The 72,089-nt window shown below is 38.1% G+C and overlaps 1 protein-coding gene across 1 annotated transcript; it reads left to right on the forward strand.

Moving 5' to 3' along the window:
- Positions 1–7,829: 7,829 nt before the first annotated feature.
- LOC132306103 (protein RETICULATA-RELATED 1, chloroplastic) lies at positions 7,830–40,116 on the forward strand. Its single transcript, XM_059803335.1, has 7 exons — positions 7,830–8,632; positions 8,727–8,825; positions 9,395–9,615; positions 25,838–25,907; positions 26,195–26,274; positions 27,710–27,774; positions 39,657–40,116. The coding sequence occupies exons 1-7, from the start codon at positions 8,090–8,092 to the stop codon at positions 39,848–39,850; spliced, it is 1,272 nt and encodes a 423-aa protein (XP_059659318.1). The 5' UTR covers positions 7,830–8,089; the 3' UTR covers positions 39,851–40,116.
- The last annotated feature ends 31,973 nt before the right edge of the window (positions 40,117–72,089 follow it).

Raw genomic sequence — 72,089 nt, forward strand, 5'->3', positions numbered from 1 at the left:
GATTTTAATGAAATATATTAGTTTTTGAGAAATTAATACCTTGTCTTAGATTTAATTCTTCATAAATTATATTCAACCTATTTTAAGTGTACGAGATTGGCGGCTAAGGGCTTCTCGGACAATAAGAATAGAGATCATGCAATGGTGTTCAAACATTTTTTGTGAATAAATGTTTTCATAGTCTATGCCTAGGGAAGATGAGTTATACTACAACATTAGTTAGAAGTAGGTAGGTAGATAATGCGTGCCAACTGAAGTTTTAGGTTATTATTAACTGAAATTCATGAAATATCTTTCTTTAAATCTGAATTAGACGAATGCTATTGAGTTTAATTCCCTATTATACATAAGTGTTGAAATCCTAAGATTGAACATTTGACCATAGTATGAGGTTTGTGGTAAAGTCAATCCCTAAGATTTTCTCTCTCTAATCTCAGTCCTTTATTTAGTTTACTTTTGTTTATGTTATTGAACACAACACGACAAACAAACTTTATCTCTAAATTAAAATAGTATTAATTGAAGACTTGATAAACCACCATAGTCCTTGAGGTTCGACACCCTCTAAGTAGCCCTATCTTACAAAGGATTCGTTCTATTGTGAGTAGTATTTTATAATTAAACAAATTTTACACATATCAACTAGATGTAACTTCATTCTGAGAAGGAGGGACCGCTGATGCTATGTTGAGGGGCTAGACAACAGAAATGGGGGAATGACCCCGGAAGTGACGATCTCTTTTCATTCCCGGAAGACAAGCTCAGCTCGATCAGGAGCAGGATCGGTATAGTGCCCGAGGGGTTCAATCTTAAGGTCATGAACGCAGTCGTCCGGATCATCATAACACCTTTTATACCCTTCGGGAGGAGAGCGATCTGTTAATCTGTCCCTATAACCTCAGGCATATCTGAGGGCCTCAGCATGAGAGAAACGAGCATGGAGGGCTTTGATGCCGCTTTCAACCCTGCTCATCACGCCAAGGAGGTCCATTCGATCGTCTAAAGGTTTTTTCTCCAACGTAGACCTAGTAGCCCGTTCATTCTCTATAGCACCGTGGAGGTCATTTCTCTCCTTCTCAAGAACAGAAAGCTTGAGCTCTAACTCCTTTAGCCCAGCTTTAGCCTTTTTCAGGTCATTGGATATCTTCTTATATCCTGAAGAGAGGGAAATCACCTTCTAATCAGCAATTTCAAGAGCCCCCTGCATGGTTACTATCCCGAACAGAGTCTGTACGGAAACAAGGGGCATCTATCACACTCAGTGTAAACAAAGCAATGTCAAAGTGATCGGGAAGGAAAATGAAAGTAAAAAAGGCCAAGGTTACCTCCATAGTAGAAACAAGAAACCAGGTGAGCATCTCTTTCCGTGCCATCTCCCTCTGCACCTGCATGTCATGAGGGGACCACAAGTGCGAGTAATAAGCCATGGCGGTTAGACCATGCCTGAACATGGTGTCACCAGGAGTGACCACGAAACCGTTCACTCTAAAGTCCCCTCTGCCCCTTAGCCGTGTCGACCAGAGTAGGCGTCTCAGTCCGAACAGTGGCCTCGGTTGTCCTTGAAACCTTTGTCCTTTCAGACAAGGGAACGTCATCTAGATAAGTGTCATTGCTCTTTTCAAATGAGGGCCTCTTCCCTTGCATCCTCTCCTGGGTAGACTCCTAAGCATGTGGGGGGTTGGTAGAGTTAGAAGCAGCGGCATGATCAACCCTTGTAGAGCTCATTTTCCTTTCAAACGAGGGTATTTGTAGCTCATCCATGCAGAGCCCTTCAAAGGAAATATTGTTAAGAACTTCCACAGTTAATAAATTGGGGGGTAAGGGGATCTTATTACACACTTTCTCCTCCAAAGTACGAAGCCTAGCCTTGCAAGTGCTATAATCTAGGAATTCATATGGGATTTTAAGGAAATGGTAAAGGAAAGTACAAAAGCGCGGAAAACAAATTTCACAGATACACTCGCTTTTGTGATGTTTATATCAACATACAAAGGGATCGAACATTCACCAAAAGCGGTAGGGATGGGATAGTTCCTAGAGGCAGTGACATGCCAGGAACCCCTAACCGCTATGAAATTCTTCTTCTAACCCATTTCAGAATCAGGGTTACTAGTACAAAACGACTGATCGGTCAAGGAAAGAAGTGGTAGTATCCCTCGTTCTGCCTTATCCTATAGATCCTATAACACAAGGAGCTCCAGAATGTCTAGTTCTAGATTCCGTTCTTGATTCAAGATCCAAAAGACTGACTTGATTCTAAAAAAGTTGGGATTTACTTGTAATGATGAAAGATTCAGTTTGTTAATATCATAGTGAAAAAAGGGGTGCAGAGGGAACCTAATCATATTCAGATGAATGGCAGAGAAAAGGACCTCTCCCTTTAGAAGATTGACATCAATCTTAGGGTTGATGTTCATAGGGCAACATCTAAGGTATACATCACCGGGGATCTCACACCGGATATGGAGGGATTCGAGATCGCCGGCCATAATAGTAATAAAAGGGAATCCCCCCAACAACAAACCAAAAAGAGGATTGGTTTTTCAGAAACTACAAAGGAGTTGAACTGACCTAAAAGAGTGAAGTTAAAAGACCGCCATCGAGAAACACATGCCAAAAATTTTAAAGTCTCATTGGAAAATGACCCCTTTATTACCAGATACGGAAAGAGGATCGGTATATCAGAAGGTTGAAAGGGACAAAAGAGGAGAAATAGGTGTGGGTCAAGGCTTTAAAAAGGAGCCTTCACATTGACCGAAGCATCATAGCAATGATTAAGCCACTGTTTTCAAAGTACGGATCTTTGTGCAGACCGTCCACATCCCCACGTCATCACATTGAGCCGTCACATCATAATGATTCATCCCTCATTAATCTCACTCTAATAAATTAGAGAGAGATTAGCGGGTAGGTGAAAAGACAGAAGACCAAATAGGCCATGCTCGGCCCGGCACCAAGCCTGGGGTAACCTGGTCCACCAAACCTAGGGCACGGGGCCACATTCGGCCCGGTCCATTAATCCTAGGGCGCTGTTGGGCTGATGATAGGCCCAACTTCACCCACTTTAAGAGTGGGCCTCCCATTTAGTATGGCTCTAGGAGTAAGCCCAGCCCAAAAAGGCCCAAACTAAAAGGCCAAGAAAGAGATTTTAGGGCAAGGAAAAACTTCTATAAATAGCAGCGAGAGAGAGAAAGAGAGAAAGGTTTCTTAAAATAGAAGAGCATTTTCTTGCATCTTTAGAATTACTTCGGATACAAAAAGGTACTAAAGGCCGAAATTTTCAGAAAAATATTTAAAGGCACGAAAGAATGCCAAAGGAAAATTTTTTATAAGGAAATTGCCCAAGGCACACAAAGCTGCTAAAAAGCCAAATTTTCAAAATATTCCAAGGTATGAAAGAATGCTGAAGGAAATTTTTATAAAGAAATTACCTCGGACACACAAAGGTGTTGAAGGCCGAAATTTTCACAAAAATTCAATGACACAGAAGAGTGCAAATAAATAAATAAATAAAGAGGCACAAAATATCAATGGACTTTCAAAATAGTAAAATCATTGTAGTTAATCGCCAAGAAAATGATCGAAGTAGCAAGAGGCATGAGAAGCTGATCATCAATACAAAGTGTCTACAGAAATAAAAAGCCGATTCCCAATAAAAAATAGCAACCATCACAGGGATGATCATCTTAAACTAATTACTCAAGATAATTATGAAAGCTGATCATTCGAAGTTGATCATGAAAGTTGATCATTAAAGCTGATTGCTAAAGAAAATCACTAGGTTGATCACTAGGATGATTACTAAAGATGATCATCAAGGTTGATCACCATCATTATTCATTAAGGCTGGTCACCTAAGTTGATCATCAAGATTAATTTTTGTCAACCTAAGAAAATAAAAGCACCAACAACTTGAACAGAAGAAGGCTCAACATAAGGTGCCACCTTTGAACATGGGGGCACTTCAACTACAACCTCTTAAGAGGCCATGATTTTGGGTCTTCGTATTTGCCAAGAAGACAGATATAAATCGCCCTCGTCAAGGCATACCATCCCAATTTTCAACTGACATGACTTTTGGTTCACTACAGTTAACCATTACAATTTATTACACTAGCTACGATTAATTCCCTCTTGTTATGACTACCACATCAAACTAAAGGGAATTGGGGGCAAAGTGTGGGAGCAAAAATCTCCCTCTCCAATTAAGACAAGCCACGTCATTCAGCAAGGATCTCGCCCAATACAACAGCTTTGGGCTAAGTAAACCAGGTCCCTTCGAAGGACTAGAAACGAGATCCAAAGCTCAACAAGAGATTCCACGATCCAGGCCGAAAGCATGAACCTATGCAGAAAGGAAGCCCAACTCGACGCGATCATCAAGCCCACAGATAGCAAGCCTAGGTCCAACGGCATTCCACAAATCATGGACGAAATCCTCATGGTCGTAGGGAATCAATTATTTAAATATAGTAGAGCTGTACATGGGAACAATTTCATAAGAAATGAATTTGGAGGATAAGCAAGACGAGTCAAACCCTAATCTGAATACATTTGTATAAACAAGGGCAAGGTCCTCAATAAAAGATATACTTAATATTTGTACCATTGTTGTTGTTCTCTTTTCTTGAATTTGTCTTTTTCTTTGAGTGTGTGCTTTTTTATTCTTTGACATTTCAAAGTTGAAGTAAGTCCATAAAAGAATAGGTCAGCTGATTGTGACTCAAGGCATGTTAGATGGAATTTAGATTGTAACTCAAGGCATGTTAGGTGGAATTTAGATCATAATCATTTTGAAGCAGTGAACACATTATTTCGGATTATTTCAAGAATACAACTCAAACAATAACAATTACATCAAGAATGTGACACTCATCCAAAGGAAACAACATATGCAACACTCTTTTCTCTGAGAATGCAACATAATACTATTACATTGAGGGCTAGTTTGATGTGCGTGAATGAAATAGAATAGAATGGGAATGAAACTATGAATGGAATGGAATGTGAATGATGATTCCCATTCTCTTGTTTGGTTACAAACATGGAATGCGTAAAAATGAAATGATGATTTCCATTCACATTTAGTTTGACTAATGTAAAAACTAAAATGGAATAAATTTATGTTATTTTCTTCAAATAACCTTTATCATTAATAAAAAATTTAACTAAAAAATTAACATCTAAAGAAATTTTTTCCAATCAAGGGTAAGAAAGAGGTCTGTAAGAATGAAATTGGGGCAAAAGATAGAGAGAGAAAGTAGAGAGAATAAAGAAACTGGGCAAGTGAACGAAGGTGTTGGAGGTTGGTTTGGGTTATGTGTTAGAGAAGATGATGATGGAGACGGGGAAGAAGGCTGGATTATGGAGAGGAGTATAATAGATTTCCTTCCTAAAAAAATCATTCCTTTATTTATTTATTGGAATTGATTCACCCCTTCCATTAATTGAATACTACCTCAAAACACAAAATAATTACCATACAGGGAAAAAAAATGTTATTGATCTATTTATATTGCAAAGTATTTTTTGTACAATACGTGATGCATCGAAGAATATATAAATATATATATATATATATAAGTTACTAGATTATGGAAAGGAGTATAACAGATTTGATATGAAGGGGTGGATTGGAAGAGAATAAAGAAGTGATGGAAGAGATGATAAACGGTTTTTTTTGTTATAATTTTTTTAATTCTATTCCATGTGGGAATGGAATGCTCATTCCATTGTTAAAGAGAGGGAATGAAATAATGGGAATGGTTATTCCCGAGAATGCCTCTTGATTCTCTTTTCAACTTTAATTTAACCTACCAAACACTGGAATGGAATAAAAACCATTCTCATCCCTCTTAATTGATTCCATTCTGTCACACCAAACTAGCCCTGAATGTTGTATTCATAAACTAATAATGTTGCATTGTTGAGGTAATTGTGTTTCATATATCAGTTTGGATATTATTATTATTATTGTTTTTTAAAAAAAATTGTGTTATCACAAGTATTTTTAAAATTTTGGAGGAAAATGTCAAAAACTTGTAAAACCATGCAGTATAGCAGAAGTTGAGGTTTTGAACCTTACTTGAGGAACTACCACTACCTTGGACTTGGTAGGGCTAAGGCCCGCCTCAACCTAGCTGAGTCCTAAACCTACGTAGGGCACAATATTGCCCTTAGCTTCTTATGTTTTCTCACTAATATAAATTCCTTTTGCAGCTTTTTTATGGCAATGGAATGAAATATTTTGAATAATGAGATAAACAATAGGAGACATCTGTTAGGACTCGTTTAGATTGAAGGATTTAAAGGGATTTGAAGAGAAAAGAAAGGGAAGGATATGGATAAGTGTGTTTGGATTGAGGGAATAGAAGAGAAAAGAAAGGATTGGGAAGGATTTAGAGGGATAGCCTATCCCTCCAAATCCTTCCAACACAGTAATACCAAATCCCTCCAAAATTGACAAGATTTGGAGGGATTTGGAGAGAAAGGGAGCAAATTACCAAAAGTAGCCATGAGAGAAGCGGCAAGCTTGAATAGTGAGTAGAGGAAAAACAGGGTATGAGACCTTTGCCGAAAACTGTACGAACGGCAGCTTCTGAGAAAGGAGTATTATGAAAGGGCTTGGATCGGAGAGCAGGAGACCAAAAATGGGTTTGAAATATGGGTTTTGAACTTACGATTCTTGAGTTGCAGAGAGAGAGAGAGAGGAATATATATATATATATATATATATATATATATATATAGTTGCAGAGAGAGAAGAGAGAGGGGAATATTTATATTTATACAGCAGTTGCAGAGAAAGAGAAAGAGAGAGGGAGTCTCGAAATCTATATAACAGTTGCAAATAGAGAGAGGAATATATATATATATATATATATATATAGCAATTGCATATCGCAAAGATGGAAAACATGACCTAAGTCTGGATGCACGCGTAAGGGAAGGGATGAGGTGGCGGAATGATTGGGAAGGCTGAAATGATTTGCCCTAAAAAAAAAAAAAATAATAAAAAAAAAATGAGGTTAAACCCATCCATCCAAACAAAAATATTATCTATTCCTTTCTTTTACCTTTTATCCGTCCAAACATGAATATTATTATACCTATCCTTCATTTTCCTTTCTTTCCTCTTATAATTCTTTCCTTTCTTTTGCTCTCATGTGTATACACAGACGAAGCCTTACGCTGTGTTTGGAATGCTGGATTTGATGGGATTTGGATTTAGAAATAGGATTTACAGTGTTTGGAATCATTGGATTGTGAATGAGATTTTAAAGTTATGGGATTTCAAATACTGTTTTTGATGTGTTTCAAATCTTGTCTAAAACGACAGGATTTGACGGGATTTGGAATATAAATACGATATTATCTTAATTAACCTTGTACAATATCTACTTAACCTATTTCAATCTCCAACCGTCTTCTTCCCATTTAACCCTATCGTATTAAATATATACTAGCATATCTCTATCTCCAACGGTATTTAACTAACTCCATACCACTCTCTCATATAACTGTTTACCAACATTATTTTACTTTTTAATGATTTTTTTTAAGCAAGTTGGTGATATTTAATAAGTTAGTTTTTTAATTAAAAAATAATTGCTTTTTTTTTTTTTTTTTACGTGTTCTGTTAAATAAATAAATTTCTTTTTATTTGTCTATTTGATGTAACTTTTGGAGCATATTTGATAATAAAATAAATATTTTATTTATCATTTAAACAAGGACAAAAATAATATAATATTATTTTTATTCCAAATTCCCTTTTAAATCAGACATAGAAATAGAATTTCATTTTAATTCCAATTCCTTTTCTAATTCCGATTCCTTTTCCGAATCCTAAAATAATTGATACCAAACAAAGCGTTAGGGTTTTATCATCTTCAGCTCTCTTCAGCCTTTAAAGAAGCTTTGTTGAGAGAATAGGGAGTGCTCTGCGGACGAGCCCTGATTTTGAAACGTTTCAGAGTTCTTTTGTTTTGATCATATTTAGATTTTTAATTTATCATTCTTTCTTTCATTTGAATTTTGTTTTCTTGATCGTCATTTCGAAAAAAATTTGTGATTTTTGGTCAGAAATATGGCACTTTACTCGTCAAGCTTCGGATTGTCAAAAATTGACAATCAGTTGATCAATTTTGATTCAACAAAGCAATGGGGTCACAATCAAACTGTTGAAGTTAGGGTTTTAGGATGCATGAGAAACCCCAATCTCGAATTTGCAAAGTCATCGCGATTTCCTGCTTTGCACAATTCATTTAGGAACAACCAAGTGTTCAGAGTCAAATGTGCCGAGTCAGAGAGACTGGCAAAGACATTCATGGTTTTGGAGGGTTCAGAGGTTGAGTCGGTAACAAAAACTGACGATGGAACTGGTGGTGGTGGTGGTGGTGGTGGAAATCGGAGGTTTTCTTCTGGAGGAGGAGACGGCGGTGGCAGCGACGGGGGTGGTGATAGTGGAGAGAGGGATAACGATGAGGAAGAGTTTGGGCCGATAATGAAATTTGAGGAGGTGATTAGAGAGATGGAGATGCAAGGGGCTAGTCTTCCTTCGGATATGTTAGAGGCAGCCAAGTCTACAGGGATTCGCAGACTTATTCTCGCTCGATACTTGGATTTACAGGTAAATGTGCAGTGCATTTCATCACATCAAAAGTTTATCAGGTACTATTTTATTAGTTTATAATTGGAGCCTATTTTGGCATTTGATATTGCAGAGATCAGTTTGGCCTTTAGGCTTTTTGATGAGATACTGCGGGATGCTTCGGAACCGCATGCTTGCTGACCCGTCTTTTCTTTTTAAAGTTGGAACAGAGGTTCGTTTGGTTTTGTTTTTGTCGAGTTAGGAGTTAGGAGTTATTAGTTGTATTCTTGTGTCATTAACCAATATTGAAGCATCACTCATTGATCACAACATCTATTTAGGAGTTAGGAGTTAGGAGTTAGTAGTTGTATTCTTGTGTCATTAACCAATATTGAAGCATCACTCATTGATCACATGTTGGCATAGACGACAGCTCATAGAGACATGGGCTGATAATCATCCCAACTAATCATAGACAACAGCTCATAGAGACATGGGCTGATAATCACCCAACTTCCAAAATAGTAGGATTTAATGATTACTGCATGTAACTTGTGCTAATAACCATCTGAACTTTGCGAAATAGCTAAAACTTGGGTCTCTTACAGAATGCTGTAAAATATTAAGAAAAATCTGTTGAGATCATAGTTGGATAATTTTGTGGTCTATCCATTAAGATTTGACTCACTCATTATAGTGGTAATTAAACTTGTAGGGCAACACTTGCATCATGTTGGGTGCTTACCATACATACATTTCTATCAGTTCAAGAATATGTGTCACTAATTAGATATGATGCAGGTAGTCATTGATTCTTGCTGTGCAACATTTGCGGAAGTTCAGAAAAGGGGAAAAGACTTTTGGGCAGAATTTGAGTTGTATGCTGCAGATCTTTTGGTTGGTGTGGTTGTTGACATTGCTTTGGTTGGCATGTTAGCACCCTATGTTCGGATTAGTAAGCCATCTATATCGAGTGGTTTCTTTGGACGCATACAACATGCTTGTGGCGCCCTTCCAAGCAGGTTATTAATTCTCTCTGGGATATATATATATCTTTTAGGTTATTGAGGCGGCATTTTTGGATTCCCCCCCCTCTGATTGAACCCGTTTACACCTTCATATTATGCTTTTACTCTTCATTGATTGTTTCAATTTGTTCTTTTTGGGATAAGGACTGACACGCTAGGCATTGATAGAGAGCGGCGCAAGGTTTGTGATTTACACTTTAGGGGGGTTTGGGGGTGAATAGGTCTGTGATTTGCATAAACTCTATGTATTCTCTGTATATCTTTTGTTGTATATTCTGTTGTTTATTTAATAGTTTATCTAAATTTTGAGTTCCTAGAGTAAATTTAGCAGCCATTACCTTAGATTTTTTCAGTTCATTCTCCAAGTTTTTTTTTTTATGTTTTTGTATATATATATATATATATATATATATTTTTTATCTTTTTTATGTAGATTGACTTTAGGTTTATTGCTTCACTATGTTTTTGTTTTAAGAATTTTTTCTTGCTAAGCAAATCCTTCTTTCTCAAGTTCATTGATGAAATATAAATTCGTACATTTTTCTTTCTCGTTTTCATCTATGGTGTTCTCACGTTTCTTAATCTTCTCTTTTAAGTTTTATTTATCTTTTTTAGCTTGAATAGTCTCCTCAATCAAGTCATTGAAGGCAGTTTGAAGCTTACTAGGAGCTTCATCTTCTTTTTTGTGTTCAGTTTTTGGTAAAATTTTCTACTAGAATTTTGCTTTCACTTTCTTATCACTTTTAGTGTGTCCTTTCTCACTACAGTTCCAACATGTGATTCTGTTTAACCTTTTCTTCTAGTCTTTCTTAGCCTCATCTATCCTTTGAGGTAACTTTCTTAACAGATTTTGAATTATATTTTGACTTTTTCCAAAACTTCTTAAATTTTCTAGCAAGTAAAGTTATTTCTTCCTCAGAGTCACTACTAGAGTTGTCTGTCACTACTCTTTCTTAACAGCTTTAAGTGCTATGCCATTGTTCTTGCTAGGAAGAGGGACCTTACCTCAGAGGTTTCAAGTGAGAGCTTACTAGATGAACTACCTTAATAGTGTCAACATCTTTACTATCTTCTATGGCCATGACTTCTGATTGAAATCTAAGTGGTAGGGATCTAAGTTTTTCTCTAACAACCTTGTTCTCAGAAATTGCTTTTCCTATTACATAGCTGGTATTTACTGTATCATTAATCTTAGTATATAATTAATCAAAGGTCTCATTTTCTTCCTTCCTAAGATTTTCAAACCTAGTGGTTTAACATCCGAAATTAAGAGATTATGATAGGGTTTGTACTTTCATGCACTTTCTCTTAAATTTCTCAAGCTTCCTTAGCAGTAGGACAATTAACAATTCTACCAAACTCTGTAGGATTAACAGCAGTAAAGAGGGCATTTAAGGCCTTATAATTGAATTAGCGTCAACAAGTTCTTCTTTGGTCCATTTCATACTTTTGAACTTCATTCCTAGTAGGATGTGTCCAAGCATTCTCTATAGCTACTAATCATAATAGTTCATCCATAATTTAAGAAAAGCTCTCATGTGGGCTCTGCAGTAACTATAATTTGACCCTTCAATTATAATAGGTCTAGATATGAAAGTACCTCCCTGATCTATTCAGTAAATTAGAGTAACTTGTTCTGCACCCTAGGCTCTCATAGACAGTTGCACAAGGTCCCTAATCTAGAAAGCTTTTGTCTTTATTTTTTGTGCGCGCGCGCGTACATGTGTGTGGGGCGGGTCTCAAATAGTCTTGCTTAAGACTTCAATTGATTTTAACTGCTTTTTGAATCTAAACTAAAATTACCAGTAGCTATAATCTGATAGTTAATTTATCCATGCTTCTTGCAACATTAGACTCGGTGATGGGGAATGGGATATGATTCGAATACATTAGTTGCACATGCTTCAACATTACTTTTGGTGAAGAGGGAAAAAGAAATAAATTGGGGATTTTAGTGATTTAGTGTTTTATTTATGCTTATTGTTATTTTGATAATGTTTGAATTTTAGGGTTACTTTAGTATTTTTATGTTTTAGGGTTTGCTTAATAATTTGCCTATTTAAAGGCTCCTTTGTAATTTGAGAACTCAGTTTTGGAGAATATTGATTATCGTTTTCTGAGTCTCTTTCTGTGTTCTATTGTTTCTCTCATTTCTGTTCTTGCTTTTCTCCCCATTCAGTCTATCCTACCTATCTATTCACTTTGTTCTTACCCCCTTTCTTCTATTTTCTAATCCCCTTCTTCTAGCCTATCTATTCTTCTATTTTCTCATCCCTTTCTTTCTTTCTGGTTACTTGTCCTGCGTCAATTGGTATTAGAGCAAAACGATCAAGTTTATGCAGAGTGAAATCACAGATCATCATTGCTGGAGTTCTCTCTTGTCGCCAATATCCTTTGCCGTCAGCCCTCCTTCATCTGTTGTGCATCATCGTTGGCTTTCTCATTAACGTCTGTCACATCTTGACATCAGCCCGTCGTCGGACAGTCTTCACCAGATTTTGCCATCGATTTCATCGTCTCATCATCACTGCCATCTTTCGCATCGCAACTTCAGCTGAGAATTCAGTGTTTGATTTTCGTAAGTCAAATTTGGTTATTGTCGGTATTGCCACTTTAGCACAGAATTCAGGGATTGATTTTGGAAAATCAACTTTGCATTATTGCAATCTTTCAGATCGTTATTGTCACCAAAATTTCAGCGCGACTGAATTTGGAAAGTCAACTTTGGATTATACCTTCTGGTTTCGAAAGATCAAATTTGAAAATCAGAATGGGTTTGGATAGGATAGATTTTGTTTCTCTTATAAACCAGATTCTACCCGCCCCAAATCAATTAAAACAAGTTGACCTGGTCCAGGAAGCAAGTTCAAAACAAGGCCAGCCCAGTACAACAGTGATCCAGAAACAGAAAAGAAAAGAAAAGAAAAGGAAAGAAACAGCAGTCGAGAGAATTGGATCAGATTGGTTTGGCCAATTCTAAAACCAGCCCAGAAACAGTTCAGTAATCTTCAACAGGAAACAAGTGCAGCAGAACCAAAAAAAGTTCAGAAAATTATTTCGAAGTGGGATTGATCAACTTCAGCTTTTGGAGAAACTTTTTGGAGCTTTCTTTGTTCGGATAGCTGCATTGGACTTCGGTAAAGGTAAGCCTACTTCACTTGAAAATTGAAACTAGTACTTTTATCTATTTGGAAGCCCATAAATTTGCAAAAGGTCTTGGCTTAAACATAAAATCATCATTTTCTTGTTGAATGATCTTGTGCTACACCATTCCCTAGCTTTACCATCACCAATATTGCACTCAAATTCCACCTTTTGCATCAGTTCTCATGAACTAGTTTGTAATATTCACCCTTATTTGTATTTTTGTTCTTGTGCGAGCATTGCAATAATTCATAATTTAGTTTACTTAATTTAATTTGGGTCATATATTGGCAATTCTTTCCTAACAAATGTCATACCCACATTGTCGTCCCATTGAGACCACCTTGGCCATTTAAGACGTGTCCAAGGCCCCACTCGCAATGGAATTGAGAATGCACAGAATAGAGCATGTCATTAGCGATATAAATGATTCACTCACCCAACTCCGTGAGAACTTGGCATATATATATACTAGGGGTGACACATCTGTTTCTCCAAAACTTAGACATGACACTAGGAATAATCATTACCATTATCATGTCAAGTCCGTGAACCACCAGAATGATATATATTTTTTTGTTTATTTTGTTTATTATTATTATTTTGATAATTAAGCAAATTCAATAAAAAGCATTCAAAAGAGGAACGCGTCCCATGAGTAGCAAAAGAATACTATGGACCCAAAGAAGAAATAAAATCAATTGTCTCCTCCAGGGAGGAACAATTCCTTCCAGAACCCCAGAAGCATAAAGTGTTGGTCCTAAGTTGCCTTAAGCAATGTTTGCCTTTTAATGTCAAAAAGTATAGTTTCAGTGGTTTCAACTATGAACTCTATCTGCATTGTGTTTTGAAATAAGGTCCAGGGGTATTATTGTCATTTACTACTTTGTAATACATTTTATTCACTGGTTTGTAATAGTGCATTACAATGTATCAGCTGATGTTGATTAAAATCACTGTGACAGTGAAGGTTCAGTACTTCAAATTCAGCTATAGGTGTTCACAGAGGTATTATGGTCTTTTCTCAGTTGTATTTCATGTATATACGTATGCTCAGGTAGCTGCATTACACTGAAGTGCCTTAGTTGAACCTACAATGTAAGGAATACAGTCTTAAGACTTTCACAGTGCTGAGAAGAGTTAAATCTGTTACAAGGGTATTTTGGTCCTTTCCAGCTATGCTCAAGAATGTGACACGTCTCAGTGGTCCTATAGAGCTGGTATATGCAAGAATATTACATTTCTTGGAGGCTAAGTCTAGAGAAAAATGCAATTTATAGCAGTTTATTGTGTGTGTATGAATTCTGGTGTGCAAGGTGACAAAACAGCTCAGGTGGCAGGCCTTCATTGGTTTATTGCCCTGAAAATACCTGAATTATGCTCTCCCAATCATTGGTGCAAGGTGACAGGTGTATTGTAGCAGTACATGGGCTGTTGTGTGTATATTGATATAAATATGCTGTGATAAGGCTCTTTAGGGTTTAAGCCTTTACAATACACATTGAATATTGAGCTGTAGATGAGAACCCTCGAGCATACTATGTCAATCAAGTTTTTCTTTGCTATTTGATGATGACTCATGCAAGAAAAACACATTGAATCAATCCTGGGGTGTGTACTAAGTGCTGAGATGATGCTGCTATCAAGTTTACTGGTGCAAGGGCTGGATTGAGTACTGGTTTCGAGTTCCAAGCTGCTGTGGTCTATTCTGAGGGTTGATATAAGTATATTTCAGCTTATTACACTTGCTCAGTACTGAACTTTGTTGAAAATATGCTGAAAATGAATTTGGACTGAGAGTTCACTAATAAAGCTTGTTTTCCTGATTTAATCTTGGATTCAAGTACTGATTGGTTATACTTAGCTATTTCATGAGTTATTAAATTGCTAGCAAGTATTTTTTGTTGAATCAAGATTGTTGAAGTTAAGTTTGTGACAGAAAAATGGTATGCCTTGATTTTGAGTATTCAAACCCTAAGGCTAAAGCTGTAATGTGCTGATACAAGGACTGTGATTGAACTCTGTGATATACTCATGCTATGTTTGATTGTACAAAGCTATGAACATGAGTACTACAACGAAAAAAGACTGTGTAAGGTGCTGGTGAATTGATCTCGAGAGGAATTTCCCATTTTACCCCTTAAACCTTAAGTGCAACAGATTGCAGTTTTGAGACAGTAACTTGGAGTTTTGTGTTGTCCAGCCTATTGTAATTGTTGAAAGGATTTTCTTATACTGTTTTACATTTGTCATGGTGTGTGTGGTGAGCTATGAGAGCTTATTGGGTCTAAGCAAGGTTGCTTAGGACAGGGGGAGTGCTTATGTGCACTTTGGTGTACTAGTGTGTGTATTGGTTGTGAAAACTAGTATTTATTTTTGTGCTTGGGTGTGTACAGAAAGTGAGACAGCTGAGTGTGTAACAAAATACATACAGCTAGTTGTGGATTGCATATTGGCCGAGGCAAAGAACCCAGGTTTTCCCTAGTTAAGAGGGTTTCCTTGTAGACCTTGTGTTGGATGCTTGTTTAATTGTTTTAAAGAAATTATAATCAAGTAAAGTTTGAACCAATTCACCCCCCCTTTTGGTTCAACAATTGGTATCAGAGCTTTTGTTTGCATTGTGAGGTTCTAATAAGTCTGCAGTTGATCCTATCAATGGATGAAGGTCAAGTTATTAACAAAGCTCCAGGGTTTGAAGGTTCAAACTATGACTCTTGGAAAACTAGAATAGAAGCCTTCTTAATGTCTCAGTTCTATGATGTTTGGCATGCTGGCATACATGGTGTTGTGATTCTTAATCCTGATAACCCCTTTGTTGAAGATAAATTGGTTGTGGCTAATGATAGCAAGGCCAAACATGTTCTCTTTTGTGCCTTGAGGCAACAAGAGTTCACCAGAGTTAAAAATTGTAAAACAACCAAGGAAATGTGGGATTCTCTTCAGGTAGCTCATGAAGGAAATAAGTTTATTAAGGAACAAGATATAGCTATTCAAAGTTTAGTATGAGGTTTGTAAGATGGAAGAAAGAGAAACTGTTGCTGAGTACATGTTCAGGATCAATGACCTTGTCAACAATATGAGAGCTCTTGGTGAAGATATTAAGGATGTTAATTTTTGTAAGAAGATATTGAGGTCACTCACTTCTAGATTCAATCCTAAAGTAACAATTCTCGAAGACAAAGATCTTTCTGGAGTAAAGATTGACGAGCTTCAGGCCTCTCTCACTTCCTTTGAAATGAGAATTGGTGTTCCAGCTGTTCATAGAAGAGAAGCTGCTCTTAAAGCAAATGAAGTTGCTGAAGAAACTGAAACAAAATCTTTGTACATTGATAAGGCATCAGTTGAAGGGAGAAGAGAGCTGCTTACGTCCTGTTTAGTGGGGTTTTTTTGACAAAGAAGTTGGGGGTTGTAATCATATTGAGGACTGGGTGGAGCGGGCGTGGAATTGTTCATGTAGGGTGGGGGTGACACCATTATCTGATTCGCTGCTTCTGTTCAAATTCCCTTCTTCAGCGGAGGCTCAACTGGTGCTAAAGGAAGGTAGATGTCAGTGGGGTTCGGCTACCCTGAGATTGGATGTTTGGAATTTTAGGGTCGGTTGCTCTAGAGTTCTTAAGGATTGAGGGCTTAAGAAAATCCGGTTGTTTGGTCTTCCGCTCCATCTTTGGTGTCATGCGCTTTTTGCTGAAATAGGGGATTTATGTTGGGGTTTTGTGAAAGCCGAGGCTGATGAAACAAGAGACGCTGAATCTATAAAGCTTTTAGTGAATATTGGCTCAAACTGCCCGGAGTTGTCTGTTTATTCATGATAATTGTTTTTGCTATAAAGTCTCGGTTTGGGAAGAGAGGGCACCGGAGCTTGTTACTACAACAGAAAGTTTGGAAGGAAGTGATGGAGCTTTTCTTATGAGGGAGGAAGAATGGTTCAGGATCCTAAGTAAAGGGGCGAGAGGAGTTCTTTAAATTCAAAGATGGATGAAGGAACGAGAGACACAGAGATCGATCAGAATTGTGGGAGGAAGGCGACGGGGAGGGTACGCGCCGGTCAAGGGCGTGATGAAAGGATAGGAGACAGACAACACGTGGATTACCGCGATTCGTTCCTACAGATCGCACTAAATCTGGTTCCTTGGTTTATTCAGCCGCGCGCTTTGGGACTTTTGATAAAGTGAAGGAAGCACGCGGTGGCTTTTAGTCACATAAAGGGGCTGTTGACTTTGAAAGAGAGAATTGGAGTTGGGATGGGCGGGCCGAATTTTTTGGGCCTTTGGAGGAGGCTTGGAAGTATGGACTGGATGAGGCCGACCCATGTCGGGTCTTTGTTTAAAGGCTTGGATCATTATGGAAGTAATCTGAAGGAGGTTTTCAATGGGTCAGAGAAAGCGTGTGTGACGAAGGGGTCAACATCGAGAGTTGCTAATGAAGAAGGTGTTTCTGCAACTCTACAGAAGGATCTCACGGCTTCATATCACCATAGTTGTTAAAGGCGCTGGATGCGCGCGCCTGAGGTGCAAGGCGCCTCCAGGCGCCATCTTGTCGCCTTGAGTGCCTCAAGGCGATTGGGTTAAACAAGGCGTTCACTTTTTGCACAAAGGAGCCGGGCTACAGGCGCGCTAAAGGCACGCTTGCTTTAAAATTGTTGTTTTTTAATTGTTTTGTTATTTTGGTTTTGTTTGTTTATTGTTTGTGTATTGTTATATTATTATTATTTCTATTATATTATTTTATTAGTTAATATAATAGAAAAAGTACAAGTTACAACATAAAAAACAAAAAAAAGAGAACCAAAAAGCAAAGGAAAGAAGACAGAGGCAGCGAAGGCGACTCGGACTCTCGGATCTGCCGGATCTGCGTCGGCCGGTAAGTTCTCCTTCTCTCTCTTCTTCTTCTCTCCTTCTCTTTTTCTTCTCTCCTCTTTTCGGATCTGCCGGATCCATCATCTCTCAGTCTCAGATTTTTTTTTTATTTTTTATTTTCTCTATTCTTCTTCTTCTTCTCTCGGCTCTCTCGAGTCTGGCAGATTTATTTTTATTTTTCTTCTTCTTTTTATTTATTTATTTATTTTTTCTTGAGTCTGGGAGATTTATTCTTCATTTTCTTCTTCTTTTTTATTTTTTTATTTATTTGTGTGAGGTACTTTATATTTACTAGCTTGGATTAGATTAGTACAATGTATTGCTCTCTATTTCATTCCTCCTGCTCCTTTAATGTAATTATAGAGGAAGGAAACTTGGATGAAAGTGTGATCTTGGCATCATGGCCGCTTTAATGCTTTATTATGTTGATTCTTCTTAAAATCTGTTTAATTTTAATCGTTGCATAATTAATCGCACTGGTTCTTAGGTAGATGTCAAATTGAAGGAGGATCTCATCGCAATATTCAACAGCTGTATTTGTTCCATTCTAACATGTTATTGGTTTGAGGAAATGCATTTTTATCAAATTTTGTTAAAATAAAATAATTAGTTTAGCGTACTCTAAATTATAGAAGACAATCTCAAATTGTAAATAGCAACTGTTATATTATTTTCATATAATTAGGTTCTATTATTGAAAGAATGTTTAGTTGTTAAATCACTTACCCAAAAATGAAAAATAGAATCAATCATGGTGCTTATAGAAAATTAGATTGATTTGATTTGAAAATATAGCACATCCTTGTGGTTTTTACAAGATAAATTCATAATTTCTATTTAATGCATCCAAACATGGTGCTTGCAGCTTCTAAAAACGTTTTATTTGTGCTTAATGAAAACGTACGCCTTGCTTTAGTCGGGCGCGCGCGCCTCGCCTTGTGCCTCAGGCTCCAAGAGGCATTTTCGCTTTTGTGCGCCTTGAGCCTTTAACAATTATGCATATCACCATGGTCTTCAGAGTAGGAGGAGGTTTGGGAAAGAAGATAGGAGAAGCACAATGATCCGTAATTCTGGCTTTGATTTCTTTCGGCCGGATAGATCGGGGATGTCGAAGAGGAAAAGCAGTCATAATCGTCAAGGAAGGGGGGATTCTCAGGTGAGAAAGACGGGGACTAAAGGGAGCGAGGGGTGTCGCACTCGTGAGTGTAACTCGGATTCTTCCAGGACTATAAGTGGTATTGATGTTGCCACAGTTAATCGAGGGCATGTACAGGGAAGGGAGATGAAGATTCTGGATAAGATCTCTGATAGGGCTGGGCCGAACAGTATGGGCCTGCACCTAGACGAATCATTGTGTTTGGGCTCAGGTCCAGCTGGACCGAAGCTTTCTGGGTCTGATTCTGGGTATAGGCCAGATTATCCTTTGATCTTAAAGGATCGGGTCGTTAGTGGAGGCCTAAACCATTCTGTTTCGTGTTTAGAGCCCAGAACCAATGATTCTTATTTTATGGATCGGAGTTTTACTAAGTTTTATAAAAGACACAGAAGGAAAAGCTCTACAAAAGGGAAGTAGAAATGGGTGAGATGGAAGGATCTTCATCTACATCTGAGTAAGTCCACTTACACTCAATCTCGGAGCGCTCTCTTTGCTCCTTCTTCTTCTTTTACCCCTTCTTGTTGGGTGTTGAGGAGGGGTGGTGGGGAGGTTGTGGATGAGTCGCCGGAGAGGGATGGGGTATTGTCTCCAGTGCCTGAAGAAGTTGTGGAGGGTGAGATTGTTTGTGTCGATATGAAGGATGTGGGGGAGTCCTCTGATTGCTCCATTGATAATAGAGAGATTGCAGAGGTCGTGAATATGCAGCATGCTGAAGATGGGGTTACGGTATGTGTGGGTAGAGATACAACTTTTCGGTTAAATATTGAGGCGGCTTCAGAGCTGGTGAAGGAACTACGGGCTTATAAGGATTTGAAGGGATTGAATTGCCATATGAATTTAGATTCAGACACTATAGCGGGTGACTCAGAAGGGGAGTTTTGCACACCATATGGTAGCATTGGTCCAGATACATCAGTGAATGAGGCTCGAGCTATGATGGAGGGCGATGATGGGGTTGCTAACGGGTGGATGGTTCCAAGGGAGGAGTCTGAAGTTTTGGAGATGATGTAACTGTTAGCTGAAATTCGACCGGATGGGACTCTGGTAGAATTCTCGGGTGTAGGGTATGAGGATAAAGGAGTGGAGTGGGTCAAGAATAACATTGATAGTGTGAGTAGTATGCTTGGTGTTTCTTTTGACCCGAATGAGGTGCAATATCGGCTCTTGGTTCACTCAATTGCGGAAGGGAAGACAATGGAGGTGAACCAATGCAGGGAACAGGGGGATAGGAAGAAGTCAAAGGCATCCACATGGAGAGGGGGTAGGGAAATTCGGGGTCTTATCTCTGATGTGAATTATGATAAGAAACTTAAAGGGGGGCAGGAAAGGAGCAGAGAGAGGGGTAGAGGGAGACGGTTTGGGGAGGGGTTTTTTATTGGTTCTAAATGAAGTGTAGAATTTTATTGTGGAATGTCCAAGGTCTAAATGACTTGGTTAAGAGGAAGGTGGTGAAAATGGATGTGAGGAAGTGGGGGGCTCATGTAGTCTGTTTACAAGAAACAAAGATGGCATCCATCTCGGATATGGTGGTTAGAAGTTTGTGGGGTGGAAGGTTTATTGATTGGGAGGTTTTGAACGCGGTTGGGACGTCGGGGGGTATTTTGGTGATGTGGGATAAAAGATGGGTGTCGAAATCTGATGTGAGGAGAGGGATTTTTTCAATTTCTTGCTCATTTACTATGGAGGAGGATGGGTTTTAGTGGGTGTTTTCTGGAGTGTATGGTCCAGTGTTGGATGGGGAGAGACACCTACTTTGGGAGGAGTTGGGGATGGTGAAGGAACAGTAGGGTCTTCCGTGGTGTATTAGAGGTGACTTTAATGTTGTTAGATCCCCTCAGGAGAGATCGACAGGAGGTAGGTGGACTGCGGCTATGGTTCAGTTTTCGGAGTTTATTAATGGTCATCTTCTTCATGATCTGCCGCTGGAAGGGGCGTCTTTTACTTGGATGAGTGGCAGAGATGCTCCTACTCTCTCTCGTTTGGATCGATTCCTCATTTATGGTGAATGGAAGGAGAAGTTTCCAGATGTGACCCATGTAGCTTTGGCTAGACTGACGTAAGATCATATTCCTTTGATTTTAGATTGTGGTGGGTTGAGATCGAGAAGCACTCCGTTTCGTTTTGAAAATATGTGGCTTAGGGCGGAGAATTTTTAGGAATGTGTGAGATCTTGGTGGGAGGGATGTATGGTGATTGGGAATTCGAGTTTTTTTCTAGCCGAAAAGCTTAAGGCGTTGAAGCTAGAGATTAAAAGGTGGAATAAGGAAGTGTATGGGAATTTGGAGTGGAGGAAGGGTAGAGCTTTAGCAAAAATTGCAGAGATTGATCGTCGGGAAGGGGTAACTGGTATTGATAGGTTAGAGAGGAAGGAGAGCTTTTTGCTAAGCTGAGCTTGCTGAAATTGCCTATTCGGAGGAGGTTTCCTAAGACAGAAATCTAGGGCTATTTGGCTTAAAGAGGAGACGGGAATACTAAGTTTTTTCATCGTCTTGCCAATGCTAATAGGAGGGGAAATCATATTGGGAGGATTTCTGTCAATGGGGAGCTTCTTGTTAAGGAAGAGGATGTTCGTAGAGGGATCACTAGTTTCTTTCAAGGTCTGCTTTCGGAGATAGGTGCTTGGAGGCCTCGTTTGGATGGCCTTCATTTCGATTCCATTTCTAACATTGCTTGAGAGGGGTTCGAGATTCTGTTTTCGGAGGAAGAAGTTTTGAAGGCGTTAAGGAGTTGTAATGGGGATAAAGCTCCAGGTTCGAATGGTTTTACTATGCGTTTTCTATTAGAGAGTTCGGAGGTGGTCAAGGGGGATGTTATGAGTACTTTCTTGATTTTCATAAGTTTGGGAGATTTGAGAAATCTTTGAATGCTTCTTTTATTGCTCTTATTCCGAAGAAAAGGGGTGCATCGGATGTGAAGGATTTTTGACCTATTAGTTTGTTGGGATGCATTTATAAACTGATAGCTAAAGTTCTTGCTTTGAGATTGAGGAAGGATTTGGATGATGTTATTTCGGAGTCACATAATGCTTTCATTGGAGGACGCGAGATTCTCGATTCAGTGCTTATTGCTAGTGAGTGCATGGATGCTAGGCTGAGAAGCGGAATTCCGGGGGTTCTGTGTAAGCTTGATGTGGAAAAAGCCTACGATCATGTGAGTTGGAGTTTTTTGCTTTATATGAGAGAGATTGCTCCAAGGCACAATATAGGCCCTCTTCTCAGCCTCGTGTTGATGAACTCATGTTAATAAGAAAAATGGCAAAAGGAATTTTTCAGGTTCCATCTGAAAATATGTTTAAATGTCAACCCCCAAAATCTAATGACCCACATCATCCCATTTTAGATAATCATGTAGAGGATGTTAGCATTCATGACACACACACTTCCATTGTTTCATATAGGGATGTTAAATACAAAAGCCAAATTTGGAAAATACTTTGGGCATCTTTGGGGGCACTAGTTTGAAATTTTCCTTTGCATTTTGTCCTCAAATTGACATAAAAATTGAGGTTGTTAATCATGGTCTAGGAAAGTTGGTTAATTATCTTGTAAGGGTGCCCTTAAACACTTCGGACTTTTTGTTTTCTGTTATGGAGTTTGCATATAATAGCTTGGCTAATTGGTGCGCTGGCAATTGCTCTTTTGGGATTATATATGGGATTTTCCTTCGCCAGCCCATTGACTTTATTTTGCTGCCTCCATATCCTTGTTCATTTAAAATCTTTGATTCCTTTGTTGAGTATGTCCATGAGCTTCATGTTGATATAAGATCACAAATTGTTTTGAGTAATAAAAATTATAAATTTATTGCATATGCTCGTCATAGGAATCATAAATTTTTGGAAGGTGATTATCTTATAATTTGTTCACCACAACCACCTTATCCTCGTAGCTCCTTCAATTCACTTGAAGCCCAAGGCATTCAACATTTCCACAACGCTAATAAGTTTGGACCAATGCATATTTATTTGACTTGTGAACAGATAATAGTATTCGTTCAATTTTTAATGTGGAGTATTTGATGCCTAACTGAGGTATCTTTGAGCCTCTTGTGTTAGCTTGTGCTTTTACAACTTTAGACGAGTCTTTCCACTTTGATTCGAGTTATTTTGAGCTGCTTTACTCTTCGGAGAAGAGTTCTTTTCAGCCAAGGAGAATTGATGGGGAACGGGATATGGTTCGAATACATGAGTTGCACATGCTTCAACATTACTTTTGGAGAAGAGGGAAAGAGAAATAAAATTGGGGATTTTAGTGATTTAAGGTTTTATTTATGCTTATTGTTATTTTGATAATGTTTGAATTTTAGGGTTACTTTAGTATTTTTATGTTTTAGGGTTTGAGAACTCAGTTTTGGAGAATATTGATTATCGTTTTCTTTGAGTCTCTCTCTGTGTTCTATTGTTTCTCTCATTTTTGTTCTTGCTTTTCTCACCCATTCAGTCTACCCTGCCTATCTATCACTCTATTCTCACCCCCTTTCGTCTATTTTCTCATCCCCTTCTTCTAGCCTATCTATTCTTCTATTTTCTCATCCTTTTCTTTCTTTCTGGTTACTTGTCTTGCGTGACTCAGCATGAGCTGGATATCCTATCAGTTCGCAAACAAGTTGGCTCTTTCTTGTGCCAACATATCTTATGCAACACGAAGTTGAAAATTAATCTTTCCTCCACTTGTTTATCGAAGAAAAGCTGTACCACATCTCCAATTACTTTGTGTGGGTGTAGCACTCTTCTTCAAATTAGAAATTAAAAACTAATGAAATATATATATTTTTTTGATAAATAAATAATTCATTAAAAGAAAAGCGTTCAAGAGGGAACGCATCTCTAACAAATCAAAGAAACCTGGGAACCTAAGGCCCCAAGGAAGCCAAAAGCTCAATAGTCTCCTCAGCAGAAGAACAGAGTCTACCCGAACCTCAAAAACAAAGAGAGCTAATAACAAAAGATTTTAGAACAGTGATGGAAGATTCCTCTCCTTCAAAGGATCTTCTATTTCGCTCCCTCCACAAACACCACTAGAGACATAAAGGCGCCATCCTCGCGTAGATCTAGGCATGACTGACCCAACAAACTCTAAACAAACCTAGCAAAAGGTTCCAACAATCAACCGCCACTGGACAATGCAAGAGAAGATGATCAACCGACTCGCCACTGCACTTACACGTGCAACACCAGTTCACCGTGATAAGCTTTCTCCTCCTCAAATTATCCAATGTCAAAATTTTACCCCACACAACCGTCTAAGCAAAAAAAGGCCACTTTCAATGGCGCCTTAGTACTACGCCACATAGCCTTCCACGGGAATACCGCCCCATCCAAATCCACCAGGCATCCGAAAAAAGATCTCACACTAAACATTCCCCTAGCAGATGAAATCCAAACAAGAGAATCCCTACCTTCTCCTTGGATCACTTGGCTATACAACAACTCTAAAAAACCAAACACATCATCCATCTCCCAATCCTGAAAAGATTGCTGAAACAGCACATCCCAAACCGGTCTCCTGCTATCAAGACGATAGCAGTTAGCCACCAAGGCATGCCTATCCACCGCAATCCTAAACAGTCTAGGGAAAGAACATGCTAACGTGCGATCTCCACACCACACATCCTCCCAAAACCGAATCTCCCTTCCATCATGAACTCTGAATCTGATATGCTTAGAAAACTCATTCCATCCCTTCCGAATGTCTTTCAAAACACTTACCCCTCCAGGCATAGACACCCCCTCTGAACACCCCTTCCTTCTCTTCTCCAAAACGACAAAATATCACCCTCCTCCACAATCTATCCCACTCCATACCAAACCTCCACAACCACTTACCTAACAAGGCCCTGTTAAAAGGCAACAATCTCCTAATCCCAACCCTCCCCATAAGAAGTTCCGCTGGAGTCTTTCAATTCCAGCAGCAATCGAGGACGGAATCTGGAAAAGGGATAAATAATACGTGGGAATGCTCGATAAAGTGCTTTTCAACAATTTAACCCTCCCCCCTTTGGATAAATATTGCTTCTTCCACCCTGCAAGCCTCCTCTCCAACCTCTCCACCACTTGATCCCAAGCACCTACAATCCTCGAAGAAACCCCCAAAGACAAACCCAAGTAAGAGATCGGAAAAGAACTAACTCCTCACCCAAGAACAGAAGTTAATTCCTCAATCTCCGGAACCTCACCCACTGGAATCAAAGCGCTCTTCCCCACATTCGCTTTCAATCCCGAGACTGCCTGAAAACAATTCAACACCGACCTCAAATATCTCTCATCCGAGACACCTCAGCCTTGCAAAAGACGAGTATCATCAGCAAACAGCAAGTGAGAAATCTCCAGCTGATGCATAACATCCCTTCCCACCCTAAAACCCCTGATGAAACCCATCTCCACAGCCCTCCCCATCAATCTACTAAGTCCCTCCATCGCAATGATGAACAACAATGGGGATTATGAAATTTAAGAGAAAATTTAATTAAAATCGTTGAGCTTGGAGACCTGGGATGGGAATAATGACTCAGAAGATCTACAAAAGAATTGAAAGGATCTGGACATGTTCCTTCTAATTCTTTTTTATTTTTATTTTTTTTATAAAAGAATTCTTGAGCAACACTCATAGAAGGAAAATGAATAAATGAATTAAAAAAATGGGAATAATCACATTTAAATTGCATGCCCCAATGCCCCCAACCAATCAGAACAAAAACCAAGTGTCAAAGTTATTCTGTCAACAAATTTTTTCCCTGATGATGATTTTTGCAAAGGCGTTAAAACGGAATTTTTATGATAATCTAAATAGTTAATGTCCTGTAATTAAGTTCTCCATGCTGGTGGTACTTATTTTGGGACCCAGGAGTACACTATGAAGACTTAAATAGTTAGTTTCTCTGCACTTCCCTTTTGAGTGTTCTTTAATGAATATTTACCTATAAAAAAAATTAAATAAAAATAAAAATAGTTCTCTTGTTTACCTTTTATGGATATGTCCTTTGATGGGCTATAATACTTGACACTCAAGCTTTTTATTGCCTGCACTATTAGTTGATCATAATCTATGATGTTTCTGTGCAGTGTTTTTGAAGCTGAAAGGCCAGGATGTAGATTCTCAGTGAAGCAGAGGATTGCTACATACTTCTACAAGGTACCACATGTTACTGGGTTACTAAGGGAGGATGTACTATTTTGTGGCCTTTTGGGCTACAAATCTCTAAAGAGAGAAGTTGCCTTCTTGTCACCTTCTTCAAAATTCAAAGTTTCTTGCTTCGTCATTTGTTTCATTTTGAGATTTGAGATATTCTCTAAAGTATGTTTTGTAGCAGTCTTGTGCCATACTTCCTTTTTACCGTATGCCTAAAACTTGGTATAGTAGTTTTATCTGTTTTTTGTTTGCTCTGATAATTATGGTTGATTCACTCATTCTGGCTCCAGGGTGTTTTGTATGGATCAGTTGGATTTGGCTGTGGTCTTATTGGCCAAGGCATTGCAAATTTGATCATGACTGCCAAACGGTACACTTTTGTCTACATATATCAATTTTATACTTTTTGATGTACAGGATGTGCTCTCTCTTTTTCTTTTGAGACTAAGCTGGCAGGGTTGTATCCCTTTAATTGAAATTAGACTTTCGGATGTATGCATTACCTGCAAGTTTATTTGGCTTATGAACTTTCTATTATAACTCTTTAATTAATTAATATATTATTCTTATATCTAGTTTATTTTTCAACCTGCAAAGTGCTTTGTCATTTTGAACACACAAGTTAAATAACATCTACTGAAAAACCTGGAGAATATATGAATTGGTATGAGTTCTCAAGCTTTCATTTTCTTCAATATGGTGCCAACAAACCAATACATGAACAGAAGTTTTTTGCAAACTAATAGCTTAAATATTAGTCCTTGGACAGTTGGACTGTTTCAGGCTACTTCACTATCTTTTAAACTCATTGTCTTGTATAATTTGATTGAGGTGACTGGATGATTCTGTTGTAACGTAGATTGGTTGGATAAGACATGGTAAATCTATGCAATCCAGACTCCAGAGGGTGGGCCTTGGTGCAACTGTAAGGTTGCTTCATTGTGACCTGGAGGTCATGGTTTCAAAACTAGAAACAACTTGTCCATGCGGAGGTAAGGCTGTGTACATCTGACCCTCTCCAGACCCTGCAATGATGAAAGCCTCGTACACTGGGCTAGCTCTTCAACCACTTTCTTCTTTTCCCCTATATTGTAGGATTTTGACTTTGGAACCTCTGATCATGCCAAATTTTAACTCTATTTGGGAAGCCTACGACAAAGTTGGTTTTATTGGAATCCATAGACGAGCATGATGTTAATTTGACAAAAAAAAACTTTGGCCAATGATTATGTCCAATATTTTTGAAGAAAAAAATTTCTAATGGAATGTTGCAACAAGTGGACATATTGTTTCAAGCACCTTTCAAGTTGCTACCTTGATGGCTAAAGCTTAACTTCTATCTTTTTAATTCATATTAGCAAATGCAATGCTGACCTTTAATTTATTGTGAATGCACATTTTATTTATTTATTTGTAGTTAAGCAACACACGCACACATGTGCACACACCACACCATGTGGGAGTCAAATTGCTCACTTTCATTTTGGAGAGAATAGCTCAAACCCACTTGGGCCAATGACTTGGTGGTTGTGCACAACTTTATTTAGCATACAAAACTCTTTTTATCTTTTTTTTTCATTCTTTGTTGTTGTTGTTATTGTTGTTGTCCTTCTTCTTCTTCTTCTTCTTCTTTTCCGCCTCCTTCCCTTTATTTCTTTTATATTATATTATATAATTTTTTTGATGTTGAGACATGCTGGTGTTTAAACCTAATTCTTTTAATCTGCAACTATCTACAGTTATTTGCTGTCTGTTGAGGGAGATAATAACTCACTGTTTAAGTTTTTTTCTTGCTATATGGCCAGGAACATAAAAAAATCGGAAGAGGATATACCTGTGCCGCCTCTAGTGAAAAGTGCTGCTCTTTGGGGTATGTCTAATTGCATCGTTTTAAATCTTGTTTCTTTTTTCCTTCTAATTATGATAATAAAATTTCTAATAGCCAACAACTAATTTCAATGGCCTTTTGGTTACTAGAAATATTCATTTCTGTTCCACTTATACTTGATTATGAATTCGTGAGATTAAAATCCTTACTTAAGAGGTTAGTTTTTTATTTATTTATTTTTTTTCAGCCTTCTCATTTTTCTTATGTACCTATATGTCAATTGTGATGTTGTGGTCTGAATTTTGTTTCGGCCCGGATCGCGTTGAACAGTTTTATGACCCTTTTTTGCTTGCGGGTCCGAGACCCTGTTTAGGACTCTCTTGTAGCCCATTATATAAAGGGCGTTTACGGTTTGGAGTGGGTAATGAGAGAACACTAACAATTGCTGGAAAGCGAGTGAGAGAGAGCACATTAGGGTTTAGGGGCTGAAACTTGTAATCTCTTGTTTCTCACAAAGTGAAATCTTTCGCTGGATCTTCACTGTGGGTGTAGGCTTTGCTGAACCACATAAATCTTTGTATTATTCATGTGTGGTGTTTAACTTTTCTATAGTGTTTCTTGTTTTGTTCTTGGTTTGTTGCATTTGCGTAACATCAACTAAAATAACATGTCCCAAAAAAGGTTTTATTTCTCCGGTCTATGTTCTTGCAATTTTTTAGGGTTTCCAATAACTTTATGAAAATTCAAGGAAGCTTTGGCCCTCCAATTTCAGTTAAAATCAAGTTCTCAAGTAGAAGGTTCAAATTTCCGTGACAAATAACTTATATTGCTGAAGCTAACTGCTTCCATTGTGTTGTCAATGTTGTTGGAACACAAGGCAGTTCACATTATATCAGATGCAGCCTAAACATATATAGCTCGTTTTTTAATCAAATCTATAAAATAGACGAACACAATAGTTTTGTGAGCACATTGTCACGGGTCTAGAGTTTCTCCACTACTCCAGCCACATAATGTAGCACCGAGGCGTTTTAACTCCTCGCGATAAGGCCTTGGTTAACCTAGTTCCTGCACTCACCCGTGCCAACACCCTCTCAGCCTAACTGCCGCACTCACTCGTGCCAATACCCTCCCACTCAAGCCGTCCACTCGGCTTGCACGCTCACACACATTTAGGTACTTAGTTGGCAAGAGAGAATACTTATATTATTACTCAAAGAGATTACACAACTGGTGGGTTACTACTTACTGCACTCATGGTCGCTCATTCTCACTCTTGTAGCTTGTTGTTTATGAATGACATATTTTCTCCTTATATAAGCATGCTATCTACCTTCTGGATTTTCTACACAAATATCTACAACACTACAAAACTCCCTACACTTCTGGAATCTTTTATACACTCTACAACTATCTACAACCTCTGCAATAATCTAAAATCTTCCCACTCACTCTGCAGTACTCCATAATCTCCACATCAATCTGGAAGACTCAGGAACTCCACTTTACTTATGCCACGCAGAGTCCTCCTTAGCGCTTGCGTGTCGCCTATGGGGTGGAACCTCCCTGCAAATTGGCAGGGTGTGACATTCTCCCACACCCAATTCATGCGACGCCGTTGTCGCTTGCAGGGCATTCTTACACGCTATGTGCCCCATCACATAGAAGGCTACTCCATTGACGATGCCTCTTCTCTTTCCACTCCTGTCTCACAAGGCAATCTCTCCAACGATGATTGCCAACATATAGAAGGCAACACCATTGACGGCGCCTCTGCTCTCGTCGCTCGTCTCACAGGGAAAGCTTTCCAGCTATGATTACTATCTCAAAAGGTGCACTCAACCTGGTCCTCGCTCCCCTGCCATTAGCTCGACATAGGGACTCCTATGGGCGTTGGCAAGCCTATGGAAGAATCTCGTGTTACTGTCACCCTTCTTGGGCCATAAGGGCCCGAGATTTCGGAAGCCATGAGATCTCCTGCGAAATAGCAATCTCAGGATTCTCCGCAATCTCTGTCTAACACTTCTCTCTCCCATGCCTTTGAGCCTCCTCAATACCGTCCATCCCCTCCAACCGTTCAATCTCTCTAATATCTGAAAGAGCCATATTCTTCCTCCACTCAAGGTTCGCAAACACCTCCTTGTTCCACCTTTTGATCTCAGTCTACAAACACCAGAGCTTCCTTGCCAAAACAAAGCTCGAGGTGTTGACCACCGTAGCCTCCTCTCTCTAAGACCGAAATCGCCCTTGGAAGTCCTTCGCCCTAAGCCACATGTTTTCAAATCTAAAAGGAGTACTCCGAGATCTCAAGCCACCACAGTTCAGAACCAACGATATATGATCAGAAGTCGCTCTAGCCAACATTGCCTGAACCACATCCAGGAATTTCTCCTCCCAATCCGTGGAAAGCTGAAATCTATAAAGTCGAGAGTAGGACACTCTTGCTACTAGACCAAGTAAACACTGCTCCCTCCAACGACAAATCAAAAATGGTGATGACCATCAATGAACTCCAAATATTGCTCCATGGACATAGACCCATCTCCCTCCTATAGATCCTCTCCAACGGGGATCTAACCACATTGAAGTCCCCAGCCACACACCATGGAAGGGACCATTACCCCTTCACTTAGCTGACTTCCCAAAGCAAATGTCTCTCCCCATCATCTACCGGGCCAAAAATACTTGAAAACGCCCATCGGAATCTATCCTCCTCTATAACAAATGCACAGGAAATTGAAAACCTCCCTCTCCATGCATCCACCTTCAACACCCATCTTTTATCCCACATGAAAGGATACCCACCCCAAAGACTACTAACCAACCTATCCGAAATTGAAGCGAACTTCGTCTCTTGCAAGCATACCACATGAGCACCCCACTTTGTCACTGTCAACTTCACCACCTTCCTCCTATTCGGATCATTGAGACCACGGACATTCCAAGAAATCATTCGGAACTTCATAAGGAAACTATGACGTTCCCCTCACCCTTACTTATCCCTCTACCCCTCATTACCCCTTTCCCTCACCGCCCTATCCTTCCCCTAGAATAACACATGAAATAAGATTCCTGACCTCCTCCTCCCCTCTCCAAGAAGGGAAATTCTTCCTCCTCTTGTCCACTTCATTCATCTTCTTCTTCGTAACCTCTTCCCTCCCCTCAAACATCGAATGAAGAATCAATAGAGCCTGTTCATCATTCCCTTCTAAGGAAACTCCCAAAAGATCACTTGTAATTTTGATGTTCTCCTTGACCCACTCCTTTCCTTGATCATCAATGCCCTGCACACATGAGCCCACTCTCATCCCTTCTGGTCGCACCACAGTCTGGGGGTCAACCTTGACCAAATTAGGAAATTCCACTTCCTCCCATGGCATGATATCCAGTGGCCATCGGTTCATACTGCAATCTCCCCTGACCAGCACCCTGCTCGGACTTGTCACAACTCAGCAAAGCTTTTGAGCTACTCATCAGCCCCACCAACCTGTCATTTTGTTTATCGGGAGCATTACACAGCAGACCTTCAGCGATAGTTCTATGCCATCTCAACTCTTGAACCAAAATTGCTGCAAATTCATCTTTAAGTTTGATACGTAAATCTTGGCCGACACACAGAGTCACCTCCTCATTGCCAACACCACCACTGTCTGAAAGGTCAATAGACCTGTTACGATCTTGGATTGACAACAATAGTCGTCCCTTCTGTTAAGCGTGCCCCATCGACCTTCTTCCTCTATCGAGCTACCTGAACCCCCACCAGAAGAAGATGGAATAGTGTGCGGAAACATAGTGCACCAGTCGGAAGTGGTTGCAGAGTCGTCGACAATGCGTCAGTTTTGTTTCTGCACTCTTGTCCACTTGCGGCGATGGGGCTTTGAGCGAGAATGGGTCTGGGTTCTTCGCTCAGCTACATCAGAAAAATGATCCATTGTGCTTCCAAGAAAGGGTTGTTTGTTATTGGCCCTTCTAGAGCCCAGTGGAGTGAGCCCAAGCCTTCTTGCCCCCTCCATACGACCCAAACCCTTATTAACACTTGTACCATTACTTAAATTTTGGAGTGGCCCAAACTACTTGTGAATATTCATCCTTGACAAGGTACTCAAACCCATTTTTTGGCCCAAGTTTTGTCTTTCAAAATTAGGCCCAAATGAGCTACTAGGCTTATATTTCTTCGCCTGATTAATTAGGCCAAGACCCCCAGAACATTCAAGAACAGAAGATTTATTGCCCTGCTTAGAGGATTTAAAATCCTTTTGCGAGCCGCGTGACCTACCACCCTTCTCCCTCCTTTTCGCGACACGTGCCCCACCAACTATACCCTCTCCTTTTGACCATTCTGAGACCTGATGACATGTAGTTGTCCTTGGTCTTTATTTCTCCCATGCACCACATGTGCGTGAGGAACAACTCGTCCCTATCCTTCAGTCTTTTACACTTTCAGAGCTTCATGGATATGGCCCTTCGCTAGTAGATCCCCCACTTTGGTGAAGCTCTTTGTCCTACCCAAAACATTCTCATGAAGCGGTACCTTAATCCTCTCATTCACTCATGTCATTGTTACCACCATTGTCGGAGGTAAAATTTCTGACAGAGAGATCTAGTAGGAAACCCATTCGTCCTCCACCATCACAAGCTCCGGTAGTGTGCCGTCTTCTTCCACCTCAATAACAAACTTGTCAGGGTCGATTTTCTCATCCATTTCAACCCCTTTGAAGCCCTGCACTTCTCACCGATGGCTTCAAGCAAGGAATCTCAACCAAGGAATCACACCACAGATGCAATGGAAGGCCATAAACCAAAATCTGCTGGATACCCAACTTCTTCAAAATACTAGAGCATACCACACGACAACCCCAAATGTCAAGCATGAGATACGAATCTCCCAACTCCCTTTTGCCATGCTTCAACGCCCTCTCTGCCACCTGACGAGATGGAAAATGAAACAGCAGCAAGGAGTTCGGCAAAGCAGAGACCTCGACCCCACACTCCACCTTCCAAGCCTTAAGGCCCCACAGAGCTATCTTCAAAATGCTGCCCGCATCCCTGTCAAAACGTCCCACCAAACATGATCATAGAATCTCCCTTCTCCGTTCAATGCTTCTATCATCAACTCTGAAGGTTGAACAACTTAAACCCCTGTTCGAGCGCAATCAAACCACCTCACCACGGGGGGGCAGCCTAGGGACCCTTGCGACCTCCAAAAAAGACCTTCTCTCACCCTCAATATGTCTCATTAACAACAAAAAGAAATAACCAGGAAAGGAAAAGAAAAGCCGACACCACCTCTGATTTTTAGAAAAGAAATCGAAAAAAGACATTGAGAAAATGAGATCGTTTGTAGATCACAAATCGATCAGATTGCTTGTAGATGACAAACAATCTTGATAGAGATCAGATCATGTTGGCCACCAGACTTTTAGAGAGAATATCCTAGGGAGAGAAGGTCCTTCTTGTTGACTTCAAGATATAATCAAATTAAGAGTAAGTGATAAAGAAGAAGAAAAAGAGAAGAAGGCGGATGAGAGAAAAAGAGAGAGAGACGGGGAAAGAGAGAAAGAATGAAGAATACTTTCATCCTTCCACCACATTCTATTTATAATAACAAGTTTCAGAAATTACACATAAGCCCCAACATTATATAAGTAATAACAAATAAGCACCCGACAACACTTCGTAAGCTGGTGCAAAGATATCTAACATGCCCAGCTTGACTGACATATTTTGCAAGCAAGTCTTGCTCACACCCTTAGTCAAAACATATGGTGTACAAATCAGCTAAGACAAAGCTTTTCCTTGATGAAGTGTAGATCGACTTCAATGTGCTTTGTCTTGTCATGTTGAACTGGATTGTGGGCAATGCTAATAACAGCCTTGTTGTCACAATACAATTTCATTTACTCGCGAATAGGATAACCCAACATCGTACGTAGTCATTACAACTCACAAACTCCATGTGTCATGGATTTGAACTCAGCCTTTGCATTAGATATAGCTATTACAGACTGTTTCTTGCTTCGCCATGAAACAAGATTACCTCTAACAAATGTGCAATATCCTGAAGTCTATGAAGCACAAACACCTCTCCTAGAGGTTGCGTACCAGTGTCGGACACGTGTCCGACACGGACAGGAGTGTCCGAGGCTCGGACACGTGTCTGACACCTCTGTGAAGTGTCCAGAAATTATTTCTTATTGGACACGGGGTGGACACGATTGGGACACGTGGGGGACACGCGGAGGACACGGCTTGGACACGCGGCTTTTCCCTCGTCGATTTGTCACAGACCCTGTCCAATTAGCATCAGTATAGGCTTCAGCACGCAAGTGGCCATGACTGCCAAACAATATCCCCTTATCAGGTGAACCCTGGAGGTAGCGAAGAACGTGATGAGCTGCCTCAAGGTGAGGTGTACGTGGAGCATGTATAAACTGACTAATCAGACTAATAGTGTAGGTAATATTCGGGCGCGTGAGAGATAAGTAAATTAATCTCCCAACCAATCGCTGAAATCTTCCTGCGTCATCCAATGGGTCTCCATCTACATCATTAAGCCTATGGTTCTGCTCAATGGGAATATCAATAGGTCTAGCTTTAAGCTTGTCTTTCAACCAACAAATTTAGCACATACTTTCGTTGAGAAATGAACACCCCTTTCTTCGATCTGCACACCTTAATGCCAAGAAAGTATCTTATGATCCGAGGTCTTTAACCTCGAACTCTGGCCCCAAGAATGACTTCATTCGATGAATCTCTTCCAGATAATTTCCAGTGATAACAATATCATCAACATATATAATAAGGGCAATGGTGCAGTCCTAGTGCTTTTTGATGAAGAGAGTATGATCTACCTGACTCTGTGTGTACCCTACTCTTTTCACAGCAGTGATGAACCTCTCAAACCAAGCACGTGGCGACTACTTTAATCCATACAAGGCTTTATTTAGCCTGCACACTAAATTTTGACCATTGGCAAGCTTAAACCCTAGTGGCATAGTCATATACACCTCTTCCTCCAAGTCACCATGAAGGAAAGCATTCTTTACATCCAGCTGATGTAAGGGCCAACTCAAATTAGCTGCCAAAGAAAGAAAAACACGTATAGAGTTCATCTTGGCAAATGGAGCAAATGTTTCCAAATAATCAATTCCATATGTTTGAGTGAAGCTTTTTGCAACTAACTGAGCTTTATATCTCTCAATTGTTCCGTCTCTATGATACTTTATTGTGTAGACCCATTTGTAGCCTGCTGGTTTCTTACCTTAGGTAATGGAACAATATACTAAGTACCATTCTTCTCAAGGGCCTTCATTTCTTCAAGCATATCTTTCTTCTATGGAGTTCGACTGAGAGCATCTGAAACACTAGAAGGAACAGATACAGAGGAGATACACGAAGTGAAAGCACGATATGTTGGAGATAAGGTATCATAGGATACAAACTGAGATATGGGATGTTTTGTACAACTACGAACACCCTTACGATAGGCAATAGGGACATCAAGATCAATAGGAATGCTATTGGGAAAAGAATCAGGAGTATCAATGTCAACTAAGGAATTACCTGGATCGAGGGAGACTTCTTGGTCCTGAGGTGAGTCAATAATTTGTTTTGCCCTCCCAGTGTAGACAATTGGCTGCTTTCCCTATTGTAAATCATTAGTGTAAGAAGGACTAGACATAGACACCTCGGCTCCCCTGAATGGGAACAGGCAAAGGAAGGGGGCATTCCCTCTGAATGGACAACGTATTCTCTATCTGTATGGTAGAAAATCCTGAGCAGTGGGAAAAAAAGGAACAGACTCAAAGAATGTAACGTCGATGGAGTCAAAGTGATGACAAGTGGTAAGGTTATAACACCGATACCCTTTCTGAGTGGCGGAGTATCCAAGAAAGACACATCGGATTGCCTTAGGGTCCATTTTGTCCTTGCAATGATGAATGTGAACATAACATACACAACCAAACACTTTCGGAGGGACAATAAACAAGACTGTGTCATGGTGTAAGATAGAGAAGGGGGATTGATAGTCAAGAACCTTAGAAGGCATGTAATTATAGGCACTCATCCCAATTAGAAGAGAACGGGTCACCTTCGTAATATAACGGTGTTTTCTTTTAGCTACACCTTTCTGTTGTAGTGTATTGACACAAGAGGTTTGATGGACAATCCCGTTGTTAGCAAAAAAGGAGGCAAGACCATACATAAACTCTCCTCCATTATCAGATCGAATGATTTTGAGGGGACAACCAAACTGAGTGCATACCATCCTATGAAAGGTTTTAAAAATGGAATGAACTTCATCTTTGGTTTTCATAAGATAAAGCCAAGTGTATCGACTAAAGTCATCAACAAACACAACAAAGTAACGAAAACCAAGTAAAGAATTAGTAGATTTAGGACCCTATGCATCAGAATGAACAAGCTACAAAGGAGTTGTACAAAGGAGTTGTACTTTTATTAATACTAGTAGGATAAGAAACACGACATTGTTTGGCAATAACGTATGTTTCACAATTTAACTCAAAAGATTCAACAGAAGCAAATTGGGGAAGCACATGCTTCAAAACAAGAAGAGGTAAATGACCTAGTCTATTATGCCATCCCATTAACAGATCTTTATTGACTTCACTCTTCTTAACACTAGATTGATTTGCAACATAATAAGAAGTTGGCCTCGCGTTCAACAAATGCAAGCCATTGTCCTCACGTCCACTACCAATCGTATTCCCCGTGTCCAAGTCCTGAAACATATAGTGAGATGGGAAAAAAGGTTACACTACACAATTCAAGCCTTTTGTAATGTGACTGACAAAAAAGGGGGTTATTGGTAAACTTTGGGACATAAAGAACAGAGGACAAGGTAAGATTAGGAGAGGCAGAAACAGTGCCCTTCCCCACAATGGAGGTGAAGGTGCTACCAGTCACTCTATCCTTATCCTTACCAGAATATGAACTGTACGAAGAAAAATCAGAGGCCATACCAGTGATGTAATTAGTGGCTTCTGAATCAATGATCTAGGGTGGCCCACTAGATAATGTGGAACTTGATGTGTCGAATGAGAGGTACTTGTCTGGGCAAAGTTAGAGGTGGAAATGGAGGAATGTTGTGCTAGTAGATGTCGGAGAGCATCAAGTTCAGCCCCGGAGAAAGAACTCGGTGGCCCTGAGGAGGCATGACCAGTACAAGCAGTCTCACGCTCTACAGTATGTGCCGTAAATAACCCCCTAAATGGACTAGGCCTTGGCCTAACATGAGCAGGAGTTGGAGTAGGGCGATTCTGTAGATTCCAGCATGTTTCCCTAGTGTGGCGTGTACGCCCACAATGATCACACCTCAACTTGCTTTTGTCATCCTGCTTCCCTCCTTTGTGGAGGATTGGGCTTGTTCCATTGTTGTGTGGCAAGAGCAAACCTCTCAGATAATGGTACTTCTAGCTCAGGCTTAGTGTATACAGGTGTAGACATAGCCTTCATGCTATTCTCCTCAGCCTGGATATACGAAAACACATCTCTAACAGAAGTAGGGGCTGGATACCTGCCTAACACTTGTACCTTGGCATGCTCGTATCTCGGATGCAGACCACCTAAGAACTCATAGATTCGATTTCTTTTTACCATAGCATGAAATGCTTTAACATCAGCTGCACACACAGGTATGCAATCTTGGTAGTGATCTAACTCTTCTCATTTACCACGTAGAGTGTGGTAATATGGAACAAGCGTTTGGCCTTCCTGCTTGAATCTTGAAATCTGTTGTTGGAGTTCATACAGTTTTGCGAAATTACCAACCGAGGAATACATCTCTTCCACAGCCGTCCATAGCTCTTTAGCTGTTTTCACAAGCAGAAACCCTTTGCTGATCTGTGGCTACATTGACTGCAACAACCACATCATAATTAGTGCATTATTTGCACTCCACTCTTTGAATTCAGGATCGCTTTTGGAAGGATACGTGATTGTCCCTTCGATATGGTCAATCATCCTACGACCAGTGATATGCATACGAGCAAATTGAGCCCACTCAATACAGTTCGTCTCATCCAGCCTAACAGTTGTAATACAAAGGCGTGGATGGTGGTCACTACTACCTCCCAATACTGGAGGAGTCAAACTAGGAGAAGACCCAGCTTCTTTTGAAGTCACCTTTGAGCCAGACATTTTATCATACAGTTTGTGGGTATACAATCCTCAGAAACAAAAGCAGCAACAAAATACGTAGAGAACCTCCTCTCTAACACACAAACTTCAACTAGAAAGATTACCGTCTTCTGAGATGCATAAAAAAGCGACCACACAGTCACCACACAAACCCTAGAAAGCAACAAAGTAGACTATACCAGAATCACAAACGATGAAGAAAAAACCGTTGTTGTAGAACCCCGCGAACACAAAAAGAAAACACTAATCGAGATTGCAATAGATAAAAAATAGGTCAACAAATTCTTTTCGGGGCCTCGCCTCGAACCCCGAGCAGGGGCGCGTTGTCCCCTGCATCCCCCCAGCTAACTCACTGCAGAGTTGGATCCGCGGTACGCGTGGATGCGATTAACACTACTTCCTTGCAAACAAATCCCATCTTGGAATCTCTTCAAACCCCTTCTCACCCCACTAGGGTTTACACAAACTTGTCATGGGGTTTCAACTACACGCCTAGAGCTTTACAAACCATGCTCTGATACCATGTTGACTTTAAGATATAATCAAATTAAGAGTAAGTGATAAAGAAGAAGAAAAATAGAAGAAAGCGAATGAGAGAAAAAGAGAGAGAGATAAGGAAAGAGAGAAAGAATGAGAGAATACTTTCATCCTTCCACTACAATCTATTTATAATAACAAGTTTCAGAAATTGCACAAATGGCCCAACATTATATAAGTAATAACAAATATGCCCTTGACAACACTTATTTCCCTTTATGAAGTACATAAGGCTAAATATTTGAACAGATACAAGCAGATATTTAACAACACTCTTTCAAGGTTCACAATTATGAGTGACTTGCATTGCATATTTAACTGATGAATTTAAACTAGGAAGTAAATATACAATTTCTTGTAAAAAGCAACTGGTAGAGAAAATCATACCTGACAAGGAATGAACCGCTTGGATCCGAAGTTATGCTGATAATAGTAGTTTGTTTAATTTTTTTGATAACTTAGATTTAAAATACATAGCCAAAATTTGTAATTGGTATACCCCACTAAGTACAAAACTGTACAACAAATAAGAAACCGAACCTAGTAAGCCTTTTTCCTAACTACTTGAGGTTGGTTACATGAATTCTATGTTTTCATTATGCTCAATTTAAGGCCATAGCCTCACTTAGTTTACATGTCATATCCTTCTTTACTAACACTACCAAGTTAACTCTGGGAGAAATTGGGAGAACCTAATAATATTCACATTTAAGGGCGGCCACTGTATAGCATTTTAATGATTATGCAAAAACTTTTCCAATAAAAAATTGGAAATTTGGCAGGTTGGCAGTAGAAATAGTTTTCACATGCCAAAACTTCTAATACTTACCCGGTTTCATATACTGCTTCCACCATTGGTCTATACTGAACTGAGCAGTTCTGATATCAGGCTGACACAGGATCAATTAATGTTTGAAGAAGCTGGAATGGTGATCAGCTTATGCTTTTAGATTAATTCTGTTTCCTGATGTGACTATGACTAAGAAGAATACGTTGTTTGATTGATTTGGCCTTCTCTTGCGTGTTTGTGGGTATAAGTTGTACATGCTAGTGCTTTATGGTATATTCATCACCTCCTCTATGCAATATGGTGTATGCTCGAAACATTTTTGTGACATTTTACTTGTCCCTCTTAACATTTTATTAACCTGAATACTTAAAGTAAATTGATAAAATTTGCTTGCCGCTGCTATTTAATCTGCTTGTTGGTTTTACTTCTTGATCAGGTGTTTTCCTTGGAGTATCTTCCAACACTCGTTATCAAATAATTAATGGATTAGAATGCCTAGTTGAAGCATCTCCCTTGGCGAAGCAGGTCCCGCCTGTTGCAATGGCTTTTACAGTGGGTGTGCGGTTTGCCAACAATATCTATGGTGGAATGCAGTTTGTAGATTGGGCTAAATGGAGTGGCGTGCAGTAGCTGCAAGTCATTTCCAAGAGATTTTGGTCTTCAGTTATCAGATGGCAGATTAGTATAGATAGTTACTTTTAGCATCAGCTTGCAATTCACTACTCTCTTATAGTTAGGGTTTGCTACATGACAAGCACAAAAGCTTGGATGTGCTTATTGCAGTCGAGTTTTAAATAAAGCTTGCATCATGTTAAGAGAGCATTGTTATATTGTTGATGGATTTGTTAAAACTGCTAATAGCGCTTTCATTCAATTAGATTATTATATTTCTCGTATTATGAATTATATATCTAAGCTGATTTGTGTAGTTAGCATTGTTCGTAGTCGCGGTGTAACGGATTCGGGTGAATATTGGTGTAAACCGGCCGAATGGGTTGGTTTATAAAGGTATGTAATGGTATCGGACCTTTGAAAAGTAGTTATGAACCCAACCGATACGGCGAACCATGGTTGATATTTAGTGATTAGGACACATCCTATTGGTTTGAACTTTGGACCAGCTAACAGGGAACCAAAGCAGGTAACATCTTTTATTTTTATTTTTTAATTTCTTTCCTCTTAATTTTGAGCGATCAGAATTTAAATTTTTTATTTTTTATTCAAATTGAGATGTTATCATTTGATTTTCATGCTCAAAAGTCAAAACGTGATAATTTGAATAGCTCAGTAAAGACCTTAAGGTACTAATGACACAAAACTAGCTATAAACTTGTCACATGCTTATTGCTTAACAAAATGGAAGGTTGGTTTGTGAGGGGAAAAAAAAAAAAATAAAAAAAAAAATGTATGGATACATCATTGCGTCAAGTTATTCTGGGTGTTTCAACTTTGTACCAGGGTACGAATGTTAGAAGTCGGTTAATTGCAATGAAGTAATAAGTATGTTTTTAAATACCTATTTATATACAATTACTAACAACTTTCTCGTAGTTTTAGTAAAACAATGACCAACTATTATTCTTGATTTGAAAAAAAAAGGAAAAAAAAAGAAAAGAAAAAAGAGACTACCTATTGTAAAAACAAAGTTCAAGTTTGTATGGTTAAGTAAAGTATTCATGTCAGATATGGATTCGACACAAAGACACGCTAAAAAATATGTTAGAAGATTTTAAATTTTTTTGAAATATTCGGACACGCTATAGATACGTGTGTCAGTACGTGTCCGACACACGTGTCCCATTTTTGATGATTTTTAAGAAAATTTTATAAACAAGTTAGATGTATAAATATTAGGAGTTGTTTAATAACTTTAAGCAATATGATGGTACTTACATAATAACTTAAAAAGTTGTTTTATAAAATAATTTTATATTAAAACAACTAAATATTTATCCTTATATTTTAGTTCTAAGGTTTTGAACACTTGCACGATCTTCTTTGACTCTTTGTTCTTCTTACAACCAAGTTTTGCTATCGGTGAATGATTTCTCTCTATCTCTCTCCTCTTTTCTTTCTTCTTCTTTCTCCTCTTTTCTTTCTCTTGTAATTCACAAATCCTAGGTACTTTTTAAACATTCACAATAAATTTCTTTTTCCATTTCTTTTTCCTTTTCCTTTATTCCCGACAAACTTTTTTCTTTTTTATGGATATTTTTAACCAAGGCCTAATTTTTTTTCTAACAAAACCCTAATCCTCTTTTTTCTTTAATTTTTTTTTTTTTTTTTTTATTCCTCTCTTAACCCTCTTTCTATCATTCTTTCTTTTTCCCAGCAAAACACAATTTTTTTTTCATTATGAGGTGGTAAAAACGAATATTACACTTAATTTCTTAAGATACAACATTATATATATATATATATATATATATATATATATATATATTTATTTATTATTTGTCGTGTACCCCGTCGTACCCGTGTCCTAATTTTTTAAAATTTGTCATGTCGCCGTATCCGTATTCCGTATCTGTTTCCATGCTTCTTAGGTTACATCTGACATTCAACAATGAGAGCGTCACCACATAGAGAAAGAGAGAGAGAGAGAGAGAGAGAGAGAGAGAGAGGACAACAAAAGAGGTTAGTGTTAGGTTTATAGGACTAAGTTGAAAGAAAGTTGTCAACTTAAAACTCTCGAACGTAAAATATTTTTTTCAAAATTTTCGGTGTTTAACAAAAGTTTAGGTCGAATCTATCGAGTAGGCGCGTGTATAATAATTTATCAAAAATTAATGAATAAATTACTTTTTATTAAGTTCTAATATATATATTTTTGGTAAAAATTTTATGATAATCAAACACCAAAAACTAAAAATAAATTTTAGATCTAGATAAAGGGACCTTAGTGTTTAGTGAAAAGTTAACCCAAGATGAACATCAATAAAGGTTAGATCCAAAGAAAAGAAAGAGATAATATATATATATATATATATATATATATATATATATATATATATATATATAAGTGTTATATAAGTGGGATCCACATACAAAGACTTAAAGGTAAGCCTTGGCGTGGGGAGAAAGGCTACATTATATATATATATATATATATATATATATATATATATGTATATATATAAGTGTTATATAAGTGGGATCCACATACAAAGACTTAAAGGTAAGCCTTGGCGTGGGGAGAAAGGCTACATTAGTAGCTTATGTTCAAAGCCTCTTTTGTGCCTATATATATATATCCATGTTTCTATTGCTCTGGAATAATCAATGAAAAGTTGTTTTACTTTCTCTCTCTTATATTACCAAATGAAAGTTCTTTTATTTTCTCTCCTAATATTACTCTATAGATACACACACACACACACACACACACACACACACACACACACACACATATATATATATAGAAGACGTTATCAACACGAGCTTTAATCATCTGAGACTTGAACAAGAAGCTCTCTCTCTTTCTTTTTATCTCAACTCTATATATCACTTTTGTGATATTAGTTTTGATAGATTGTTGGGTTTGTTTGCTTTACTGAAGAAAATTGTATTTCTGACTCCAAAGGGAAAGAAAATCTTAATTATTGATTATTGTTCATGAATTAATTTGTCCACTTAAATGATATATGTGCTCACACTATGGTCGGTTCTACCGCCTTTATTATTTAATAATTTACTAACTATGGCCGGTTCTACTGCCTTTATTATTTAATGATCTACTAACTATGGTCAGTTCTACTGCCTTTATTATTTAATGATTTACTAACTTTGGTCGGTTCTATGATGGGTCTCGTCGACTATCAATAATAGTCAACCCTTTGCAATAGCATAAATCATTGTAAAATAAGGCTATTGGACGGGTAAGTCGAACTACTAGGACTGCTGGTTTATAGCAACCAAGGTCTTTAAATTCACTTTTAGTTTGATAAAAGAGGGATAGAGTTTTGATTGGTCTGTCACTTAGTAACTAGAATTGGCAATTGTGTAAAACAATATTTTATAAGAGATTTAGAGGAAAGGAATCTAGGTAGAGAGGACTAGGGAAGTAAATCTACTACCTACCCTATAAACATGCTAGAAAATGCTTTACATGGGAGAACAACATATATATATGATCATGGAATGCAATAACACAAAATTGCTACATTACCTTCAAGAAATTCATGAAATCAATAGGTAAGAATAACCTATCAAAGTTTTACATGCTTTGACTACCTAAACTAGGATGTAGCCTTAGACATGCTCACTAAGGTAGAGATTATCAAGCCCTTAATTAAATGATAAAAGTACATGAAGTTAGAAATCAAGAATAATTTATCAAAGGAAGGCCCTAAGCTATAGACTATCAAACTTCCTAAACCTCATGCCTTTCAAACCATTCCACAACCTCATTTCCATTGTCACTATGAAAAAGCAAGCCATATAATCATGAGAAATTATAATCTAAGACAAGACCATAGCTTCAACATAATCATTTATAAAGGTTAAGATTCATTACATCAAAATGAATGCTCTAGACTGTGAAATAATCATAAATATACATCATTCCCCCAAAATAAACCAATAACTAGAGCATGCTTATAAAGTAGGGCTTCATCACTTCCCTAGAAAGGGAGTTAGTTACCCATGGATGCAAAGGAGGAAGGAGAATGAGTGATCTTCAACTCCATTTTTGCACCTAGATCTCCAAGACACATAAACCCTCTAACCTTACAATATTTCTCTCTCTAAAACTTGCCAATATGTGAGATCCCCTTTACTTACAACCATACATGCCTTATATATGCCACCATAGACCACTAACCACTCCAATTTCGTGGTCCATAATCCCTAGGAGAATGCAGCACCACACAAAATGGGTCAAGGGGACAGCCTTGAAGGAAACAATGCAGACCATGTCCACTTGTCTGCGAAGTGGCGGGCGCCCGTGAAAGCTCGAATTTATTCAAAAATACAACTTTTGCTCTGAAATTCTTGCTTTTGAACCCTCTTTGCGCGGACTGATGGTGAAATTCTTCTTCCTAAAATATTGTGCAAAGAGTGTCATGGATTCCATGGATCACTTGACTTGGCCAAATGACAGTCCTTGGCAACGGCGTACTTTGATCTTCAAAAACTTATTAAAGCATCACTTTTAACTTCCTTTGGGGAACCAACCTGAAAATAGACAAAAACATGCAAATAAAACTAATATATGCAGTATAACTAACTAATGGACTTAACTAATGCAAATAAGGGGGATTGAATATGCAATAGTCAGCGTTTATCACAATCCCAAACTTACATTTTGCTAGTCCCATAGCAAAATAAAAAACGAAACTCTTGACAAAATGACAACATTTGAAATGCTGTTAACATGCATTTATCATGGTGCAAGAAAATACACACACACAGCTCATTAGCAACTTGGAACAGGCAGAATATTGGAGACGGAATTATTTTGCAGACTACCTTGCGTATATGAAGCCTCAAATACAAAATGGCTAAACATATTTCAAATCTCATGCATTAACATTATAGTCTATATAAATACTTCAATTGTCATCTCTTTAATAGAAATCAACTCTAACTTCAATGAAAGTGACTTGGATTCCCAATATGTGGCTTTTACTTTCTTTTTCCAATTTCAAGACACAAGCTTCAAATCATTGAATTTTTCTTTTGAATGAGGTCTCTAAGTCATGAATTTATTCAAAATACAACTCTTTTCTTTTTTTATTTATTTTTTATGGTACATATTATGGTCGTGCAATGCCAAAGTCCCTTAAGCTTTCTAACCAACCCATGTAACAAGTGTTAGGCCAGCAACTCCCAAACCGGATGGCTTTAAGGTGCTAAGTGTAAGGACACTCCTAGAGCTTAATAACTCGAGTTGGCAAGGTTACGAACTTCAACGAACCATATTTATTTATTTTTATGTTTGTGAATGACTGTGCAATGCCTAAGTCCCTTAAGCTTTCTAACTAACCCATGTAGCAAGTGTTAGGCCAACAACTCCCAAATCGGATGGTTTTAGGGTGCTAAGTGTAAGGACACTCCTAGAGTTTAATAACTCAAGTTAACAAGGCTACGAACTTAAACTAGTCATTATCCTTATTCAAATTTATTTATTATATATATATATATATATATATATATATATATATGCCAAAGATATCCATTCATTAGGGTCATCAATTCAAATCACTGAGTCAAGGTCAAGGTCAATTAGGTTGCATGTCTCACAATTGAGTTTCTGGTGTGCATCTGTGCAGTGTGAAGCATAAAAGAGTATGAAATCCGACGAAAATCTAATTGAAGCATTTATACAAACTAATATGAATCAACATGATCATTTCAGATTTTTTTTTTTTTTTTGGTCAAAACTATCATTTGCCTCTATACACAAAGTATTAAACACATGCTTCAATCTCCAACAAGTTCCAAAATTACTCTATCATTGTTTTCCAAAAAAAAAAATGATTTTATTACTTTACATGAACAATTAATGCATGCAAACAAAAATGTAATTACCAAAAATGCAATTCACCCCCAAACTTGAATGTCACAGTGTCCTCAATGTGAAAAGACAAAGAATGAAAAGGTAAATGAAAAGTAGGTACAAAGAGCAATAATACCAAGTGGAGGAGGAAATTCAGTAGCGGTGCAAAAATAAGCCACTTTGGGAATTCCAAGAGCATGCCCTCAAACTTAATTGTAAGAACCTGTCAAAAGACATTTGTACACAACAAGCATCATATGAAGCCAGACAAAAATGAATATAAAAATTGCAATTTTATTTAGCTAAAAACCAAATAGTCATGCAAAATAGCAAACGACGTGCAGTTAGAAGAGCAAAAGAGGAACTGAAAAGCAAATGCCAAAAGCGGCCTAAAATAAATCCAAAGGTACTACTAGAAGCAAAATAGATGTGGAAAGCACAAAAATCACTCCATCGGAGCGGGTGATGAACCACCGGTGCCGCCTGGGGTGCGGTCAATCAGAGTCTGGAGCATAGTCTGCAACGTCTTCTGTCCGTCCAGAGTCTCCTTAAGGGTGCCCTCAATGTTTCCGACTCATATGTGAAGTGCATCAACACGAGTGCTGAGAGAGTAATAATCAGCTCGAGACATAGCAGGCGGTGGCGGTGCAACAGGGGCAGGGGCACTCGGGGCAGGGATAACAGGGGCAGCCGGAGCTCCCCAATCCAACTCATCGCCAGCGCGGGCTTGACGAGACACCTTAAGCTGTACAGTGCTCGACTTCCAAACCCCAAGGTCAAAATTAAACACATCCGTCAGTTTCTCCTCATGACGGGTTGGCCTGAACCCTTGGTTCTTCAGGAGCCTGGTGACAAGATATGGAAAAGGAAGCACCCAAGTGATGGCATTGCTCGTCTGCATCACAAATAGGTCATCGTAGACCTTGAGAAATTGGTCCTAGACAAGCTATGGGATGCAAAACCATTACTCCTTCTCAGCAGCATAAAAGGTGTTTAGGAAAGCCCCCTTACGCTCAGAATGCCTAGGAACGGGGAGGACATTCTTTGCTAGGACAGAGTCCACAAACCAGAGCCAGCATGGGAGGAACGACTTATTTGTGCTTGTTTGGCGACCGCCAGTATACTGGTTGTGGCAAATTTCCTCCATAATGTCCGACAATGTCAGCCCATCTGGAGAAGCAACATACAAGGGCAGGCCCGCTACATCTGCAGGGGATTCCATTGGACATGCCAAAGCAGTGGCAAAGTCATTAATGTTGAATTCTAAAGCTTTGCCATCAATAAAGGTCTTAATGATGTCCGGATTTTCACATGAATGAGACATGTTTGAGTAAAACAGGCGGACCACACGTGGATAGTAAGCGTGAGCATGTGGCTTGAATAGGGATTTGAGGCCACGAGCCGTCAACTCTTGGATTGCCCATGCTATTTCCGGATTGCTTTCGAAGCCATTTTGGATGATAAATTTAGCCTCGGTTTCGATAAGCTAATCCACCCAATTTGGCATGGGGGCTGCCCCGGAGGGTCCCTGGGAAGAACGAGCGCGCTTCGAAGAAGTTTTGGGCGCCATTTGAGTGAAAAAGTAGGCTTAGGAATTTTGACAAACACTTGGCGTGCACAAAAATTTGGAAGAGAGACAAAAGGGGTTAGAGATGTGAAATCCCAAATTTTTTTGACCTGGAATTAAGAAATATAAGCCCCAAACATAAACAAGACATCTACACAATGATTCCCATCCTCCATTATTCTGAAATTTGAAAGAAGAAGAGTGGTAGAAACTTACCCAAGTTGATGGAGAAACCAAAACAATCCCTCTTGCTTGGTGATGGAAGAGGATGAAGAAGGAAGGATGGGCAAAAGAATGATAGAGATGGGAGAGGAAGAGATGAAGGGAGGTTGGAAGATGTAGGGGGGGTTTGGGTCATAGGTTGAGAGAGAGGGAAGGTTTGAGAACTTAGAGTGTTTTAAAAGAAAATGGGCTTTACATGCCCATTTAAAAGGGGCGCGACGGCAGCGGGCGCCCGCAGATCTCCATTAGCCTGTTGCCCGAAATGGCGGGCGCCTGCAGGTTTAGGGAGGGCGCCTGCATGTCCTGTGATCGCGCTGCCTGCTTTGGCAGGCACCCGCGGAGTTTGGGCTGGCACTCGTAGGTTCTATGTATACACTCCTTTTTTAAAGTGAATTTTTGGCCTACAGAGGCCGAGCCGGGGTCAAAGAACTCCCAATTTTGAAATTTAAATGTCTATGGAGCCGAAACACCTCGAAGAACCTGCAAAACGATAGTCTAGAGATCTGAATGTCCCGCGAATTTTGGATTAGACGAGAAAATTGCCGGGATCACCTTGAAAAATTCCGAAAATGGTACCGAGACCCTTAAATGACTAAGAAAACCAAATGTGACTGAGGGAATGCTATACGGGACAATTTCGGAAGAGTTCACATTTTGGTTAAACATAGCGAATTTTTGAAAAATTCTTGGCCAAGGCAACTTGAAGGAGGGAAGCTTGGAAATTGGAAGAATTGCTTCCCATGAGTGCTAAATTTAACGTCGATAGCTAGACGAACCAAGATTTCGCATTAGTCCTCGTAAATTAGGTCCGTCAATAGGACTTTATCTACTTTGCGAATTGGGACTATGCCATCAATATAAGGCTTAAGCCGTTGGCCATTAACCTTAAAGAGAGATCCATCGGTAGGATTTGGAGTTCGATTGCACCATAAGGAAAGACGGCGGTGATGACATATGGACCATCTCACCATGAACGGAGTTTACCGGGAAAGAGTCTCAATCTAGAATTGAAAAGCCAAACCTTCTGTCCATGGGCAAAAGACTTGTTGACAATGTGCTTGTCATGAAATGCTTTAGTCTTTGCCTTATGAATTTTGGTGCTTTCATAAGCATCATTGCGAATTTCCTCAAGCTCATTGAGCTGCAATTTACGATTAGAGCCGACTTGTTTAAGATCAAAGTTGAACCTTTTTATGGTCCAATAAGCGCGATGCTCTAACTTGACTGGGAGATGACAAGCTTTGCCAAAGACAAGTCGATACGGCGACATGCCAATGGGCGTCTTATATGCTGTCCGGTAGGCCCAAAACGCATCGTTTAGTCTCAATGACCAATCTTTATGGTTCGGACGAACCGTTTTTTTCCAGGATATGCTTGATTTCCCGATTAGATACTTCCACTTGACCACTCGTTTGAGGGTGGTAAGGTGTGGTAACCTTATGAATGACGGAGTTTTTAAGGAGGACGGATTTGAGATAACGATTTCAAAAATGAGATCCACTGTCACTGATGAGTGCTCGGGGCGTACCAAAATGACTAAAAATGTTCGATTGAATGAACTTGACCACAACTTTATGATCATTGGTTTTGGTAGCCTCGGCCTCCACTTGTTTAGACACATAATCCACCGCTACAAGAATATACTCATAGCCATAAGAAGATGGAAATGGTCCTATGAAGTCAATCCCCCACACATAAAAAATTTCTATGATTAAGATGGGAGTGAGGGGCATCATGTCTCTTCTAGACATGGAGCCAAGCTTTTGGCAACGCTCACAAGATTTATAGAAATTGTAAGCATCCCAAAACAAAGAAGGCCAATAGAATCCGCTTTGAAGGACTTTGTCAGCGGTCTTCTTGGCACTGAAGTGACCCCCACAAGCAAGGGTATGGCAAAAATTTAAGACACTTGTGAATTCATTTTCGGGAATGCATCTCCTGATGATTTGATCCGGGCAATACTTGAATAATTCTGGATCTTCCCAAAAGAAATGCTTGACTTGGGAGAAAAACTGGTCTTTCTCTTGTTTGGACCATTTGGAGGGAATTTTTCCTACCGCAAGGTAGTTGACAATATTTGGGAACCATGGAAGATTTGAATGAGAAATCTGAAACAGTTGTTCATTCGGAAAGGAATCGCGAAGTACAACAAATTTAGAAGATTTCTCAATGAGCAAAAGAGAGAGATGGTCAGCGACAACATTGTCTGTCTCTTTTTTATCTCAGATTTCAATGTCAAACTCTTGGAGTAAGAGTATCCATCGAATTAGGCGAGGTTTGGTCTTTTTTTTAGCGAGCAAATGCCTTAGGGAGGCATGGTCTGAAAAGATAATGACCTTGGATCCTAGAAGGTCAGAGCAAAATTTATCCAAGTCGTACACCACAGCTAGCAATTCTTTTTCAGTGGTGGTGTAATTTAACTGAGCATCAGAGAGAGTCTTGTTAGCATAATAGATAGCATGCGGAAGCTTGTCCACACGCTGGCCCAAAATCGCTCCCAATGCATAATTGGATGCATTACACATGATTTCAAATGGAAGAGACCAATTGGGCGGTTTCATAATTGGGGATGATGAGAGAAAAGTACGGAGCTTTTTGAAAGCTTCCAAATAGGCTTCATCAAAATTGAACGAAACATCCTTGGCAAGAAGATTACACAAGGGCCGAGAGATTTTGCTAAAATCTTTGATGAAGCGGCGATAGAAGCTAGCATGTCCAAGGAATGAACGGATTTGATAAACAGAATTGGGAGGAGGAAGGTTAGAGATTAACTCAACTTTAGCTTTATCAACCTCAATTCCCCTGTTAGAAATGACATGTCCTAAGACAATGCCCTCTTGGACCATAAAATGACTCTTTTCCCAACATAGACTCAAATTTGTCTCCTTACATCTTTTAAGCACAAGGGATAGTTTGTGGAGACACGAGTCAAAGGAGGATCCAAAGAAGAAAAAATCGTCCATGAATACTTCCAAGAATTTTTGACCATATCGGAAAATATGGACATCATACACCTTTGGAAAGTTGCCGGTGCATTGCATAGCCTAAAGGGCATGCGTCTATATGCAAAGGTTCTAAAGGGACATGTGAATGTGGTCTTCTCTTGATCTTGCAGATCAATTGCCACTTGGTTATAGCCGGAATGACCATCAAGGAAATAATAGTAGCTTTGGCCAGCTAACCTCTCTAGGATTTGATCAATAAATGGGAGTGGGAAATGATCTTTCCTAGTGGTAGAATTTAGCTTCCGGTAGTTAATGCACACATGCCACCCGGTGGTAGTGCGTTGAGGCACGAGCTCTCCCACTGAATTTTTAACAATGGTGAGACCGGATTTCTTGGGAACAACTTGAGTGGGGCTCACCCACTTGCTATCAGAGATAGGGTAGATGATTCTCGCATCTAGTAGCTTGATCACTTCTTTCATGACCACTTCCTTCATGTTGGGATTCAACTGGCGTTGCACCTCTCTAGAAGGTTTAGCGTCGTCCTTCATATGAATGCGATGCATATAAATAGAAGGGTTGATTCCTTTCAAATCAACCACTGCCCAGCCAATAGCTTCTTTGTGCTCTTGTAGCACTACTAAAAGGCTATTTTCTTGGTCCTTTAAAAGGTCCGAAGCAATGATGACTGGAAGAGTTTGATTTACACCAAGAAACACATACTTGAGGTGGGCTGGGAGCGGCTTTAACTCAAGTTGTGGTGGAGATTTCAAGGAAGGGACTGCAGGAGTAGTGGAAAGTTGAGGAAGTGGTTCTCTTGGCACCTTCCAAGGGGGAAAGTCCATGATAGCACCAATGTCGAGCAAATAATTCACTTCTTGGATGGATTGGTTGATATCAAAGTTTGCAAAATCAAAGTGAGACATGCAAGTTTCCAAAGGATCTTTGCTTAGAATAAAGGGGAGAGATTCTTCGACCACTTCATCTACCACATCAATGAGGAAACAATCATCCTCTTCGGAGGGATGTTGAGTTTCATGGAAGATGTGGAGTTTGACTTGCATATTTCCAAAGGCAATATCCATCACCCTGGTTCAGCAATTTATTGAGGCATTAGCCGTAGCTAAGAAAGGCTAACCGAGGATCACGGGAATATATTTCTTTGGGTCATGGACCGGTTCTGTGTCAAGAACCACAAAATCTACCGGGAAGTAGAATTTGTCCACTTTGATGATGACATCTTCAAGAATGCCCCGTGGATGCTTGACCGATCTGTCGGCAAACTGCAAGACCATGGAGGTTGGCTTAAGATCTCCTAATCCAAGTTATAAGTAAACTGAATATGGAATCAAGTTCACACTAGCTCCTAAGTCAAGGAGGGCCCTTTCTATCTTGTTGTCGCCAATGACACACGAGATTGTTGGGACGCCCGGATCCTTTTACTTTGGAGGAGTATTGTGTTGAATGATTGAACTCACATTTTTAGTTAATCTTATCTTCTTTGGCAACTGATTTTTGGAAGTGCGCTTTTGAGTGTACAAATCCTGGAGAAATTTTGCATAGGGAGGGATTTGCTTTATAGCATCCACGAGAGGCAAGTTGATCTTTACTTGCTTGAAGACTTCCCACATGTCTTGAATTTTACAATTTTTGTTCCCAAAATGTGTTGACTCTTGGAGACGTTGAGGAAATGGAGCCTTAGGCTCATAAGAAGCCCCCACATTTGGGTTGACAAGCTTGGAATTGTCAGTGCTAGAATTTGGATTTTCAGGAGTGAACTTTGGATTAGAAGAGAGAAGATTTGGATTTTTGGGAGGAAGAACTTTGTCATTGTTTCTTCCATCAACCTTGTTGTCCACAACTCGACCAATCCAAAGGGTGGTGATTGCTTGGACTTGTTCATGAGTAGGCCCACTCGGAGGAGGGGCTTCATCAATCACATACATTCCTTTAGGATTCTTAAATGGTTGAGCGGGAAGTTTTCCTTTGTCTCTTTGAAGAAATTGGTTCATTGAAGTAGCTATTTGTCCTACTTGATTCTCAAGTTTAGCTATCGACTGAGTATGAGAATGAACCATTTGGAGAGTGGGCTGCGGTGATGTTAAGAGTTGCTTGTTGGATTCCAACATTTGCTTATATAGAGATTCCATCATTTGCTGGTTTGCAGCAAAAATCACATCAGTTGGAAACACGGGAGGTTGATTAGAGACATTTAGATTATAAGGGGGATGGTAACTTGAAGAGGCCTGAAATTACCTATTTTGAAATTAAGAAGAGGGCTAATTTTGCTGCCCTTGATTTTGAAATTAGGAATTTTGTGGGGCTTGTTGCCTCCATGAGAAATTCGGATGATCTCTCCATCCTAGATTATAGGTATTAGAATAAGGATTGTTTCCAGGCCTGGAAAACATTACATTTGCTTGCTCTTGATTGGGACTAGGAAATTGCTCCGGTATGGGGCAATCTTCCGAAAGATGGAAAGGACTAGTGCATGATACACACACTGCACTGGCTGAATTTTGAGACAATGAAGGAGAAAGATGTGGTGCCATTAATTGATAGAATTTGTGAGCTATGGCATCCACTTGAGAAGATTCTTCTCTCATTGTTTTTAGTTGACAAGAGTTGGTGTTCTTTGTATTAGTTGAGGTTGGAGCACTACGAGAATTATGTTACAATGAGTTTTCACTCAAATTCTCAAGTAGGGTCCATGCCTCATCCGCACTTTTAGACATGAACATCCCTCCACATGATGAGTCAACCATGAATCTATGGGTGTCAGTTAAACCAGCATAGAAAGCTTGCACCAATTGCCATTTTGGAATTAGGTGGTGCGGACATTTCCTAAGGAGATCTTGCAGTCTTTCCCAAGTCTCATGGAGTTATTCCCCATTGCTTTGTGAAAAACTAAGGATGGAACGCCTTATTAGGTTGGTTTTACTCACTGAATAGTACTTTTTTAGAAATTCTTGTTGCAATTGAGCTCATGTAGTGATGGAATTTGCAGCAAGGGAGTTCAACTAATATTTTACCCTATCTTTTAAGGTGAATGGGAAGAGATGCAAATGGAGAGCATTTTCAGGGAAGCCCCTAAGCTTGATGGTAGAACAGATTTCAAGGAACTCATCAAAGTGCTTATAAGGGTCCTCATGTTCCAAGCCATGAAAGGAAGGAAGCATTTGAATTGTACTAGATTTAATTTCATATTGGGTTGCATCGATGTTTGGCATCACTATGCAAGAAGGAGAGGCATAAGTTGTAGGTATGAAATGGTCCATAAGAGTCATAGGAATAACATTGGGGATTTCAGCCCTATTATTATTAATCCCCTCATTCCCGACATTTTCTTCATTTTTAGCCATTGTATTAAATTCGAGTTCAATTCCTCTTATATTTGCAGATTCCCCAAGGTTTCTTCTAAGAGTCTTTTCAAGCAAATTTATGTTAATAGGCGATTCAAGAGTTGGTAATGATAATGACCTACGGCCAAACATCAACAGCACAATTTACAATAACCACAACAATTCATCACCATAACCTCCACATACGATATTCCCTTTCTCCTCAATTATCAAAGACAGAAATTAAATGGCCACGACAAGGACCGATGCTTTGCAATATAGAGAAACAATAAATAGCCTCGACAAAGGCTTCACAATTTAACTATATCTAATTTAACCATATGCAAGATATTCACAACTTTGAAACTAGAACTTCGAAAACTTACCGGGAGTCCTTTAGACTTACAAATTTGCTAGCTTTCCCACGGCAAGCCTTGAGTACCTAGAATCTCACAAGAACACTTGAAACACAAATTAATCGAAACCAACAAGAAAATATCCATAAGAACACAATATTCACAATCAAACCAAAGTTAATCCTAAAACCTCGATCACAAAACCGTTTGTACTCCCCGACGACGGCGCCAAAAATTAATGGGTCTCGTCGACTATCAATAATAATCTACCCTTTGCAATAGCACAAATCATTGTAAAATAGGGCTATTGGATGGGTAAGTCGAACCATTGGGACTGCTAGTTTATAGCAACCAAGGTCTTTAAATTCACCTTTAGTTTGATGAAAGGGGGATAGAGTTTTGATTGGTTTGTCACTTAGTAACTAGAATTGACAATTGTGTAAAATAATATTTTGCAAGAGATTTAGAGGAAAGAAATCTAGGTAGAGAGGACTAGGGAAGTGAATCCACTACCTACCCTATAAACATGCTAGAAAATGCTTTACATGGGGAACAACATATATATATGATCATGGAATGCAATAACACAAAATTGCTAAATATACATTACCTTCAAGAAATTTATGAAATCAATAGGTAAGAATAACCTATCAAAGTTTTACATGCTTTGACTACCTAAACTAGGATGCAGCCTTAGACATACTCACTAAGCTAGAGATTATCAAGCCCTTAATTAAATGATAAAAGCACATGAAGTTAGAAATCAAGAATAGTCTCTCAAAGGAAGGCCCTAAGCTATAGACTATCAAACTTCCTAAACCTTATGCCATTCAAACCATTCCACAACCTCATTTCCATTGTCACTATGAAAAAGCAAGCCATATAATCATGAGAAATTATAATCTAAGACAAGACCATAGCTTCAACATAATCATTTATAAATATTAAGATTCATTACACCAAAATGAATGCTTTAGATTGTGAAATAATCATAAATATACATTATTCCCCCAAAATAAACTAACAACTAAAGCATGTTTATAAAGTAAGGCTTCATCACCTCCCTAGAAAGGGAGTTAGTTACCCATGGATGCCAAGGAGGAAGGAGAAGGAGTGATCTTCAACTCCATTTTCGCACCCAAGACACATAAACCCTCTAACCTTATAATATTTCTCTCTCTAAAACTTGCCAAAATGTGAGATCCGCTTTACTTACAACCATACATGCCTTATATATGCCACCATAGACCACTAACCACTCCAATTTCGTGGTCCATAATCCCTAGGAGAGTGCAGTACCACACAAAATGGGTCAAGGGGACAGCCTTGAAGGAAACAATGTAGACCATGCCCACTTGTCTGTGAAGTGGCGGGCGCCCGCGGAAGCTCGAAAATTCTGCCCAAAACTGCAGGCGCCTGCGGGTTTCCGATGGGCGCCTGTGGGTGCATGAGGGTACTGGCTTGATTGGCGGGCGCCCGCGGAAACTCGAAGATTCTGCCCGAATGGGCGGGCCGCGAGTCCTGGGCTTCTACTCTGAAATTCTTGCGTTTGAACCCTCTTTGCGCTGACTGATGGTGAAACTGTTCTTCCTAAAACATTGTGTGAAGAGTGTCAAGGATTCTATGGATCACTTGACTTGGCCAAAATGACGGTCCCTGGCAACGGCGTACTTTGATCTTAAAAAACTTATCAAAGCATCACTTTAACTTCCTTTGGGGAACCAACCTGAAAATAGACAAAAGAATGCAAATAAAACTAGTTTATGCAGTATAACCAACTAATGGACTTAACTAATGCAAATAAGGGCGCTTGAATATGCAATATTCGGCGCTTATCATTCTACAACCTTTATTATTTAATGATCTACTAACTATGGTCAGTTCTACCGCCTTTATTACTTAATGATATATGGCCGGTTTTACCGCTTTATTGTTTAATAATTTATTCACTATGGTTGGTTTTATCGCGTTTGTTGTTTAATTATACTGGAATTATAATAGTTCATATCATGTTGTATAAAGTGAAGGCAAAAATTTTTCTTCGTCGCCATATTAATGGGGAACTAAAAACTTAATACCTCACTGAAAGAGATCCACTGAGTTTGTGGGAAAATTTGAAAGAAAGATATGATCATCAGTTATCCTCCCAAAAGCTCGAGCTGTTTGGCAGCAACTGTGGTTGCAAGATTTTAAAACTGTGGCTGAATACAACTCTGCCTTATTTAAAATCAACTCTACACTGAAATTGTGTAGTGATACCATCACTGATGAACTTTGTTGGAAAAAACATTCACGCCTCGAATGTACTCTTACAATAACAATATCAAGAGTATAGATTTGAAAAATATTTAGAGCTGATATCATGTTTGTTTGTGGCAGAGCAAAATAACGAGCTTTTGTTAAGAAACCACCCGTCCCTTCTAACTGGATCGACACCGATCCTTGAAATATATGTTGCCTCATCCCATGGACGTGGTAATAAACATAATCGTGGTGGTAGAAATGACCGTAATAATGAATATGGTCGTGGTAAAAATCACTCTTATTATCGTGAAGGATATCAATTCTCAAACTTTCGCAATCAGAGATCCACACCAAATCCCCTAAGGAGAGATTATAATGAACTGAAACAAGTAAAAGGGAGGGATGTGGCTCAACCTTCCATGGCACATGATAATACTTATTATCGGTGTGGAATGATAGGGCATTGGCAAAGCATCTAGCTGAACTTTACTAAGCCTCAATGAAAGAAAAGGGGAAATTGAAAGAAATGAATTTCATTGATCATGATGAGGTAGTTGACATCACAAATCTGGATGTATCAGTTTTTTTTGAGGATCATGATGGAAAGATAGACCACCTGATTGGTGATGGAAATGTCTGCACCAATTAATCCTATTTTTATTTCATGTTCTTTTACTATGTTATCTTCAACATGTTTTTATTTTCCTTGTATTAAAGTTCCTTTTGTTATAACTGTTTCTTTTCTAAATTTGCATGAATAGGAATGGATCTGGCTGGTTCTAAAATAAATGGTGAAGATATATGTCTTGTTGATAGTGGAACAACACGGATAATCCTTCGAGATCAAAAATATTTTTCTTACCTAACTTTGACAGATGCTAGTGTTAGTACAAAATTAGGTCCCACCGACTTGATTGAAGGCTCTGGATGAGCCAACTTTATTTTACCACGTGAAACAAGATTACAAATCAATGATGCCTTATATTCTATAAGATCTCGGAGAAATCTGTTAAGTTTTAATGACTTGCATCATAATGGGTATCATATTGAGACCACAAATAAAAGAAATGTGGAATATCTCTACATTACTTCCATTAACTCATGCAAGAAACTGATATTAGGAAAACTCTTTATTTTCTCTTCTGGGTTATACTATACAACCATTAAGACAATTAAGTCAAATACTATGATACATAAAAAATCTTGTGACCCAAAACTTTTTATGCTTTGGCATGATCGACTTGGTCACCCGGGGAGTACAATGATGCATCGAATTATTGAAAATTCACATGGACACCAACTTAAGGATCAAAAAATCATCTTACCAAATAATCATCTATACATCGCCTGCTCACAAGGTAAGTTGATTATTAGACCATCCCCTTCAAAAGTCATTGTTGAATCTCCCCCATTTTTACAACGAACTCACGGGGATATATGTGGGCCAATTCATCCAACATGTGGACCATTTCGCTATTTTATGGTCTTAATTGATGTCTCAACTTGATGGTCACATGTTTATCTACTTTCTACTCATAATGTTGTATTTGCTAGATTTCTTGCTCACTTTCCTGATTACCCAATTAAGACAATCCGTCTTGATAATGCCGCTGAATTTTCTTCTCAAGCTTTTGATGACTATTGCATGTCAGTTGGAATTAATGTTGAACACCCTGTTGCACACACTCATACTTAAAATGGTTTGGCCGAATCTTTTACTAAAAGACTTTAGTTAATTGGTTGTCCTTTGCTTATACGAACAAAATTACCCGTTTCTACCTAGGGACATGCAATATTACATGTTGCATCATTAGTTCATATACGACCAACTGCTTATCATAAGTACTCACTATTGCAACTTGTTTTTGGTCAACAACCAAATATCTCTCACATACGAGTTTTTGGTTATGCTGTATATGTTCCCATTGCACCACCCTAACACACTAAAATGGGTCCTTAATGTAGGCTTGGAATTTATGTTATTTTTGATTCTCCATCTATTATTGATATCTTGAATCCTTGATAGGTGATGTTTTTAAAGCATGATTTGCTGACTGCCATTTTGATGAGGCTGTTTTCCCACCATTAGGGGGAGAAAAGGCAAAGCAGTAACGTGATATTACTTGGAATGCCCTAGAATTGTCTTATTTTGATCCTAACATAAATCAATGTGAAAGAGAAGTTCAGAGGATCATTCACTTGTAAAATGTTACAAATCAATTACCTGATGCATTTACTGACATAAAGAAGTAATAAAATCATATACACCAGCTGCAAATATTCCAGCATGAATTGTTATCCCTGAGGGAACTTCTGTCAGTAGTGCAGTAAATGCATCTGAAACACGCCTGAAGAGTGGCAGACCAGTTGGTGCAAAAGATACTATTCCTCGTAAAAGGAAATCACAAAGCACAATTGGCACTCTTGAAGAGGCCATAAAAAGAGCAACATATATTATTGATCAATCTGCTATTATAGCCTTTGATAGGGCAGAGGCTCTTGATGAGGCCCAGGTAACTAAAAATGATGAAATAATAAATATTGATGAGGCAAAGGCAACCGATGATGATATAGCCCTTGATGAGGCACATTCCCTTGATGAGGCAAAGGTACCTGAAAATGATGAGATCTCACTAAATTATGGAACGATATGGAATATAAATGAAATTGTTGTCGATAACATATTCTCATATGTCGTTGCTCTTGATATTGAAAATGAGAATCCGGAATCTCAAAACATCGAAGAATGTCGACGAAGAAATGATTGGCTAAAATGAAAAAAAGCGATACAAACAGAGCTAAATTCATTAGCTAAACATGAGGTATTCGGACTTGTAGTCCAAACGCCTGAGGGTGTTAATTCTGTTGGATACAAATGGGTATTTGTATGAAAATGTAATGAGAAAAATGAAATCATAAGATACAAAGTCTGATTGGCAGCTCAAGGTTTCTCACAGAGACCTGGTATTGATTATGAGGAAACACAATCCACTGTGATTGATGCAATCACATTTAGATTCATAATGCATTTAGTAGTCACAAAAAGATTGCATATGCATCTAATGGACGTGGTTACATCATATTTATACGGATCACTAAATAGTGATATTTATATGAAACTCGTAGAAGAGTTTAAAATGATTGAAACAAAATCACGCAGTATGTGCTCGATAAAATTACAACAATCCTTATATAGATTGAAGCAATTTGGACGAATGTGGTACAATCGCCTTAGTGATTACTTACTCAAATAAGGGTATGTGAACAATAATCTTTGTCCATGCATTTTTATTAACAAATCAGAATTGGTGTGACTAGCCGTTAAGATGTCCCAAAATTGTGATTGTGAAAGTGCAGCCAAGTTTAAATTTATAAAAGCCACTACCACTACTAACTATTAATGTAGCAAGAATGAGTAGGTGCAATGACCTGGTCATTTTCCTTCCTTTCCTTTTCTCAGATTTTTACGGATATTTTTTTTCCCGTTGATCCTTTCTTTTATGAGTTCGGTTTCTTGTCACTTAATGTCATCTTGAGTGCTCGGGGATGGTATTCGAGAGTCTTTTCTTTGGATTAACAACTTCCATTAAGGACTGAGTCATTTCCATATTTTCACTTTTTGGACACTATTCACTTTTCGTCTTTTTCCCCATTTGTCACTTTATTGGCATAACCTCACCATTCGTGTTTGGAGTTAGTTTTTGACTTCATGTATCTTCGTTCTCAGTGGTTTCCATGAAATACGTATTTTTACTTTTGTAGAAAAGTACTCTAGTTGCTCCCGGTGTCTATAGGGGCATGGATGCATAGTTGTTCAGAAACATTTTCTTTTTTTGGGGTGTTTTTCATAAATATCTTTTGGAGATATTTTATTTTAGGGGTTTTTAAGAAAATATTTTTGGAAGATATTTTCATTCTGGGTCATTAGTGCAGTTATAACTTTTTGGAGGGGCCATTGTGCAATTAATGAAAGTTATTGCAAAAATGCCTCGTTTTAAGCTTGAATCCTCGTACGGGATTCATTTTCACTTTTTGTCAAGTCGTGTACTCTTAGAATTTCTTTCTGGTCATTTTTCCCTAATTTCAGGGTTTCTGGCCCTGGTTGCCACCAAACTTGTTCGGGGCATATTTTTCTGCTCGGGACTCGATTTTTGACGTTATTTTTTCCGTTGTGCATATTTTCTCATTTTTGATTTTTTTTTTGTTCACAGAGTTTTGCCGTTTGCGTAAATTCCACTTTCCAGACCCGGCGGGACCCGTTTAGGGCACTTTTAGGGTTTTTCTATAAATAGGGGGTTATGAAATGAAAAGTGAACTTTTTCTTCTTCTTCTTCCTCCCTCTCTTCGCCAGCCTTCCATGGCAACCTTGGGTTGCCACCCTACTCTTTTCTTTTCCGGCCACTTCCCTTTGGTATTTTGCCGTAGGGCCTTAACGTTTATTGTAGGCCTTGGTGAGATCTTCTTTTCCCCCTTCTTGGAATTCTGTTTTGGCCATTTTTTTAGTTCAGATTTGAAGCCAAGTAAGGATTTTGGTAGGACTTCCTTGGGGTTTAATGTTCACTATGTTGTCCCTGACAAAACCCCGAAGTATCGTCGAATTCGGAGCGGTTTCATTTTGGTGGCTTTTGAGATTTTCATCTCAAATTGAGGTAGGGGATGTCTTAGGTTTATATTAATGTTGTATTGATTGTTTTAGAAGCTTATACGACCTGTATGCATGCTTTAGTTCAAGTTCTAGAATTTAATTTAATTATTTTCTATGTTTAAGATTTAATTCTCATGATGGTATACAACTTAGAATTAAATTGTGGCATGCTAGTAAATTAAGTCTTGGTATGTTTGTTGACATATATTAAATTGAGATTATTTAAATAAGAATTGTAACTTTTATTTAATAATTTCCTTTTGTGAAAGTTTAATTCTCATGGTCGTACCTTGCATGGAATTAACTTGTGATATGCTATTAAATTAAGTCTTGGTATGTTCTTTAACATACTTTAATTTGAGAGTATTTGAATGAGTTTGAAAATCTAGAGTTTTAATTAAAATAATTAATTAAAATATATTTAATGGTTCTATTAGCCTAATTAAGATTTTGAATGAATATATGTAATGACCATGCTATGTTGTTTAACATATCTTAATTGTGAATCATTTGATTAAGATTGAAACCTAGAGAAATTAATTAGTTATTTAATCAATTTTTGTTTCTATTGCATTACTGATTTAATCAGGTGTTTAACATTGGTACTATGCTTAAATCATGATTTTAGACTTGTAATGAATTCATGAGTTTATGTTTTCAATATTGAATTATATTGTTATAGCGTGTAACGAATTGCACACTGAAGATTCGACATGTGATGTTATTATAGCGTGTAACGAATCGCACTCTGAAGAATCGACATTGTCAACCTATAGTAGTTGTGGATTTAGAGTATGTGTTGTGTGGTTTCAACTTACTTATGCATGGAAGGTAGTTTTGTGTGCTATTTAAATTCGTGTATAAGTTGTTAACTTATTTATTTTGGAGTTACTTGGGACATTGTTACATTGAGATGGCTAGGGTTTGGCTCTAGTACAGGGACAAGAGTTCTTTAAGTCATTTGTGCGCACGGGGTGGTATTCCCAATGGGTTAGTGCCCGGGATAACCGTTTAGGTCTTGGTTTACTCCGAGATTTGATGTCTAAGTCTTCCACTATTTGATTTCGCATTCAATTCCAAGTTGATAATCAATGTTTAATTGTGACTTGTGGTTTTGGTTATTGGCGATTTAATGTTATTAAGTACATTCAAGCATTATGATTTTTAAGGAATCATTGCAGATTTTGATGTTGTTAAGTACATTCAGGCATCATGATTTTTAATGAATCATTGCAGGCTTTGATGTTGTTAAGTACATTTATGTTAAAAGTTTCAAATGTAGCTTAGGAATGATCCTATAGATTCATTTTCAAGATAGACATTAGGTGGTATGACTCACTTTTGTCGTTTTCGTATTTTAGATTTCAAGTTGATAGCTTTGAGAATCTATATCTTGTTGCTTTGTATAGCATGCTTGTATGTTGTTTGAATTGCATGACTGATGTGTTTTATGCTAGAAATGATCTAAAGTAGCTTAGGATGATTCTTGAGTCTCACTTATGACATAAACGTTAAGTGGCATGATCCCTTAGAATTGTTTCAAGTTAATGTAATAATTTTGTAAAACGTTAGGTCTTTACATGCTCATCTCCTACGAGTAGCTTTATGTTACTCCCTCTAAAGTTACCGAGGATATTTTTCAGGTACAGGATTCAAGATTTGGGGATTTGCAATTGCCTTAGGTGATATGTAGAATTGAAGTTCTTTTAGCTGTATTCTTGTTCACATGCAAGTGTTAGCATGTTCATCTTCTCTTTGAAGTTGTAATATAATGTTTGGTTTAACATGTCATTTTCAATTTTGGGTATGTAATGTGTGTATAAGCACACCTTTTGACATTCATTTTACGTGTGTGTATAATATGAGGCCAAGGGCCGTTAATTTTAAAGTTCACAAGTATGTCTTAAACTTGTTTCGGATAATTTGGAATGCATGTATAGCTTTTAGGTTAGCCTTAGACTTGCTTCTGTTTTGTCGTTTGACTGATTTCTTTTTTCTATTTCGTCGTTCGGCTGATTTCTTGTTTATGTTTCATTGTTCGGCTGATTTCTTGCTTCTGTTTCATCGTTCGGCTGATTTTTTGCTTCTGTTTCATTGTTCGGCTGATTTCTTGTTTCTGTTTTGTTGTTCGGCTGATTGTTTCTTTCTGTTTCGTCATTCTGCAGTTAGAACGCCTGACCATTTAGGTTAGAACGATTGACCTTGTAAGAGTGCCGAACGAGCACTCAGTGTTGAGAGTGCCGAATAAGCACTCAGTGTTGTAGAGTGCCAAATGAGCACTCAGTGTGGAAGAGTGCCGAACGAATGCCTAGTGTTGAAGAGTGCCGAATGGGTGCCCAGTGATGAAGAATGCCGAACGGGCGCTCGGTGCTTTGGCTTTGGACAAGTGCTCCATGCCTCAGAACCTTTCTTTCTTTTGCTTTGATCATCTTTTGCTTCCGCATTTCAGACCCCTTTTTGGGTCATCACTGATTTACCGGGTTCATAAAACCAGGGCCGTCATAGTAGGGATCGTCCCAAGGGATTTGCAAGGTATTCTGGAATCAATGTTAGATTAGCAGGTCGAATGATCAAATAGAGTTTGGTTGGTTGAATTACACTAATGGTTCAATTAAAATAATGCAAATTAACAATAATCTAGAAATTAGGGAAAATAATATGAGAGAAAGGTCTTGGGGCTTAGAGTTCACCACTAAGCTTCACTTTACCAAACACTAGCAATTGTAAATTAAAGGGGAAATTCATGTTGTAAATTGTGTGTTTGTGTTATTAATTGAAAACTAAGCATGGATAACAAATAAACATAGATTGTCTAATCAAATCAAGTGAGTAGCATAACCTATCAAATAAGACCATTCAATGAAATCACAATTAATACACACACAAAAATCTAGAGAAATGTACTACTTGTACTCTTAAGCATGGATCATCAAACAACAAGAATGGATTGTCCACCTACTTAGGAAATTAAAGCAATTATACTACAACTATGCGAATGACATAGAAATTAAACTAATTAAGCTAAAGATGTAGCACAATCTATCAAAAAATAAGTATGATCCATCAAACAAACCACAAGAGTAATCAATTAAGCACTATGCCTTGACCATCACTAGATTTATAATTCCAACACACATAGATATGCATCAAACTCATAAAATTTAGAGATAAGCACATGAACATTCATTCTAGCGTACATAGACATATGGACAGTATTAAATGATCAAATTAAAAGCATTAATTCATACAAATCATTTAAAAACACAAGATCTATATTTAATCATGGTCAAAACATCAATTACAACTAAAATTCCCAAAATCACAAAATACTAGGTTTAGGAAGCAATCCTAGGGGCTATCTCTAGCCCAATAGAAGGATTTAGCCACTCATTATAGTGGCCATAAAACCCTCAAGGGTTGTCTTCAAGGTTGGCATTATTTTCTTCCTTCTTGCTTTCTTTCCAAAACCCTAGTTCTAAAGAGAGAAACTATCTATTCTATAATTGGTAAAAATATCAACTATAGGAACTCTACACAAATTGGCCCATTTAGTTTATATAAAGCCTCTTTGAGTAGGCAACAAGTCAGAAATAAGGCTTTTGATTGGTGAAAACTCGCAACTATAAAAGTTGGTAGAGTCTGGGTGCGCTCGAGAATTAGACAGCATACTGCCAGTAGTCACTTTGATCGATTGAACAGAACTTCGATCGATCCAACACTTGCTTGAATCGATCGAAGCTGAGGTGGCAAGATATTTTTGACACCTGGCAACCTTATCCATTGAGCTTGCACCACCTTAATCTCGATCGATTGTAGATATCTTCAATCGATCGAGACTTCTTTCGATTGATCGAAGTTCCTTCAGTGCAATTTTTCTGACTTCTTCCGGCTCTTCTTCTTAGCTCTAAAATTGAGCTAAAAGACTCTTTTTAGCCAGTTTGAACCTTATTGACCTGAAATAGACAAAAATACAAATAAGTACTAAAACATGAATGTAAGAAAGATGATTGGACTAAAATACCCTAACTTAGGTGCTAAAATGCATCACATTTGAGCTCTTATCACACCCCCAAACTTAGATATTGCTAGTCCTTAACAATGAACTACAAAGAAAGGAAAGAAATAAATAACTAAGTAACTATGAACTAGAAAACAATGAAATGATAGCGCCATTTTCGTAGGGAACATGATTGCATTTAGCGTATGCAACAAGCCTTTTAAACCCCTAGGTTACCCCTAGTGGACGAGTTAAGTCTCGTGAGGGTTTCCAGAATTGATACCCACAAACATTAAGCTCTGACGAGCCCCTTTCTATATGATAGAAAAATGTCTTTTTAATGCAATAGGTCGCTTCACAAGGTCAAAATATAACTGTGTTTCAGAAGCTTAGAAAGTCAAATTTATATTTATAAAACCACTACTATTACTAATGAAGTATAGCGAGTAGGGATCGTCAGCAGGGATTAAACACGTAGTTGGAATTTAATTTCGACTCTAATGTATCAATTGATTGCAAAGGAGGGTTGGATTAGTTGATTAATCTAGAAAACAATTAAATTAAAATGTAATTAAAGTAAACTAATGAGAGATAGGGATTTAAGAGATATGAAGAGCGGTCTTAGGGTGTTGGATTCACCACTAAGCTTATATAATTAACCACTTGCTTTCCATTAATGGGGAATACATTATTGCAATCTAGATGTGGCCACAAACATAAACACAATTTGCATGTAAAAGTGTGAACTATCTAATGCAAGAGTGAATTGTCTACCTAACCAATAAGGAAACTAAGTGTAGAACAACCCACCAAGATAAAGGCATAATTCATCAATTAATTAACAAATGTATTTAATGAGAGCACACATCAATCTAAAGAATCTTAGAATTTGCAATAATAAGTGTGGAGTATCAAACCAAGCATAGATTACCTACCTACCTATAAACATGAATTAAATTGTAGAACAACCAATCAAGTGTAAGCATAATCGATCAAATTAATTTACAAACTCATTCAATGAAAATCATGCTTAACCATTACTAAATCCTTAATTAACCACATATAAATAGGTAACCAACATAGAGAATCTAGTGTAAAGATCAATTCCCAAATAATCACACATAAGACAACATGTAATTAAAATAGAGAATCACTAAGAAGAATTAAATCAACAATCACAAGGCTAACCACTAATCACAACAATATATATAAATCCCCAAAATTAGAAATACAAGGGTTTAGATTACACAAGACTTAGGGCTCATCTAAGCCCTAAGTGAAGAGCTTAGCCAATCATGGAGGAGGTGGATGTGGTTATGAAGCCCTCAAGGGCAAGCTCCAAACATGGCTCCATCTTCTTCTTCTTCTTTGAAGCTCTAGAGAGAGAGAGTATGTGGATCTAGAGATATGTTCTTAAGATGTGTCTCCACTTCCCTCTTTTCTTCTAACCCTAATCTCTAACTTTCTAGAGAGAGAAACTACAACAATATAGAAATTAAAATGTAAAAATATGAATCTCTCTCCAAAAATGGTTTAATTCCTCTTATATACAAGGCTTTTAGAGCCTAAAAATGTGAGAACTCGGCTCTAGGATCTCTCCTTTCAAGCATAGCGCTTATCACAACCCTAAACTTAAATATTGCTAGTCCCTAGCAATGAACTACGAAGTAAAGAAAGAAATGAACAACTAAACAACTATGAACTAGAAAGTAACAAATGGATAATGCCACTTTCGTAGGGATCATGATTGCATTTAGCATATGCAACAAGCCTTTTGAACCCTTATGTTACCTCTAGTGGACGAGTGAAGTCTTGTGAGGGTTTCCAGAAATGATACCCACAAACATTAAGCTCTTTCTCACTAAAGAAACACTAACATTCTAAATAAGCATTGGGAGATAACTACTTCAAGTATGCAATTTTTCAATCATCTCAAAGTAATTCTCCAAAATCTCAACAAAATATAAGCAAGTATGGTCCTCCACACATCAAGAAAATGATCATGTAAATAAAAATAACTCTAGAATCCTTTTTAAGTGAACCGGCATCAAATATGTTGCTATCTAAGCCAACTAAAGAAATGTATCGCATCCGGCCTCAAGCTAGTACACAAATCTAGTACCGATCATCAAGATATAGTATGGACCTTTTATTAAAGCTTTATTTATCTAGGTACACTTATTCTTTTCACTCATTTTTTTTTACTAACCTAGAGGATCAAAGATAGAAGCATGGTGCAATGTGTTGATCTATTAAGTTTTCTAGCGATCTATGAGGTCGAGCGTCAGGTCAATGACTCCCAAACTGGATGACTTTAGGGCATTAGGTGTTAAAACACTCCTAAGGACTTACAAGCTCAAATCAACTAGGCTACAAATCAAAACAACCTCCATTTAATTATTTCCCACTTCTCATCTTTTGGGAGAAGTCCTCACTTTGTTTGCTTTTGCAAACTTTTTATTTATTTATTTTTTATTTTTTATTTTTTAATTTTAATTATTATTTTTAGTTATTAACCCAAAGTTTGGGCCCTCCACCTTTTGGCATGAGAAATCCAGTGCTTGATGAGGTTAGAATCCTGGCTACTTAGTGAAAAAGGGTTTGTTATCCACCTTTATCAAGAATGAAAGCTTTCAATGCACTACTAGCTCAATTGGGATATAACCAAATCAATAGTCAACAAAGCATGTACCTCACAAATGAATACTAGTGTGCGCTTGTGCTAGTGTAGAATCCTAGAGTGAATTTCAAAATAATCACAAAATCAAGATGATGTGGACCACAAATGCAAGCAAGATATCAATGATGAGCGCTGAAAAGTGCGCATTTAAACCCCCTAAGCGAGGGTATTTTAGTCCATTTATCTATCTTTATTTACCCATTTTAGTACTTATTTGTGTTTTTGTCTATTTCAGGTCAATAATGTTAAAAAGAGCTAAAAATGGTTTCTTAAGACCTTTTTGGAGTCAAACTAAGTCTTGGTGAGAATTTGGAGCAAAAGGAGACTGATCTGGAGCAAAAAGAGGCTGATGTTGAAAAACTGCCAAGCGAGAACGATTGAAAAAAATGAGAACGATCGAACTCTGATCGATCGAACTTTTCTCTGATCGATCGAACTTTTCTATGATCGATCGAACTTTTTTGAGATCGATCGAAAATGTGCTGACAGTGAGCTGTCTTATTCCCACGTGCGCCCAAAACTCCACTTACCACATAGTACGGGATTAAATATTTTTGGGGCTATATTTATGACTTAATGACTAAGAAAAGGTCCTTCTATATAAAGGAAGGTGACCCATTTTGTAAAGTAGCTTTTTATCTTTTTATTTTTACATTGTAATTTTTATTTCTTTCTCTAGAAAAGTTAGAGATTAGGGTTAGAAGAAAAGTGGGAAGTGGAGGCTCATCTCAAGAACCCATCTCTAGATCCACATACTCTCTCTCTCTAGAGCTTCAAAGAAGAAGAGGAAGAAAAAGATGGAACCATGTTTGGAGCTTACCCTTGAAGGTTTCATGACCACATCCACATCCTCCATGATTGGCTAGATCTACACTTAGGGCTTGGATGAACCTTAAGTCTTGTGTAATCTAAACCCTTGTATTTCTATTTTTGGGGATCTATATATATTGGTGTGATTAGTGTTCTACCTTGTGAATTTCATGAATCTTGGTATATCTCTATGATTTCTATGGTTTAAATCTTCCTATTAATTCTCTAGTTTATTTACATGTCTATGTGTGATTAAATTGGGAATTATGTCTCAGATGATTCATATGGTTTAATTCTTCCTATTGATTCTCTTTGTAATTACATGTTGTCTTATGTGTGATTATTTGGGAATTGATCTCTACACTAGTTTTTCTATATTAATTGCATATCTATGTGTGGTTGATTGAGAATCTAGTGATGGCTAGACATGGGTTTTCATTGAATGGGTTTGTCAATTAATTTGATGGATTATTCTTACACTTGATGGGTTGTTCTATAATTTAATTCATGCTTGTAGGTAGATAGACAATCTATACTTGATTTGATATTCCATGGCTTATTATTGCAAATTCCATGATTCTCTAGGTTAATGTGTGCTACAATTGTGACTAGTTTGATGGGTCGTACTTAGATTTGATGGGTTGTTCTACACTTAGTTTATTTGTCGGTTAGGTAAACAGTTCATACATGAATTTGATGGTCCATGCTTAATATTGCAATTGGTAGTCGTATTTTGTTCACAACAATGTATTCCCCATTAATGGAAAGCAAGTGGTTAATTACATGAGCTTAGTGGTGATTCCAACACCCTAAGACCTCTCTTCACATCTCTTAAATCCCTATTTCAACTTAGTTTATTTTAATTGCATTTTAATTAATTGCATCTTAGTGTAATCAAACAACCAACCTTCCTTTGCAATCTTATGATACATTAGAGTCGAAGTTAAATTCCAACACGTATAATCCATTGGGACGATCCCTACTCACTCTTGCTATGTTAGTAGTAGTGTTGGTAGTGGTTTTTATAAATTTAAATTTGACCTAAAAGGCTTTTCTTGAACCGCTCATTCACTACACTGTTTTGACGTATACAAGCGGCTTCTATCGTCAATCAATCTTTCGAAAAATTTATTCCTAAATAACATCCACAAGGCATACAAGGAGTATTGGGCTTTCAAGTCAAGCAATTTTTAAATTTTAAGTATCATGGTCCTCAAAAGATAAAAATCATTGCTAACATGGATCTCTAATCTCAATCATGCATTTAAAACTTGACTTTAAGTAGAATGCAACAAAGACACCTTACCCTCAAACTTAAACTGCACATTGTCCTCAATGTGCAATGAGAACACTGAAAAATATTGAAAGAGTATACCGTGTTAGCGAAAGTATGAAGCCCGGCAATGAGCCAATATGAAAAGGGTCTCCCCCAAACTTGGAATCAACAACCTATTTGAATAACCACACTAGCAAACTCACATCAAATATCAAATGGGATAAGAATAATTAAATCATGCATTCTAAGGCAATATAACACAAGATGAAAGAGAGATATGAGATCAAGCCCAATAGAAAATATGAAAGTAGCATGACTACATATAAGGGCACAATGGTGAAAAGTTTTTATATTTTTCTTTTTATGAAAGTATGCACAATGAAACAACATGTAAGAAAAATAAAGAAATAAAAAAAATGAAAATGAACATGGACTATAAAAGAGATAAAAGACACAAAATGTCATGTGGATGCTAAGTTTAACGTCTCTAGTAAGACGGAATGCCACTTTGAATGTCTAAAAATTTGTTCTCTTTTTTCTTTTTCTCTTATATATATATATATATATATATTTTTTTTTATAAAAAAAATGGAATCATATTTGTTTTTTTGTTTTTTTAAATTTTTAAATAGAACAAATATATACACAAACAAAAATAAAAAGGCAAGTAAATAAAAATACAAGAAGTAAAAATGCAAAGAAATAAAGAATGCAAAGAAATAATTTATTTATTTATTTTGAGATTGGATTGATCATAGAGAACTTGGATCAATCATGTCAATGTTGGATCGATCATATAAAAATTCGAACGATGAGACCGAGAGCATGCATTTTGGGGTTTTGAAATTTTCAGAATCTCCGATCGATCCAACACAATTTTGATCAATCCAACATATATATATATATAATTTTTGGAAAGGGTATAATAAAAATAAACTAAAAGAAAAGGGAATGAGAAATCAAAGTCAAAGGGGAAAGCATGGATCGATCAGGACTTGGATCGATCGAACTTTGATCTATCCAAGGGTCCGAACGATGGACAGAGGCCTGAAATCTGTAAAAAAGTTCGAACGATGGGACAGAGCCCTGAAATATGATCATGGGTTGACTGCAGAGAGGTTCGATTGATCGAGGGTGCACTTGTGATCGATCGAACTGGCACTAAATGCCTCATTTTGAGATGAAAGTGCAGAAAATCCTATGCTAAGCCCTAATGATAGGAACAAGAATGGAGATTGAAAAATGGATGGAAGAATGTACACAAGAACAAAAAATAAAAAGAAATGAGGGAGGAACAGAGTTTTAAAACTCTACGAAAACTAGTGTTTAACGTCTCTAGCAAGACGTTGGGTCGACTCACTAGTCGAACGAATAAAAAACTGGATATGAAACATCCTCATTGACTCTTTTGTCAATTTTCCCAAGTGGATCCTCTTTCACAACAATGTAAATACCTCCCAAAAGAATGACTTGAAAATAAATTATAAAAGATGCAATTTGTTTCCTTTCATTTATGGTCTTAAAAATGAAATCAATAATGGGCGGCCTTGCTTTTGGCAAGGCAAAGTCTTTCAAGGACTCAATTAGATTAATAGGAATTGCACTTTCTTCACCCCATTTCTCTTCCTCAATAATCATCATCTCCTCACTTTCCAAGTTAGCTAAGGAGTTCATTAGAGAGTTCACTTCATTTTTAGAGCTTTCAAGGTCAAAACCACAATTTTTATACATTTCAAAAAGACATGTCTCAAGAGGGTCTGTGGAGATAATAGAAGGAAGGCTCTCTTCAACAAGTTCCTCCTCTTCCTCTCCTACCTCTATAGTGGTCACCATTTCCTCACTATCTGGAGTAGCAATGGCCGGGATAAAATCATGATCAAAACTAGAAAAGTCCTCAATAATCATGTTATGCTCTATTGGATTAGCCACCAACTCACTTGCCACTTCCTCCTCTATACAAGATAGAGTGCTAGGTATTAGCTCACTTGTCTCATCCTCTCACTTTCCTCATCCTTATCTATATAAATTGAAGTCCTTGCCATTTGTTCATTAGCCTCTTCCTCATTCTCTTGACGAGAAAGAATACTTTCAATTTGCTCAACTTAAGCTTCTAACTTGGCTAAAGTTTTAGAATGAGAATTAATAAGTTGAGTTTGTGAAATATGCACATTAGGTAAAGCTAACACTTTTTCTTGAAACTCGGGTGAATAAGGTGATGGAGGTGGTTCTTCATAAAATGGTGGGGGAGGGTAATAGTCACAAAGAGGATTAAAAGAGTGATCAAGTC

This window comes from Cornus florida, unplaced genomic scaffold (assembly GCF_030987335.1).
Source record: "Cornus florida cultivar Cherokee Brave unplaced genomic scaffold, ASM3098733v1 CherokeeBrave_3.0.0_Hap2_Chr05, whole genome shotgun sequence".
Lineage (NCBI taxonomy): Eukaryota > Viridiplantae > Streptophyta > Magnoliopsida > Cornales > Cornaceae > Cornus > Cornus florida.

What these genes read in the sequence shown, in the direction of transcription:
- LOC132306103 (XM_059803335.1), top strand. Translation starts at nt 8,090, where the DNA reads ATGGCACTTTACTCGTCAAGCTTCGGATTGTCAAAAATTGACAATCAG. An exon ending in TTTTTAAAGTTGGAACAGAG is followed by an intron (nt 8,826 to 9,394) that starts GTTCGTTTGGTT and finishes GATATGATGCAG; the next exon opens with GTAGTCATTGATTCTTGCTG. An exon ending in GAAAAGTGCTGCTCTTTGGG is followed by an intron (nt 27,775 to 39,656) that starts GTATGTCTAATT and finishes CTTCTTGATCAG; the next exon opens with GTGTTTTCCTTGGAGTATCT.